The 64221-nt window shown below is 42.9% G+C and overlaps 1 protein-coding gene and 1 long non-coding RNA gene across 2 annotated transcripts; one reads left to right on the forward strand and one right to left on the reverse strand.

The window, feature by feature from the left end:
• Positions 1–13539: 13539 nt before the first annotated feature.
• FZD7 (frizzled class receptor 7) lies at positions 13540–17763 on the forward strand. The gene has a single exon (XM_064718319.1). The coding sequence runs from the start codon at positions 14139–14141 to the stop codon at positions 15858–15860; it is 1722 nt and encodes a 573-aa protein (XP_064574389.1). The 5' UTR covers positions 13540–14138; the 3' UTR covers positions 15861–17763.
• Positions 17764–20236: 2473 nt separating this feature from the next.
• Positions 20237–44539, reverse strand: LOC135450288 (uncharacterized). Its single transcript, XR_010440999.1, has 3 exons — positions 44489–44539; positions 21380–21441; positions 20237–21068 (listed from the first exon to the last, which is right to left on the reverse strand). It is a non-coding gene; the product is annotated as an uncharacterized LOC135450288 (long non-coding RNA).
• Between the last annotated feature and the right edge of the window lie 19682 nt (positions 44540–64221).

Genomic DNA, 64221 nt, shown 5'->3' on the forward strand with positions numbered 1-64221 from the left:
GGAGGCTGGGCTTTCAGCAGCCACACCGCAGAGGGTGGGGGACACAAATCCCTTTAGAGAGAGCCTGAATTGCAGCGCTGCTGAACAGCTTGAGCTGCAGAGGGGCCAGAGGAATCTCTCACTACTCCACACCCTGTAAATCCTTTGCTAATTGCTTTATTGCCATTATTTGTGAAGATAAAGGAAAAGGATTAATTAACTAAGAAAGAAGAGCACACATCTCACTAGATTGGCTCCATTAATTGATATGGGAGGGAGAAAAATCAATTAACAAATTCTTTTACCTTCCTGATCAATCTGGAAACAGAGCTGTGTGCTTTTTGGAAGGCAGCATTGAGAACGGTAAAAAACCAGTTCACTCCCCCAGTCAGCTACAGTTCATTCATCTGGAAGTTTGCAGTTTACACCACTTAATCTGGTGTAAAGGCTGTGTTTTGCAGATATTTTGCAGTTCTATGACAAGAGGCTGAAACATAACAAAGTCAGAGACATGAAGCTTATGGGCACCAAGTCTCTAATTTTGCTGCCTCACTCTTAGGAAAGGAGTACTTGATTGTATCACCAAAAAAAAAAAAAAAAAAAAAACAAAAAACCAAAATAAAACAATCCCCAACCAAACAAAAAACTCTAAAAATAATTTTAACATGGACTTTGATGTCCCCTGGCATTGTAAGTTAGATCACTATTTTGTGTAATGTAAAAGAAGGAACAAAAGAAGTAGAAGACAAGAATACCACATTTTGCTTGTCTTCTTGAACTTTTGCACAAATTCAGAGCTAGACTGAGATGCAGGAATCTACCCAAGATTCCTTTTGTATGCCATATTAGCTGAAGGAATGGTCCCCCAGGATAAGGCCTCAGAGGAAAGGAAGCATTTGATGAATGAGGTTAAAAAGGTCTCCATGTAGCTGTGTCATGCCTCAGTAAAGGCTCCTCCAGACAAGAATGATAGTGGTTTCCACTGCCTACACAAACAAGGGAGGCTATTCAGCATCTGTGTTGCAATGTATAAAAAACAAACAAATAACCATCAGAAACCCAGCTCACCCTATTTCTACAGTTTCATCTAAAGCAATCGGAGTAAACTAGATATAATGTATTCAACTGTTTAAGCACTATAAATCATTACTTTGTGTTAAAAAACAAAGATGGGGAAGAGTTGTAGTTATCAACTGGGAGTTACACAATTTGATTCTGATGTCTTGGGCAGCGATTCTTAAGTTTCGCTGTCACTGTCTCCCAGGGACGAAATTAGTGAATAAAAGAGAAAAAGACAGCACAGGCACTGAAACAGAGAGAAAAAACTGCAAGAGAGGGACAGAGCAAGCTAATAAATAAAACAAGAGCCTGAAGGGAAGAGCTGCTTTGTCAGAATATAAATATTTCCCTTCCCCTTTTATCTTTAATGTGGTGCGAGGAGCTTATTAAGGGGAAGTGCAGCTCCGTCCCTGGAGTCCATCCACATAACCATGTAGGGAGCTCAGTCCAACACAACCAATGCAGCCACACACATAAACTCTTCTCTGCTGGAAACAAATGTAATGTACCAAGTAATAAAAGGGAAAGCAGGAACCCACGGTGGTCATTACAGCTCTTATCGTGCCGGCCCTGGGGCTGCTTTACATTAACGGGCACCAGGGCTGCCAGGAACCCTGGTCAGGGAGCTCTGCTCTCTTCGGGTCTCTGTTGCAGCCTGGGAAGAGCAGATCTTATCCTCCTGGTACTGCAACACAGTGAGAAACAATGTGGCAGCTTATAACAAAGCCAAATTTGGGTAAATAAAACGAGAGAGGGTGTGAATAAGCCTGCAAAGAGGGAAATGCTGCAGTGTGAAGAGCCCACACTGCACACTAAGCACTGAGGAAGAAGCTTTTCCTCCTAACCATGGCTCAGCACAGCTGGGGCTGGCAGCCAGGCAGGGCCTTGCCTTCCTGCAGCACCACACTGGGTCCCATGCACAGAGAGAACAGGAAAGCATGAAGCAAGATTTTGTATTAATGGCTCCCCTATCTGAGATCTGGTTTCCAGTAATGACTTGGTTCCCCTTCCCAGTGCTGGCACCAGCATCTCTTTGCCAGCCCTTCAAGATGTTCGACCATATGGCTGCACAAAGCTGCACCATCAGTCAAAGCCTCCCAGTCAGGAAGGGGGCAGTTTCAAATTGCTGCCAGCAGTTCTTTTCCCACTATTTTCCTTGCCTGAGCTGTCACAGATACAGGTGTCAACCTGGCTTCTTTACTGCTTCATTCTTTTCATCTACCCTTAAAAAGAAGGTGGGGGGGAAAGAGCAAAAAAGAAGAGCTTTGCATTTCCTCTACTCAGGCCTTAAAATGGAAAAATGAAGGGAATTCATTATTGGTGCTTGCTGATCCCTCCACCCCTACTGTTGCACCACTGCGGCCCTTTGAGCATGACAAAATGAGCTCCCCAGGCTTGATTATGCAAGCCACTAATTCCTCCTCCAGGCAAGGGGTGCTTCAGTTCCTTGGCTATACAATTTGGGTTTACCCAGCTTTTGGTTTTGTTTCTGTTTATAGAGGCAAACACTTGGCATGTTTGCATTAAAAATGGACCTGATTCTTCTTTTAGCTGTATGCTAGTGAGCAGGAAGGGACTGTCACATACAGATTGCTTTCAACTATTTTTCAGAAACATTTTGGGTTTTCTCCCATGATGCTTCCACATGAGCTCCTATCCCAATCGTATTTTTTTCATCACGTTTGAAAAACAGATGACTTCAAATATTACCAGTAAACTGAATTTCCTTGAAAAGGCTTTCAACAAGTAATTCTTTTCAAAAGTGATTTTGATAAAAATGTAGTGAAAACCATGTATTTTTAAAATCAATACTTGTAAAGATGGACAAAAGCAATAATGAATTTTTATGCAACCCCCATGCCAGATCTTGGATTTCTTTTGCTGGCCCTGTTAGGAAACAAGCTCTCAACCCCTAGGGAATTATTTAGCAAAATACCATTTGTGCTGGCTCTCAGCTGCCTGGCTTCAGCTGCAGCTTCCCTGGAGCTGGTAAGCGCCTCTGAAAAACCTTGGAAGTGGCCTGGGTTTCCTCACCACCCACAGCCCTGGTGGTGAGCACCCAGATTCGAGAGCATCTTACAGGGAGAGTTGGTCTAGCTAAAAAAACCAAACAACAACAAAAATGGACTAGTTTTAAGACTTGCTTTTGAAGCAAATATAATTTTTAGATCTTTGATGTCTTAAGCACAACTACCCTAAACATTCTTGGTAAACAGAGCGCTTCTCTGGAATACTGCTTAGCAAATTTGGGGGCTGGGGAGTAGCTATTATTCAGCTGCTCAGGTTGCTTCAGGGAGCCCAAAGTCACCATATCTGTGTAATATCTAGGGACCCATGCCTATAGACTTCACTCACAAAGAGCTGACCCTTGTGGTCAGGGAGAGTATTGAGTCACAGACACAGATGAAAATCAGATGGCTGCTGCAGCTCCCACCACCTTGCCATGCTGCCCTTCTGCAAGTGGCTGCCCCTCTTGCAGCGATCTCTGGGCCAAAAATAATGTGGTTCCAGGAATCACCTCAGTTTGCAGCTCAAAGAAGGCGAGCAACCTGGTGCCAAATCTGAACTGCTCCAGTACAGTGAGGCATGAAACAACAGTCCTACAATGGCTCTGAGCTGAGCATAGGTGTCCTTGCCCCGGAGAAAGCGATCTCTGGCACAGGGGAGGGATGTCTGGGGACAGTCACTATTTCATCTTTCCACAAGCTGTTTCATTAACCATCGTCCTTCTCTACTATAACTTGCCTGAATAAATCTCACTGGGCAGAAAATGCCTTTACTGTTGTGCCTAGGAAAGCAGCAAAGATGACACTGCACTTGGATAATAACAATGATAACAATGGTGCATTTTAAAAGTCTACTGTCTGCCGAACCAGGAGCCACTGGTGGGATGCTGCCTCATTCAAATTCAGGTAAAAACAATTGATAGCACCTCACAAATTCCCACAGATCAACAATCTTAAAAAAATATTATCAATGTCTGTTGTCATATATTGCAAGAGTTCCGTTGTCATTATATTGCAAAGGTTCCACGTTGCTAGAGTTTCATGCCTCCTTGATGTTTCTTGTAGGCAGCTCCTCTAAGCACTGACTCTTCCTTTGTCTTACAGTAGCCAACTGACTCCAGTTCCCCCCTCAGCCAACCAATCCACTCTTTTATAACACTCTTCTTATTGGCCTGATGTGGCCAGTTTAACAGATGTGGCCTGTTAAAATCAGGCCGGGATAAGATTACTTTCTATACTACCTTTATTTACCTATATTCTATTCCCCTATAAATGTCCATAGAGAGTTTCCAGAATTATGTGGGGCAGCTTCTAGGATGCTACAGGAGGACTTGTTTGCTTTGCCCAGAAAGTAATTATTTTAATATTAGAATATTAGACCTCATTTCCTTACATTATCCCCTCCCCCCCCCACCCCCCACAGCAACAGCCTTTATGAAAATAAACCACTAGGAGTTTGGCAAAGACGCCAGAATTAACATTTCTCCTTCAGCAGTTGCACTTTAATAGCTATCAGCAGTTGGAATTTCAGTTTTCACACCCCAGGCAAAATCCTGCACATACAGCAGCACGGAGCTGGGAGGCAGGGTGAAACAGAGGGATGCCACATATTGCTATTCCTACAGCACAGGTCTGGCCACAAGGCTTGCTCCTTGCCCAATGGGTGAGACCAGCCCCTGCCCCGTGCCCAATGCCCCCGAGGGCAGTCCTGGGAGCAGCTCTGGGCACAGGAACACGGGAGCAGCACTGGGGACAGGAACCTGGGAGCAGAACTGGGCACAGGAACGCGGGAGCAGAACTGGGGACAGGAACCTGGGAGCAGCACTGGGGACAGGAACACGGGAGCAGCACTGGGGACAGGAATGCGGGAGCAGCACTGGGGACAGGAACAGAGGAGCAGCTCTGCAGGACAGGAACGCGGGAGCAGCACTGGGGACAGGAACGCGGGAGCAGAACTGGGGACAGGAACCCGGGAGCAGCACTGGGGACAGGCTCTCCCCCTGGCCTCACCATGACCAGCACATGTCTGCTCACTCACATCAGAAAGGAAACGGCAACCTGCCAACCTTTATAATTTCCTTCAAAATCCTTTTAAATTTTCTTTTTTAGGAGTAGCTTCCGCTCCAGGTGAAACCCTCAAGCCTGTTTGTAAACACTCTGGAGTAGCACAAGCTTAGAACACTTTGGAGTGCTACAATATGAATGTTTTCAGAGACAGTAAGTGCATATCTTTGCAATTTTGAAACTGTTGCTTTCTAAAATGGCTCATGAAGACTCCCTTACTTTGTAGTATGGATCCCTGCCTATTGAAAATTTCAACATAATTATGAACAAGTCCACCATTAAAATCACGGCTTTACTGGACACGTGTAGCAGCTGACCAATATATGGCTTTATGACTTTCTATCAGGTCAATAAGCTACAATCACTGAAAGAAAATCAGCTCACCTCAACAACATGGTTCAACAAAAGCCCCTCAGCAAACCACATCCAGCTGCACTCATGTAAGGAAAGCAAACGAGAAACAGAGTTAAAATTTGAGCTTGAGAGCTGTACAGCTGTCTTTGAGATGCTGTGAGTTGTCAGTTCTCTCTAAACTTAAGGGCATGAGCTGTGAGAGCAATGAGAGCAGGATGTGTTATTTTTAGAAGTCAGGAGTGAAACAATCCACTACATCAAGCACATAAGAATTTGGCAGCAAATTAGGATTTGAGTGCTCTGAGTACCTTCTCCAGACTGAGTCTGTGGATTACTAAATACTGTAATGTGTTTTAAGTCACAAATATTTTCCTAGAATTTTATATAATTTAAAAACAAACAAACAAAACAAAACAAAAAACCCCAAACCACCAAAACCCACCAGAGATTGAGAAAAAAGCCTAATACAAATATACACACATTCACAAAAAGTAACTGAATGCCCATTGTTCCAAGCAAAGAAAAGAAATTGTAACTGTGGTACAGGCAGATGTAGGGTTGCAAACAGCATGCAGATTGAGACTGAATTCAGAGCAGAATTGCAGATGTTACTTTGAATTTCCCAGCTTTGGTAGGTGCAAACCAGACATATGATGTTATTTCTTTTTAGCCCATATGAGAAAATGTTACATGCAGCGGAAATCTATTTCAGACAGCAGTGTTTCTTTAGCAGAATGGGATTTCTGTGATGCTTTGCTTTGCTCCATCTGCTTCTAATTATTGCTCAATTCAAACAGCTATTTCTGCATTGACTTGCAGGAATCTCAGAAGGCACCTTCTACGTAGGCAAGAAGCATAGCCCATAAATAATTTCAAAAAGTATTAAAGAGGGGAAGCTTCATAGCTTTTCATTCCAATCTGACTATGTGGTATTTAAATAAACCTCTGTGGCTTTCCAGTAACATAGTAGGAACTCCCAGGTGGCAGGGCTGGGGGAAGAGAGGGAGGAGAGCACTAAACATACTAATGAACATGTAATTAAGAAAATGGGCCCTCATTCCCTGCAGAGACTCCATGAGGAGGGAACTTATTTGAAGTGCTGCTTTCTGGTTCCCCTTCCTCCATGGAAGGCAATCAGCTGAATATCTCCAGCACCAGTCACAGTACCAGTGGCCTCAGCCCCAAGAGAGTGCAGTCAGTGCAGGCTGATACCAAGGCAGAAGTCATAGTTTGAAAGCAAGTGATTAAAAAAAGGTAAAGGAGAGCATTTGATGCTGGACCATAAACGCCAGGATCCCAGTTTCTCAGGAGACCTGTCTGTAAACACCGGTGTTAGCCCTCTGCCCCTTGCCCTTAAACAGCATCTCTACACTGAAATGCAGTTTGGTCACTGCAGCCTGGGGGCCCCTGTGGAAAGGGAAATTCTCCACATGGCAGAATCATCCATCTCCAGGGTTTGCAGGGATGCAGCAGGCAGTAGCCCTGCACAGCAAACCTTCAAGTGCCCTGGAAACAGAGAACCACCACAGCAAGTGAGTCTCTAAATATGAGTGGGACCAAAGGAAAAAATAATTCTTTATAACAGTTTAAATGTAGTTGTGGAGAACAGGGGTTCATTTGTGCAAGCCAATTAAGAAGAGGGAAAAGTAATGAAAATGTTTGTTTCTCTTTCCAAACCAATTTTGAAAGTGGAGTCGTTAAGGAAATTTCACCCTAAACATAGGATGGTAGCAGTGATTGGTAATTTAAGCATTCATGGGAGGAGACAGGATTTTGTAAACAGAGGCTTAGGAATTCCTCAGCCTCTTTAGACATCTGGCAGGTTCTGTATTGAATAATAGCTCTTCTTCCCTTGTTTTCTAAGCTTTGGAAACAACATGTTTCTGGAGGCTGCACTCATCTTTAGTGAGTCTTAACCAAGCAAAGATAAACCATTTGTTTGAACATCAGGCAGTGGCTTCCTGCCTGTATGATTGTTAGATGGTAGAACCACATCCCAAGAGAGATGACAAGAGTCCCATTATTCCAGGCATTTAAAATTAGATTAATTATACCACTGTCACAGTAATAGCAAGACCTAAAAAATATAATGGATCTTTCCCATCTCTTATTTTGGGCTAAATCCAGGTCTTCTACCTACATAAACAAAGACGAGTATCCTGCTGTTTCCATGGAAAAAACTGAAAACTCAAACAGGACTGCAACCCTTCAGTCTGTGCATTAAAGAAGATTTAGAATATAACCTCAAATAGATGAATCTATAGAAAGACAAAATTAAACCCAAGTTGGGCATGAATGACAAAAGACATATCACAATGCATCTGACCATTGCAGCAGCCCTCACAATCAAAGGGCATCAACAGGACAGTGATCAGAACAACCAGTCACTATGGCCACACCAGCCATGGGGCTAGCAGCAAGACACAATTCAGTGTTCAAAAATATTGTGGCACCATCTGAGGTGAGCTGGGAAAATTTATGCACAAACTTGAGAAACTTGGCTGTTTTTCATGAAAGTTTTACATACCTCAGTTGTATCAGCCTTACACTGCTAGAGCTGCACACAGAAATGCTCCCTGGTAAGAGACTGGTTGCCTTAATGGCAGCTGACAAATGAGACAGCTCTATGGAATTGGCTGCCCCAGGGAAGAAGAACCAGTGTTTTTTAGCTTTTCTGCAGGGTTTTGTAATGGTGCAGCTCCTTCAGGAAGGACACAGAGATCAGGTGTTAGCATTTGTCTTTGGTCCCAGAAACTGAAGGGGGGTTTATAGAAGGTGGAATCGCACAGAAGGAACAAAATCACTGGGTTTTGGAGGAAGATGGGATGTCTGATAGATAGTCCAGACTAGGTCAAGGGTCCATAGTATGGACAAGAGGTCTGAGGGAATATTGTTCTGGGAAAGGGAGCTTCAACCACAAAGACATTAGTTAGCATCCTGAAACACATTGCATGGTTATGAGAGCAGGTAGGTATGGCTATATTTATTTTTGCTAGGATCTCTAATAGTTTTAGAATTATAAAGCAAGGAGTGACTCTGCTAGAGACTAGACATCTCTTAGCATATCTGTGAGTCATTTTCACAGACACTGGGAGAAGCTCAGGATAAGCTGGAGCATCCATGAGACTGGCACTCCTGCAGAAACCAAGAGGAGGTGGTCAGCCCGGGGAGTCTGGGGCAGGTCCCTCCCAAGCAGTTCTTCTCCTGGTGCTGCCCAGGGTGATACATCACACATCCCAGTGCATACAGAATTGGCCAACATCAGCTACAGCAGTCTAGAAAGTGACTAGCCAACACACTAGGTCAGAAACACCTTTTAAGATTTAAAGGATCTGCAAGCAAGTTTGCATGTGCCTATGCTACATCCAGATTTTGTAAAGCAGGGTCTTCCTCGCTGATGGAAAGAGGGCAGCAGACACAAATGTCATATTTTCCAACTGTTTCTGGAATCTTCCTTTCTTCATACTGTAGTATACTGCACCCAGACATAATGATGACAGGACCTGGCTGGTAATACTGCTGCCAATAGAAAATTTGTCTTGTTAAAAAAGGCACCTAGCCTGAGAAACCGGCATAGGGAGGGATTTCCTGCGTTCTAAACCAAAGGCCTTCTGCAGCCCTAAAACTCTGAGAAAGAGGGTTAAATTCAGTTTAAAGAAACAAGGGATTTCAAAGTATCATGAAAGGGTTAAAATGTAACTGATGTCCTCAATGAACTCCTGAGTGGGGGATGAGCAGTTCAGGTTTTGTTTTCTTATTCATGGATCTTAGAGATAAAGGCAATCATCAGCCTGATAGCTCATCCTTGTGAATGCTTTCTAAAGTTTCCCTCCCGTGTGACCATAAATGTGGAAGACAGTGCTACTTCCCTGTATCCTTTGGGATACTACTTCATAAACTAATAATTATTTCATAAATCCGTGATGCAAAGGACTTTTACCTTTCTCGCTGTGGGAAGCCACATCCCCTCCAGCAGCATCCCCTTCCTTTTGTCACCTGTGCCCTCCCCACATGCTCTTTTCAATCAGTTTCTTATGTCTTCCATCTAATTACAAATTAAGGGTTCCATGGTGGGGGGCAGGGTTTTGCTTTTCCCACTCCCTGCCCATGAAATACGAGGCTCTCCCGTTTCACTACAGAAAGTCTGGATTTCTTTGATGAGCTCCGACAAGATGTAATTTAGACTAATCTATCAGACTGATAGAAATGCAAGCAGATATAATACTGTGAGCTTATTTTATTTCTAATTATGCAAATAATTATGTAAAATAGGCAAATGCATAATTTTCCCCCAGGCTCCAGGCATTTCTCCAGTAAGCTTTAGGGAGCGCAAATTTTGACGTTCTTAGCTCAATAGCCTGTCTGATCATGTAAGACTGTATGTAAGCATGCTTCAAAATGTCGAGGTTAAAAGTGTCATACAAGTTATTTATTAAAGTAACTGGGCAAATCTCACAGCTCAGGCGGTGGCACCGGACTTTGGCAGTGTTGCTTAGCAGGAGGTCAAGTGAGGCCCGGTCCAGCAAGTTTCAGTGGGTGGAAAGGACAAGGGGAAACGACGGCCTTTGTTCTTCTGAGGGCAAGGAGGACTGAAAGCCTTGCAACAGGTAGTCTGAAAATGTTCTCCCTCAGGCACACAAAATTAGTGGTGGGGCAGGGAGGGGGCGTTTTGTTTTGATTTCCCTCCCCCCCATGAGAAGAGTTTTCTATCAGATGGGATAGGAAACAATGAAAATTATATTGGCACCATCTAAGGAGGCTTTAAAAGAGCAGGAAAAGACATCATGTAGGGATGCCACTCCTCACTTTGACTCAGCTTGGAAGTTTAACTGGATTTATTTTTAAATGAGTAAAAAGACAGATAATTGTTTGTTCCTAACAATTCCTCCCTATGCACAGTAGTCTAGTCAGACAAACCCAGAGCTGGTATCAACACCAGAGACTGTAAATTTATTCTGGAATCTAGGACGTGCCAGAATTTTGTTTGTGAAGGTTTACTGCTGGCAGACCATGCAGTGTACTTAGAACATTAGCAGTTAGGAGATTTTTAGAGAAAACTTTCTGAACTGCTCTGTGGTTGCAATAGACAACTTGTCAGATGCTGCAAAGTCCTGTGCAGTGTGTTTGTTCTGGGTGACTGATAACCTGGCTGCTGTGCTTACTGTGCTGATGAGGATCCCTCCTGTTGTGAGGAAATTAAAGTAATTTTGCAGGCTGCTGTTTGAAATGTAGCTGATGGTACTTACAGAGGTTCTGGATTCTTTGGAATAACCTGTGTTCTAGAAGCATGAATTTTGCCTTCTCTTCTCTTCTCTTCTCTTCTCTTCTCTTCTCTTCTCTTCTTTCCCTTCTCTTTCTTGTCTCCTGAAATCTGTCAGGATGTCTTAGATCTATATAGGAGTCTGAGATTTTCTAATACCACAGTGTGCCATTTTGAGGCAACTGGCATTGCCTCTCTCTGTGATTGTTTCCCATCTTCCCGTGGGTGTAAACAGAATAAAAGATCTTGGAATTTGTTAACATACCCAAGAGACTTTCTTCATCCATCTTAGTAAATCCTGTTGCACATTCCTGCCATCTGGGATAACCTAGCAGCATCATTCCATGTGATAAATTTACTCTCTTCTCTCCCTAAGAAATAATCTAGGACATAACCCTTCTTCCTTTCTGCCTACCTTTTCACTTTTCCCCCCCCTTTTTCTTCACTTTGATTCTACATTATATTCATAAGTGTAAAGGATGCTTTTGCAGCACGTATCAGAGATCCCAGTTATTTTTTGTTCGTTCCATGGTTTGGATGAACGACTCTAACAAATGGGACCAGTAGAAAACTGGGAGAGCCACTGATGCCGTTTGCCCTGCCTTGTAAATAAACGTGCAGTTAAAGCCTTGCCACTTCATTTGACCAAACTTACTCTGAATAGTTCCTGTCACTGTCTCCCCATCGCTGAGAGGGAGTTTCTTTACATACACAAATCAGAATGAGGAATCCATGGGGCAGAAAGTTTGAGATTGCTTTACCTTCTCTGCATTGTCATTGCCTGCCAGTGAAACATCTCGTATATTTTTCCTAGTGAATATCACAAAATGCTTTGCAGATGAAGACAGTCATATAAACCAAAGCAAAAAAGAGAGGCTTTTAGGTGATTATTACAGACTGGGGGGGGGGGGGTAGAAGGAGGAGGAAGGAGGAAACCACACCCCCCCAAACAAATGAAGTCAAACCAAACAAAAAAATCCCCAAAGGTACAAAAAACCCAACAAAACCCAAAAAATAAAACAAAACAAAACCAAAGCAAAACAAAATCAAACAACCAAGCCAAACCAGATCAAAACAAAAAAACTGCAACCAACCCCCAAAAAACCCCAAACAAAACTGTAGAAAGAATAATTTTATTGAAAGCTACTAGTGGCCAAAACCCAAACAACAAAGCAGACAAATTCATGTCCCATTTGTTGTTATTTAGGTGAAGAGTATCACAAAAATATTCTCAGTCAATATGGGTAGAAAAGCAACAAATTTTTATAAAAAGCCTTAAAAATTTGAAAAAGTGAAGTTCCTCTAAGGTACTCTTAAACAGCTAAAACTGAGAAAGAGAAGAAATTTCTTTTCCAGAAGGAACTGTTGCAGCCATGACTAGCTAGTCCTTCCCATATGTATTTTTTTTATATGTATTATTTTTAAAAACATCTCCATTAAGAGGAGCAAATTTATTTTAGCAAGCCTGTTTATAACTGTCAACTTCTCTTAAGAGATGTAACAAAAGCTGCAGCACCATGATCTTATTGGCACGAGGACACATTGTTCATGAGCAGTAGAGGATATGGAAAACATTTGTCCAACAATTGCTGTTGGAGCTCCCTGAGCCAAACCCTGCTCTCTTTAACTGCCCTGGAGGATGGTACAGATCGTTGTCTTTGCTTAGCTGCTAACAGATGCACAATCCTGAGCAAAGGAGTAAAAGTAAGAATTTGAGTACTGCAGTTCTGGGGGTCTTCTGATCTCAAAGGGAAGGATGGGGTAAGTGGAATAATACTTGGCTCGGGCCTGTGTGTGAGCACAAACTCTCGTGGGTCAGTGAAGCAGAAGCAGGCCTGGTTGCAGAGCTTTTATCAAGCACAGCCCCTCTGTGCTGCCAAAGACATCTCTGCCTGCACAGGGGCTGGACCGTCTCAGCTCCCTGTGCTTTGGCTGCGCACCCCAAAACACAGCTGTGCTGCGAACCCCACATTCCTGTCCTTAGCAAATGTATGCTGGTGCCTGATTCTAGATCTGCTTGGCCTAGCAGGCCAGTAACAGGGGTCTCCCCACCTATGCCATTTTCTCTCCTGCAGGCAGGGTACTTTCACACTGGAACTCCTGGGTTTTCACTGTTTAATGGAGTCTCTTAAGGAATCGCAGCAGTGAAAATGGGGATTTAAAATTTCTCCTCTTTGCTTAGGTAACACTAGACTTTTTTAAAAAAAGCTGCCTTCCCTCAGCTAGGGCTTAGATCTGCATGAATAAAGCGTTTATTCGCCAGCAAAAAGCAACGGTCATGCTGCGATAACAAATCAAACCCCCCACGCTGGGGAGACGATGGCGCACAGACAGGAACATCCCAACTACGCAACAGGATCATTCTGCAAACGTACTCGGGAGCTGCGCTTGGAGGTTTTTTCCCTTACTCTATTTTTTTTTTTCCTTCTTTTTTAATAACTCCGGGCACAGGCAGCTGTTCGCATTTTCAAAGCCTGCTCAGAAAGCAGCCAGTTAATTTTAGTTTGCTCGGGCCACCCTGAGCGAGCTGCCCACCCCCCGCTTCCCGGCTGCGCGGGGCAGCGCGGGGGGTGGGGGCCGCGGGCGGCTCCTCCCGGCCGGGCCCGGCGGGGATGGGAAAAGTTCTTCCCAACTTTTTTTCCCCCTGGTGCGAGCTCCTCCCCCTCCCCTCCCCCAGCGCGGCCCCGCCCCTCAGCGCGGATTGGCGGGCGGGCGCCGCGGGGCCCCGCCCCCGGCGCGGTTTGTGAATGGGGCCGGCGGCGGGGGCGGGGCCCGCGCGGAGCTGCGCCTTTTTTGTGTGCCGGCGCGGCCGCGGGCCGAGAGCCGCGGTGGGAGCGGGCGGAGCGGAGCCAAACGAGCCGAACCGGGAGGCGCACGGCTACCCTGGACGCACAGCCCGCAGCGGTGTCCGTCGGGAGCGGAGCGCAGCCAAGCCGCGGGGAGGATCGCGCAGTAATTGGATTTTGAAAGTTATTTAAGCCCCGAAGTAAAATACACGGCTCAGCCGGGCGCGGTAATAATCCATTTAGCCGTAACCTAAATCCTCGGGGCCGTGCAGTCGCACAGGGAGCAGCGCCTCCGCCTCGCCGCCGCCGCGGGACTCTGCGCGGAGCCAGAGCCGTCGCCGGGCTACACTCGCGCCTCCTGTTTCGCCGCCGCCGTCTTCTCCGGGGAGAGCAGCTCCGGAAACTTTCGCCCAGAGTAGCGCCGCCACCGCTCTGTGAGCGCCGCCGCGTCGGAGCCGAGGAAAAAAGTCGCGGAGGTCCGGCGCGGAGCCGCGTTCCTTCCACCGCCGCGCTCCTGCCCCGCCGAAGGGGCCCCGCCTGCGCCCTCTGGTCGCTGATGCCCCTGGGGCGCCGCGCCGGCCGGCTCTGAAAGACTCCCCGAGGCTCCTCAGGCCCCCGGCCGCCCCGGCGATGCAGGCTGGACGAGAATGCGGCGGAGCGGCTGCCGCCGGCTGCCCCTTGCTGGGGCTGGCCGCGCTGCTGGCCGCGCTGCTGGGGACCCCCGCGGGTGCCACGGCGCAGCAGTACCACGGCGAGAAGGGCATCTCCGTGCCGGACCACGGTTTCTGCCAACCCATCTCTATCCCGCTCTGCACAGATATCGCCTACAACCAGACCATCCTGCCCAACCTGCTGGGCCACACCAACCAGGAGGACGCAGGGCTGGAGGTGCACCAGTTCTACCCGCTGGTCAAGGTGCAGTGCTCGCCCGAGCTGAAGTTCTTCCTCTGTTCCATGTACGCGCCGGTGTGCACCGTGCTGGAGCAGGCCATCCCACCCTGTCGCTCCCTCTGCGAGCGGGCTCGTCAGGGCTGCGAGGCCCTCATGAACAAGTTCGGCTTCCAGTGGCCAGAGCGGCTCCGCTGCGAGAACTTCCCCGTTCACGGTGCGGGTGAGATCTGCGTGGGGCAGAACACGTCGGATGCCCCACCAGGACCTGGTGGTGCGGCGGGTCGGGGGGTCACTGTCCACCCCACAGCTGGCTACCTCCCTGACTTTCTTACCCCACCACAGCCACCCTCTGGCTTCTCCTTCTCTTGCCCGCGACAGCTCAAAGTGCCCTCCTACTTGGGCTACCGGTTCCTGGGGGAGCGGGACTGCGGAGCCCCCTGTGAGCCAGCCCGGCCCAATGGGCTCATGTACTTCAAGGAGGCAGAGGTGCGATTTGCCCGGCTGTGGGTGGGCGTGTGGTCTGTGCTTTGCTGCGCCTCCACCCTCTTCACCGTGCTCACCTACCTGGTAGACATGCGTCGTTTCAGCTACCCGGAGCGGCCCATCATCTTCCTCTCGGGCTGCTACTTCATGGTCGCCGTGGCCTACGCAGCAGGCTTTTTGCTGGAGGAGCGGGTGGTGTGTCTAGAGCGCTTCTCTGAGGATGGCTACCGCACTGTGGCCCAAGGTACCAAGAAAGAAGGCTGCACCATCCTCTTCATGATCCTTTACTTCTTCGGCATGGCCAGCTCCATCTGGTGGGTCATCCTGTCCCTCACCTGGTTCCTGGCTGCTGGCATGAAGTGGGGCCATGAGGCCATTGAGGCCAACTCCCAGTATTTTCATCTGGCTGCCTGGGCTGTGCCCGCTGTCAAAACCATCACCATCTTGGCCATGGGGCAGGTGGATGGGGATGTACTCAGTGGGGTGTGTTATGTAGGTATCTACAGTGTGGACTCGCTGAGGGGCTTTGTGCTGGCGCCTTTGTTTGTGTATCTCTTCATTGGCACTTCCTTCTTGCTGGCTGGCTTTGTGTCCTTGTTTCGCATCCGCACCATCATGAAGCATGATGGCACCAAGACGGAGAAACTGGAGAAGCTGATGGTGCGCATTGGTGTCTTCAGTGTCCTCTACACGGTGCCCGCCACCATTGTCCTGGCGTGTTACTTCTATGAGCAGGCCTTCCGTGGCACCTGGGAGAAGACGTGGCTCCTCCAGACCTGCAAAACGTACGCGGTGCCCTGTCCCAGCCACTTTGCCCCTATGAGCCCAGACTTCACTGTCTTCATGATCAAGTACCTCATGACCATGATTGTTGGGATCACGACTGGCTTCTGGATTTGGTCTGGCAAAACCCTTCAGTCCTGGCGACGCTTCTACCACAGACTCAGTACCGGCAGCAAAGGCGAGACGGCAGTATGAGACCCCCGTCCCCTCTGGCACACACACTCTCACACATGCATACACGCAGAGGATACTCAGCATAGGGCTAGGGCAATGGTTCCCTGAAGAGGGAGGAAGGGAGGCTTTTCCAAACTTTTTCTTCCTCACAGAAAGTTCGAAAAGAAAAATCATTGCATAAAGGATCAGTCAAACTATTTCCAGTGGTGCTTATGACCAGCTAAGTGGGAGAGGACAGAAAAAGAGGCCACTGCTGGGGCAGGAGAGTCCTTCATCCAGAAGTCTCCTTACTTCTCTCCTGCTACTCCTGTCGAGGAAGAGAAACTCCAACCCAACTAAAATCATCCTGCCTTGCTTTGGACAAGAGGGAGGGATCTGTTGAGCCACCCCGCCAAGAAGTAGCCAAATGCTCTCTGAATTGCCGGGGCCAAGCTGCAGCCTGGGCAGGGTGACTCCCGAGCCTGAGCTCGCTGCCTGCTCCTTCCAGCTCGGCAGAGCCATCACGTGAGTACTGCACAGCCGCCTCCAGCCCCATCGTGTGCTGGGGAGATGCCTCTGTTCTACCAGCTCACAAGTTCCTTTTTACCTCAGCGATACCTGTTGTAATTGTTTTAAAGTAAAAATTTGGCCCTCAATCTGTTGTTCTTGCTGCTGTGGAGAAGGAGGGAGTTGCTATTCCACACCCTGAAAAGAAATGACTTGTTGCTTTTCAGCAGAAGGCTTTTCCCCCTTGCCTTTGTTCTAGGAGACAAAGGGGGAAACAAAAGTGTTTTCTATGTAGAAAGGCATAAGCATGGGATCGGTTTTTATGGGCAAACTAACAAAAAGAAGTCGTTGAGGTTCACCCTTGGATGTGAGGAGCTCACAGAAATAAACATTCCTTTTATGAAAAAAGGAGGAGGCAGGATGTTTTCCTACCATTCAATATGGGTCACTTTTCTAAGCTGAAGGAAATGCTAGATTTAGAGGGCAAGAAGAGCTTACCTGAGAGCACCTGCCAAAACAAGAGCTACTAAAATATGTAACGTAAAGATAGGAATTTTTTTTTCCTTCCCATAAACCTGCTTTCTCTCCTGCTCTGCAGTGAGCTCACTGCAGAAAAAAATCAGTACACAGCCGGATTCTGGGGACAGGAGGAATCGTTTTGGCTCACAACAGAGCCTTTGCCTGCTCCTCAGGTTCCCTGAGCTGCATGGCAATGATTCTTGGTGCAGGTGGGGGGGCTGGGGTTGGGGTTTAAAATCAAGTAGTTACTGCAAGTGAGGAGCCTTCTCATTTCAGCTAAAACACAGCTGTTTGAGTTTCCAGTGATCAGACTTTGAAGGAAAAGCATTCAAAAATTTATCATCAAATGCATTGTTTTCTTTTTGAAATGTGACAGATTTTTCTATTCTGAAAATTTTTATGTTGACTTGTTCATATTTTATTTTTTGCATACTACTTTACCTTTATATTCACTGAAGGGTTGTTTTTATAAGTATATGTGTGTATGTATATTCTTGCCTAAGGACAAAATCGGACACTCTGGATTTTTGGCAAGTCTCCACCCTATAGCTGCTCTTCATGTTTTTGGGGGGGGGAGTGTCTAGAATGAAACTTCAAAAAGAAAAAGCCTGTCCAGGGTGAGGGGGCAGACTGCTGCTGTCTGAGGGTGTACCAGTAGTCTGAGCATGAGGAATGGGCCCATCAGCCAAATCCTTCAGTGGCTCTGATGTCAGACTTGCAGGGCTTGGTTTGTCTTTTATAATGTGCACATGGAAGAAAAAAAACAAGTGTGTCAGACAAGTGCAGTATGTATATTTTGTAAATCCCATTTTTGTAAGAAAATATGTATTTATGTTTTTACTTGATTTTTTTTGAAGGTCTGTATGAGGCCCTGCTTCACCCCATGTACAGATCACTAAATAAATAATTTTTAATACAAGGGCTCTAATGATGTTTTTTCCATCTTTGAATACTCGGCAGGTTTTAGAATGGGGGGAAGCTCTGAAAAGTGGTGTCTTCTCCCCCACTTCGTTATGGATAATGCAAGAGACTTTTGGGTGAATGCAGGCTGGAAACTCAGCTGTGGCTTGAAACGGTTCGTTCTGATTACCACCCCCTCACAACAGGAGAGCACATTTTGAGACAGCCGGTTTCAAATGTCTGCCCTCACTTGAGGTACTTGCATCCTAGCCAAGTTTTCTTCCAGTCTCTGCTTCTTGCTGAGGGCAAGCTGATAAACCAGTTCCTTTATCTAGAAAATAAGGATAATGCTCTCTTCCCATTCCAAAGAGACTTTAAGACTGAGAACTGGAGGGTGCTACGAGTGCTGTAAATTAGGTCCTCACTTTGATGGTGGAGTATAATAGGTAAACACTAGGGACTGGGTCCTTTTTAATGGCTTTCAAGGGGCAGTATTATGAACTAGTGCTTTTTTCCCATAGCACCTTTGCTCTCTGCAGTTTTGTTCAAGTGAATTTTACTTTAATTTTAATAGCTAGCCTGAAGCCTACATTGTTTCTTATCACAGTCATCTGAAAACTTCAGTGGAATGGCCTATTTTATTTAATTTTTTAAACTGAAAAGAATGTTTAGATCTCAAGCTGTGTGCTACAGTCATGGAAAGTGCCCCAACAAACAGAACTGTACACCTGTGAAATGATGATATTTTACAGCACTTCTTTCACAAGGATTTCAGCCTACTGTCTGCATTCATCACACTTCCTGTACCTTCAGTTATGCCAGTACTAAAATTTAAGTTACAGAGCAGACATAGATCTAAGATGCCTTAGCTAGACGTCATCATAGTAGCTGTGGTTGCACTGCAACATTGTTTCATTTACTAAGCATAGTGTGTCCACTTTGCGGGCAGTATTTTTTTGGTCACTGTGCTCTTAAACTTAACCTTTTACAGTGTACGAACTACTGATTTAAAAGCTCTTTTAAGAGCTGTCCCCATTCATGCTGTCTCTCTGGAAGACCCACATCTTTTATTTGAAAACACCTCTTGCTGCTCCCCAGAACTGCTCACTTGTCAAGTTTCCTTTTTGAAAAGACCTTTACATTCCTGCCGCAGTCAGGCTGCTTCAAACTTCTCCCTGACATGAGCTTGCTGATCACTTCATTCCACTCATTCAGGAAACCTGAACCTTTCTATAAACATTTCCTCCCATGAATCCAGAGCGATGGCACGGCTGGAACAGCGGGCGCAGTGCAGGAGCGGCAGCCGCGGGGAGCAGTGAGTGACTGACACCCCTGTGCTGTGCAGCCACAGCTGCATTGCTAAACATGCAATCACTCCTTACCGCAGCACGGACTATCCAAATCCTGGGATTTAAAATAATTTTCAAAATTTGAAATTTGAAGCAACTAGTATTTACTTTTAAGCAGATTGACTCACATCAAGACTGAATTTGCTCACAGTGGAAACAATTCGGAGAATTTCAAGTAGTGATAGTGTCTGGCCTTCTGGAATAAAAATGTCTATCACCATTTTGATAACAAAGTAGCAGTTACTTTCATAATGGAATACAATTCAAAAATCTTTGTGAAGCTCTCTGGAGAAAAGGATGAAAAATAAGCCTTTGCTAATCACTGCAAAACAGTTTTCTCTGATTAATGTTTAAGCCTACTTAAATTTTTTTAAGAAAGGTTGCCTCACCTTTACCTTTGTCTTTTGTCTATGCAGTTTTGGTTCACAAGAACTTAGCAAGTAATAGTTATCATTGATCCATATCCCTGTAAGTGCACACCATATACTGTATTCTCATGAAAACTATAGAAACACTGGTTCTCCAGTTTCAAAGACCTTTGTGCTACTTTCTAAAATGAAGAATTATTGTTTCAGGCAAGTTAAAGAAGAGGCTTCAACAGTTCTAGAGTTCATGAATAGCTGCAGCAACTGAATGTTTGTCTCCACAGAAAAAAGTGCTTTTATAATACGTCAGTGTTTGTTTGGGTTTATTTTTGGTGGAATACCCACACTGACAATTGAATGTTTTTGTCTAAGTACTTCACCCACAACCCATAGCTTTGCATGCAAGTAAAAACCACACATCCCTGTATTCACCAACTGGCAACAATAAACATTACTTATAATTTCACATGGGTTTAGAAGCCAAATTACTAGCCTGCATTTCAAATAGCCTCTTTTTTTCTTCATCTCATTCTCATTTCCTTCCAGACTTTACAGGTACTTTATACACACTTCATACATGCCTTCTACCCCTTTTAATTTTAAAACCATGACTCCAACAGAAAGAAATTCAGCCACTTGCTTGGAGAGGAAAAGATGACACTGAATCTTCAGCACTCTAACTGTTCATTGAGGAAGACTATTGCCAAGCCTGCCCTATATAAACCAGGATAATTGTTTCATGCCAACATGTGTGTGGTTTTGGCAGAAATAATGCACAAATAATATAGGACTGGGGAATAAATACAGTCATGGCAAATTCCCAAATGCCCCACTTAGAATCAACTCATTTTGACTAAAGTGATGCCCAAACTGTAAAACTAAAATATGCACATCAGAGTTTAATACTGCTCAGAAAACCAGTTTGTGCTGCAGTCAGAGAAGGGAGGCACAGAGGAGGGTTTGGACACTGTTTAAACCCAAGGTCCAAGGTTGCCTGGCTCGGGTGGCTGGGCACTGCTTGTCTCAAAAGCAGATCAGTGCAAGTGAGGCACAGGCAGCACTTTCTCCTAACTGAGGTAAACACCAGGCTCTAGCACAATGTTACCAAAGCTGCAGCCAGGTGGTATTTGACTGAGTGATGCCAGGACAGCCCCAAACAGGGTCATGAGCACATCTCTGCATCAGCTGCTCCCTTCTGTACAGCCAGCCTACCCACACCAGGAAACTATGGGACTGGGATAAATGAGAATATGAACAGAAAGCAGGAATAAGCAGGGCCTAGAGCACATTTTTAAATAACAACTGTAAATTGGAGGACATCACTAACCCAGTCAAGATCACTAATATTAGTCAAGAAATCCTGATGCAACAATTTGTTCATTTTGGCTGTCCCAGCTGTATCACAACTTGGCTTGGTAATAGGCAACCCTTCACTTGAGCATGTTATCCTTACAAATACACATGGAAAATTCAAGTGTGCTGTCTAGAGGACTAGCCTATGGGAGTAGACTTTGGCTGCACACATCCTGGAAATTCGTCTTGTCATGTGGCTACCAAGGTAGCTTATAACCTTGCCATTAAAACTTCAATCCCAAAGGTTAGGGTGACATCTAGAAAGAAGAAAAATAAAAAAAAGAGGGCCAGTTCTCCACTACTGCAATTCTAGCATTGTTCTCAAACCAATCTGTAGAAAGGCAAAGTCATTCTCAGGGCAGGCAAGGAGATAAGATTATTCCCACTATGCTGTCCCTTTCCTTAGGCTAACATTCTGAGGGACTTGAAAAAGCTTGTGGTGAATAGGGAATTCTGCCAGGAGCTACAGTAGAAGAAGAAAAACATGTTACCTGGCCCAGATGGACACAAAAAGGTGTTCTAGCAAGTAGGCACTAATCTAAGATTTGAAAGACAAGTGCTTGATTACCTGCACAATCACAGATGGCAGCCAGATCACATACAGCCAGTCTTCCAGTAGTATTCAGGCAGCTAAAAATGGAGGCAGGTTACATGGAAAGCACTTTTCATAAACATTTAAATTTCCAGGTGCACATCTAGAAAAATCTTGTCTCTGTGTCTAATTCCTTGTCTATAAATTGGAGCAGTGACACTTCTGTATATTATAGGGATGCTGTGAGAATGAATACTCTCAAAATCAGAAGAAATGGAATACAATGATAATAGAGTTTGTATAAATACCTCTGTCCCACAGTCTGATATTTTTCAAGTAGATTTTTTTTAAGAGAATGCCAAATTAAGACCACCAGCTAGAATAAATTATTTGAATGTTTTCCAATATCTTATCTAAAACTGGTCAGGCTGAGCACCTGCTTTCACAGGAGCATCATCTAGCCAGCCTCAAATATAAAGTGTGAGAGGGTATAAAGAGGCAAACCAGGTAAATAAAAAATTACACTAAACTGGGCATGCACATCAAACAAAATGGACTTGTGTTATAGCGGTGCTTAGACACAGCAGAGGTAAGGGCTTGGGCCTGTGTTGCTACTACAGGGTTCTTAACTCTTCCAGTACTGCCCAGGCTCTCATTTGCTGAATGTTATAAACACTGTTGTCATCAACAGGGTCAATGACAACTCTGCTGTTCCTCTTTAAATAAATACTGTTCACTTCAGCTTGCTGCAACTGCAATCTAAATCTTAGTAGTAGACCTAAAGCAGAATTCACCAAGATTTCATCCAAGCCCATGGCAGTGGGAATTCCCTGCCATGTTTTTACTTCATCTCTTAGTTCCTCGACAGTTTCCTTCTGCTACCATGACCTCAAACAACATCTTTCTCATTACTAATCATGGCCAAGGAGAAGGATTAGTTGGATGCTTGGACATTTTCCTGCCTTAACAACAGGGAACAGCATGAGGCTATTACACTTCTTTCACCAATGAAATACAGAAGTGTCTAAGCTGGCTGGGGTAAATGTTTGTGTCTTGCCCTGATGCCAGCTTTTTGCAGGGCAGACTTCTGCACCCATTCACCTTCACCACACATCAAGTTTTTGTTGCTAAATAAAGTAAACCAATAAATGAAAAAAGGATTCCTAAAAGCACCAAAGCATACCCTAATTTTTAGCTTACCCTCCCCAGCAAACAAAAATGTAACATATATTTTTCATGGAAGACAGTCAAAGGAAACTACTTCCAAAAATATTTACCTAAAACACAGATCAGATCACTTGCCTGATAAGGCTTCTTTCCACAGATTTCACGTAAGTGTGTGTGTGTGCAAGCACATCCAGCACAGTGCACGTGAGTGTAACAACTGGAAGTTACAACTGCAGGTAAATCTCTCATCAAAAGCCCAGTGAAGAGAGAAAATCAAAAGGCCCTTGCCCAATGCAGCTGTCTGCTAATTAAACACTGGTGTTAATTGCAGTAGTGTGGCTGGTCCTCATTTCGTGTTTGTTGTGGCGCCTGTGTGAGCTCCGGATTGCTCAGAACTTTGACATTTTCCCAGAAAATGAAACTGTCTATAAAAGGAATGAAAGGCTGTGATATGTATATATATATATAGGGCTATTTTTAAAGAAAAAAAAAAAGATTTTTTCTGTGTGTTAGTTCTAAGCCAGCTTTGATTATCTAAAGCAAGTCAGTCTTTAGAAAGGGTAAAAAAATAAAATGTAAAGATGGAATATTTTTTATCTAATCCATGATGAAAAGAGCATTTATTATTTGTCATGCTCCTGCCTCTCAAATTTTTAATTTTATTTTTTAATTAACGGCAAAATGTAGAAGTCTCAGGCAGTATTTCCTGCCCTTGCTTTACAAGATGTGCAAAGAAGCATTCCATTAGGGCCAACAGCCAGTAAAAGGGATGTCATTTGACACCCTTCTACAGCTATGCATACCAGGCTGGAACCAAGCGGGATTATGAGAGTGGATAGAAAGCTCTTCTAGAGGGAGGATTTACTCATACTGTTTTTCTTTACACATTCTGCTCTCTGAAGATAATAAATCAGCTATTGGATTTGCAGAAACAACTCTCAGGACGGTTCAAGAATCCCGGCCCGAAGCAGATGAAGGCAAAGATCGGGCTCCCCCACAGCAGCCCAGAGCGCCCGCGGGAGGCAGCGCCCGAAGCGCGGCCGAGCAGGGGCAGGAGCTGGGCGGGCGCTCCAGAGCTCGGCCCGAGCCTCACTGCAGCGCTCTGCTTTTATGGGAGGCTACATCCCTACGTTCGGCATTTGAGCACTGCAAGATTTAAAAGTCTGTGCTTTACAGTTACTTTGAGCCACCAAAGGTCTTTTCTGGTAAGAAATCCCTGATTTGCAACGACTAATTAATCTGTGGATGGTTTTGCAGTTATGAAGGCACAGAACTTTGTATCACTGCCCACAGACAAGCATCTAGTTTTCTGTCTCTGAGAGTTCTTAAGACTTTTCCACTTCAACTAATAAAGTCAACATAAACAAAGTTAGTGCTTTAATTCCATGTCCTTCATTTTCCTCAAGCAAAGATCTTCCTGCACTGAATTCTGAATCAAATCTTTATCAAAACCTCTCAACATGAGAATTGAAAACAAATGTTTCTCACAAAACAATTTCAAGAAACTCAGTAATTTCACTTAAATGACTCTACCATTTTGCTATCAATTTTCATTAAAGCTTTATTAACTAAGTGTACTTTGGTCAGCATTTCACTATAGCACTGAGATGTAATACATTAAATGTATTAATTGAAAACAGACATTAAAGATGTAATAACAAGTTATATACATAAAAATAAGCCAATGGAAAACTGTAATGAGAACTGTTATTTTCACTATGTTCACCTCTCACATCATCCCTGGCTGCATCTTACTTAGCTGATAAAGTTCTTTATAGCAATACCAGGCTATTTTATTTATCCTTTAATGTAATTCTGCACATACAATGACACTTTTATTAGTAAATGAGAAGCAGTGTGTGCCAGCCGACAGGGCACCAGACTAGAAGTCCGGAGACATACTTTTCCCAAATTTGCCCAGGGTCTTCAAATTCTTCCAATCATCCTTACCTCCATCTCTTTTTCTGCCCTTCTCTAAATAGGCTCATGCTCTTTGGGACAAAAAAAGGTCTCTATTGTCCCCACATATGTGTTGGTACCGTTCCCATCTTGTTGGAGCCCTGATCTTTATGGGGACCTCTTAAGATTGGGCACAATGCAAGAGGTTCCAATTAAAAATAATTGATCATTAAGAGACAGAGAATAGCAAAGAGTGAGCTGGCACTTTACTTTCTAGGAGGAAATAGTCAAACACTAGTGGCAAAGTAGAGACATATGTGATGACACCAAATCTTCCCAAAGAAATGAAAGTGGGAAGTGTCACTCATCACCTTTTGGGCTTTTGTGTAACATGCATAAGGAATGTTCCCTTCTCTGAAGAGCCTCTGGGGACTCTTCAGATGATGGGATTTACTGTCACATGCCCTCTTCTCCCTGTCTTTTTTTGGTTGTTGCACAAAGTGTTGCCATGTGGGGTCTGTGTGATAGCACATACTGCAAAACATCTCCAGCTGAGCAGAATCAGTGCTGGCCAGTAAGATTGTTAGTTGGCTGACTATTCCCTAAGAATGAAAACCAGACACTGAGGAAACTATCTTGTTCATAAAAGGAAAATATTTATCTGCAATGAAATTAAAAAACCAAACCAAAACCAAAATAACTACCTGGGCATTTCATTAAAATATCACTAATGAAGTAATTAAATAATTCAGCAGCAGAGCAAGGAGGAAGGGCACTAATTCCCCATGCACCCCAAAAATATGGATTTGAATTAAGCAAAACAATTTTTCAGTTAACTGTGAACTGCTTCAATTGAAGAAGAAAATAAAGGGGAAAATGTCAATGCTTTGCTAAAATGCTCTTTACATGAAGCAACCCCAAATTTGAATTTGAAACGCACCCATAAAGATTGAAAAACATTATGCAACCTTATAAGGTTCAGCTGGAATTAAGAGAGACGGACTAATGCTGACAGGTGAAGGCAGATCGCTTGGCTTTGGAACCACAGGGAGTTTAAAAGAGACACAGGAGTCAGTTTTACCTATAATTTGCCCCATATCACTGAAAATGTCTAACCCACTTCACTTGCACCATGTAGACCTGGTAGTAAGGGACACAAGGCAGAAAGTTGAACATTTTTCTTAATGAGATTAAAATGGCACATAGGGAAAAGAGTTTGTGGAGAGCAGAGAAAGAGCAATGAAAACTGTAGGCACTGAAACGTAAGAAGTTGTGGACACAGCTACAGCTGCATGTACGTTTGCTTTTCTTGTGTTTCAGGCTGCCCAAAAAGCAAACTGGTGTGAAGGCATGCTTCTGTGCCTGCCAGGCCCATGCCCATGCTGACTGGCCCTGTCTGCTGGCTAATGCAGGGCCTGGCTTGTGGGCTGGGCTGGCTCACAGACACCCATCCCAGAGTCCACCCATCCCAGGTGTGACTGACTGCCCCCATCCAGGCAGGTGTTGCTCTGGAATTCTTCACACTGCCTTTTTAACAGAATATTCATAGCAAAGTACTCCCTCTGTCACCAGTTAAGTGTGGTGAAGTGCCCTGGCTGTGAAGGAGCACTTAGTCATACTTCACCCCAGCAGCATCTTCAGGGCAACAGAATTTCTGACTTGTAAATTGATGTCATCAATATGAATGCTCAACAAGTTATATTCCTCCCATAAATTTTCAAAAGTATTAAGTTTGCTGACAAAGAAATTCATGAAGGTTGCCAGGAGCATGTAGTGTCTTTCTAGAATGTCAGTCCTAGCTATTCCCTTGGAAACCAGTAAATAAAGAGTTAAGGAATGAGCAAACACAACTTTAACTGTGTTGTTGGAGTGATGCCCCAATATGGCCATAGCATACAGAGCCTGTGCTATCTCAAAGGCAGAGTGCAAACATTTGGGGAATAGGGCACATGACCACAGGACAGAGTCTGAAGCCTTCTTTTTTGCAAAGCAAGACTGGTCTGTATGGAAGCTGCAGGGACGGAGGACAAGGGGAGTGTCAACAGCAACATTTCCCAGGAGACAGCTGGTCTCCTCCTCAGGACTTGCCTCTACTCAATTCACAACCCTGTCCTCAGAGTCTGCCATGGGAACGCTCCCTCCACCCCCAGCACTGAGCCCACAGACCATCCCACAGCACCTTTGTGCACTTGTGGCGATTCCCCAGGGGAGGAAGAGTTCTAGGCACTGCTATTACCACCATTTACAAAGTCAGCACCAATAGGGGACAGAGTAGTGAAGCACATACATGACCAGAGGAGGCAGGGAAAGAGGCAAGGCACCTCCCAGAGAGACAAGGCCTTTGTCATGTCAAATCTCAGCAGTTTCCTTGTGTCATAGCCACATGGCAGCCAAGTGCTCCAGCTCTGCCAGCTGGAGCAAGGCAGCTCTCACAGCTGACCTGCCCCAACCCCAGCGAGGGCATGGGGAAGGTTTCTCAGGCACTGCTTTTGAACAGGCTGACCACATTTGCTAAGATGGAGAGGCATAAGAGCCTAGCAGACAGCTTTGCTTCTGTCTCAGTGAAGTGGTTTTCTGGCAGGGATAGGATGGGCAGAGAGTGTCAGCTACGGCACAAACACGGCTCTGAAATGCAGGGCCATAGACTGCTCAAACACTTCCTGTCATGGAAGGGATACACTCAAAAGTGTTGCATTGGCCCTCTTCTCTATTTATTTCTCATTCTCTGCTCCCTAGGAAACAGAATTATATTAGCATCTCCCTCTTTTTTGTCCTACTTTGAATGCCAAGCAGCTAGCACCCATTATTCTCTGACAATGTCCCATCTTACTGACATATCTTGAATATGTACATTTTCATACTGCTTTAATAGTGCTATTTTAAACTTTAAAGCCTGTCACTTTTCCTCATGAAAGTCAGATGGAAAATAACACTATTCTCATATTTTTTCTGGTCTTAACATCCAAAGCAGCAGTCCTTAGAGCAAGCCTCTGTCCTGTTGGTAAGAATCTCTGCAGCCAGTTTGCACAGTGCTGTCCTGCAACTACAACTGAAGGGCAAATCCTAGCACTACAATTACTGCACATCTACAGCATGTGAGGACTTGTTCTGTGATCACTTGCAACCCCTCGATTGGAAGTTTTGTCTGAGCAATACATACATTATCAATTGAGAAATAGATACAGAAATTGAAGACTACAAAGATAAACACTGGGCTGTTCCCACCCTTGTGTGGACACAGGCATGTACTGCTAGTAGTACCGTAGTATGAGATCAAGAGGTGTGTCACAGAACTGTCTTGAATCCAAACCTCTAATATCAGAGCCCCAGACACCAGTCTCAGAACACAGAAACATTCCTGCAGGTTTTTTTCCAAGATACCTCACAAGGAAGAGCCTTTTCCATTGACACCTACCAAAAGCCAAAGAACGTAAGCTGTCCTACAGCAGACAAAAGCTCATGTTCTGCAGAAACACTCTTCCGATACAGGGATGTGTTTGCAGGGCTGCAGACCCTGTGCTTAGATCTGAATGCTCTCAAGCCTTGAGACCAAGCCCCAGGTGTAAGCATTTGCTGCCTGGTTGAGAAAATCAGGCTAAGGCCTGCTCTGCTTGACAAAGAAATGCCCTCTGGTCGAGCTGGCTAGAAATGACCAACATAACCTGTCCACATTTCATGTGCTGGGAGAAAAAAAGCTACTGAAGACTGCACAGTGCTGACAGATCTGCCTTGTGCTCTTCCTAGTGATAACCACTGCATTCTCATCAGAGCATTTGTCAGCAGCAATTTAAGAGTTAACCAGGAGAGTGGACAAAACAGCATGTAACTTATTTGTCTCCTTTTGTAGCTAAAAAACTCTTAGATGCAGGTGTAAATGTCCCCTTTCCTGACCTACAAGGTATTTGCCTACTGTCTGTCTCTAGGCTTAAAAACTCCCTGACAGTAAGGCTTCTGTAAACACTCCCACTTTATCTGCAGAAAGGGAGAATCCCAGCTGTACTAGAAACAGATATAAATGGAAACTGTTAAAAAAATTAATAAAAAAAATTCATTCAGCATGTGTTAAAAGTAGCAGCGATTTCTGGCAAGAATTAATTAAACCAGATGAAACTCTTCTGATATGATTTGTGGGATCAGATCATTTAATTGGTTCTGGCTTTTAGTTCATCAGTAACAAGCTTCTGTGAGGGTGAAAAAGGAGTAATTGTTTATTCAAATGGTAATAATTTGGGTTTCTTTAATTGATTCCTAGTGTGAAAGCATTGATTCCTGCTGTTTTCTAAAGTGCAGGATGGAAAAGTTCCAGCATGATGTCCAGTTCTAGAGGGCACAAGGTCCATTCCCCAGTGCAGCCCCCCATTTGTGATCTAGTCTGGCACAGCCCTATTGCTTCTCCTGGCTTGTCTGTGCACTGCTGAGCAGTGAGCAGGGCTTAGCCATTCCAAAGTGCTTGTGGGTTTATTAAGTATTCCTGTGTGAAGCTGATGATGTGCTCATAAATAATGTTTCTGGGACTGGAACATGTTTTCTTTATAGCAGGCTGGATATTCTGGAAAGGAAATGTTTTAAAAACAAACAAAAAAAATCAGACGCACAGAGCATCTAAAAGTAAAGAAGTTTTAGATAATATAAAATCTTCCTTAAAAAAAAAAGAAAATGTGTGATTTTTTTTTTTTTCTGTGCCTGAAGTTAATTCACCAGTTTTTGCCCAAGGACCCAGGAGGAAATTGACTTTGCTTCACTACGAGGATACAGCATAGTGGTGCTGTGGAGCTTACAAAGACACATACTAGAAGTTTTAAAAGCAGGAGTGGTAATCCTGTTTCTGCTTATTGCTAATTTGGTGGGTGCCAGTCAGTAAAAAGGCCATAGAATCCCTGCTGGGTGAAAGGTGGTACAGGATGAAGGTATGCAAAGCAACAACCACTGAAAAAAAGGGCATTTCTGCAGTTTGAAACTCCATGGAAGCATATTGCAGATTTATGCCTAAGCCAGTGCTGAATTATGGGTCATCGCTGTAAAACCAGAATTCCTTAGATTACTTAATCTAATGAGGTCTCTGAGAGAAGAAAAAGGCCCCAGTCTATAAGATTTAAGGGGTTGAGACCTTATCTGCACACTTTCCTGTAAAGCTCCAGGTGCACTGAAAGATCTATATCATCAGTTCCATGCTAAAAACTATGTTGTTTAAAACTAAACAATCAAAGGCTGAAAAGCAAAGCTCTCAAGTATCATGAAACAGCAAAGCAAAGGTTGCCTAATGTAACCTCCTTCTGCCTCGGGGCTGTGTGGTATAATATACTGCTTCAGTCTCTGACCAGGTACTGCCCCCACATTCATTTTTTTGGCAAGAGCTCTGCTTCACTCCAGGCACAGGCCTGACAATGCTCTGCATACAAAGCAGCTCTTCAATATTCTTTTTCATCTCAGCTCTTCAGCGTGGGGCTCTGGCTTCATCTCCTACAAACTATCGCAACACTGCATGAACAATGATACTTTCCCATTCTGTGCTGCTGCTTCTCAGCTGTTCAGGCCCAGAGCCTGAATGCTTTGCACTAGTTAACACATTTATTCCCAAAATGTCCCTGTGAGGTGAGGAAATAGTATCCCTAGCTTAAAGAGTAAGATTGAGTTACCTTCTAAAGAAAAGCAGAAAAGAGGCAGGAAAGGCAACCCGATCTCTAGAGTCCCAATCAACCACCTAAATCATCATTTTTACAACAGGCCTCTGGCCTTTATTCACACCACACAACTTCTGCTAGAGGTTAGGCAGCAGTGCCAGAGACACAGCCCTATTCACTGGTACAACATAAATCTACTACTGTGACTCCAGACCAATATATTATATGACCCTGTTCTAGGTTTACTTAGGGTGAAATTCACTCCTGCAGAAAGCAGCAGCCAGAAAGCCAGCATTTACATCCTATCTCAGAAGTTTGCAGTTGTATATGCTCCTCATGTTTACCCCTCTGATCTTTTTTTTTTTAAAGGAAAAAAAAAGTTGTGCTGTTTATCCACTAGACACTTTGATAACATAATTAAGCACATGTGTACAGACTGTCATTAGAATGAAAAGCTCCTTGAGAGCACTCTGATAATCTAAAAAGTAGGAAATAAAATAACACAAACTCTACATTAAAATAATTTTACCCAGTGAATTAGGGAACAAAACAATCTCCTTTCAATCATCATCTTTATAGCAAGAGTCTGTTCTGTACACTCAAATACTTTCTATGTGCAAATTAAGTACCTTTTATCTTATTTAAATGCATATCTCGCTGTGTGAAAGAAAAAGCCTCCGATTTTTTCACAGAAGTATCTGTGCTCAGTTTATGTGATGGGGAGGACTGAGACAACACACTGGGCTTTTTCCTTCCGCACTTTGCCAACTTTACATATTTTCAGCTATCCATCTGTGTGGCCAGTGGAAACTTGTGAAAACCCCTAAGCAATGGAAGTTCCCTGTCCCTTTATATCTGAAGGTGATTCCCAAAACTCTTTTGTTCCAGAGTTCAGGGTAAACCTGTACAAATAAATGTTTTCTGAAATCATATCTAAACCAAAGCAAATCTAAGTTTCACCAGGGCAGTGAAACCTAACAATTACCCCTCTAAAGCTGCATTTCCATTGCCTACCTCGAGGCCCATAAATTAGTCAAAAGGTCAAGATTGTCAGTGCAGCAGAAAAGTGTAGCTCCTCACACACATACATGCACTTCCCTGGTCTTTGGAAACATTCTGAGAAGGAGGAAGCAACAACACTCCCCACACTCAGTCTCCAAAGCAAATTTGCCAAATCATTAATGACATTAAATGTTCTAAACAGGTTGTTTTACAGTTCTAATACCTGCCATGGTCTCCTTTTTTTTACTGAAGAGCTGTTAATAAGTTTAAATAAATTTAATTAATGGCTACAAATGACTGAAGAAAACAGGCTTACCATATTAGAATGTCATTTTTTGCTGCCGTGATTTCTAATTTCAGCTTTTGAATTTCTTCCTTTAATACATATCTGATGTTTAAAAACATGCATAGGCCTTTCAGGGAAGCTTTTAGCCCCATAGCTGCTAAGTATCTGTCGTATAGTAGGAGTTATATTTTTAAGAACCTAGTGAATGAAGCAAGAATTATTCCCACTTTGCAAATTGTGCAGCTATTGGGGCCTGTGTGACGTTTTTGCATTCCAGGCCCTGCTGTATTACTGTGGTATCTGGGAGAGTCAGGATGCTTGGGGCTGTAGCAGTGTTGACACAGGAAGCAAAGGTACCCCGACCAAAGACTCTGGAGTTGGACTGAGAGTGAATTGGACGCGTGAAAGTCAAGACAGAACAAGCTCTGGGGCTTCTCCTCTGTTTGAGTTTTGCTGTCCCAATACAAGGGGCTGGTGCCAGCATAGGGCTGGATTTACAAAATACCTAGACATAATCTCAAAAAATCTACTAACACAAAGACCCAGTGCTGGCTCAGAAATGAATTTTTTTAGTTGGAGAGTGAATTTTGGAGAACAGTCATCTTAGCCTTGCTGTTATTACTCTTCTCTGGCATCCATAGTTAAGCAGAATTAGACATTGACTAGAGATTTACAAGTCCCCCTACTCTGACTCAAATCCCAGTAGCTCTGCTCTCACACTTGCACTGCCAGAACATTTTAGCCACAGAGAAAGGCTAGGGCAGAAATGGGAATGAGAGCTGGGGACTGAGCCTTGCTCAGTTGCACTTGCTGCTCCAGCTGCCTCTGAAAAGATGAAAGGGCTGCGGCAGGCAGGCGTTGCCCTGCTGGCTCTGCTTCGCCCTGGCAGCAGCAGCAGCTACCAAGGCAGCTCCCCTGGGCTCTGCCACAGCCAGAGGAGTCACCACAGCTTCACTTCTGGTTTGCCTGCCCTTGGTAAACGTCTGTTTTGCCTATGACAGACTTCCCCAAGGCCACACAGAGGTGCAGGCTACACCCAAATTTCAAGTCTCAATATAGTAGCTTAACCACAAGTCTGTCCTCCCTATCTCCATTCTCAGGCACATATTGCCACAGTCTCTCTATGCCAAATACAACATAGCGTCTCACAAGACAAGGCTTTCTTCTCCCCTCTTCCAAGTTTCTAACGTTCACTTACTGTTTTCAAACAAGAGATGATTTAAAATAGCAAAGAGCTCTATCAGGAGACTGCAGTTTACCTTAAAACCTAACCAAAGTAGACACAAAATCAGTGTAATATTCTCTGGCATGGTATTTCATGACTAAAGCCACGCTGCTGAAGATGTCTGCTCTCCAGCCCACACTCTAAATCCCTGTTCACTCTCCTGCCCAATAGCACAGAGATAAGCAAGGGAGGGGGTTGTCTGGCCTGTGTGCTTTGTCTGGTAAACAAGTAACCACTGTAGCACACGGATTACAATGCACACACTGTCTCTGCTTGTGCTTAGCTTCACCTACATCTCTGCTCCGGCTGCATCATTCCTGTGGAGTGCAATGGCCTCTGATGGTTACAGAGCACCCCTCAACATAGTCTACAAGACTAGGAAAATAAGGAAAGAATTTCTATCAGCTGCCAAGTCAATCAGGACTTCATTTTTAACAGCCATTTCATCATGAGGGCAGCATTTCTAACAGTGCAAGCATGATTCCTGAGCATGAGAATACTCAAGTGTGTTGATCACTCTGTACCCCAAATTCTGTGAAACACAGGCAGAGACTGATAGATTTTCTCAACTTTTGTGCAAAATCTGAATTCTCAGTAACTCCAACATATGTAACCCTGGAAGAAGCTTAATGTGAATTCTTTGCTGATGTTGTCCTCCAATTTACATGTTGGGAGACTTCTTCCTGCTTCCTCCTTGTCAAGGAAGACAGCTTCAACAATATGGATTTTATTGTACACCGCCTACATCGCACTTCTTCCCCTTGTCAATAGCACAGAGGCCCAAACGCCACCGTCTCAGCCGCAAAGAGGAAATGACTATTCACAAGACACAAAGGTTTATGGATTTCTGCCTAACAAAAGATTATTTCTAAGCAGACTCTTGGTGTATTGCTGCCTCATCTCTGCCAGTGGGAAAGCAGATGCCTCAAGTACACCCAACAGCAAGGAGTAAGAGCACTCTCCAGGGCAGGTGTACTGTGCAAGGTAGCCTCTTAATCTTCTCACATGCACAAGCATTATTTTTCATACCAGCTGCATCTTAAACACTCAGTTAAGATGGTGATTAGTGGTGGTGGTAGGGTGTCACAGTGGGAGCTTTCTTAAGAAGAAAAGGCTTTGATTGAGCCAATGAAAGCTGTTGCCAGGGAACCAGATGCCATGAACACACCACTCCAGCAGAGCAAGAATACAAACCATGTGAGTGCTGGACTGAGCTTTAAATGCATTTGCTGGTTGAGGCCTGAACACACTGTTAACTCTTTCAGTGCCTGAAATAGTTCACACAATGAACTGGGAAGATGGGAATCTGTTACAAATGCAAAGGAGCAAAACATCTCCTGACATTTCTCTCTAACACCCTGTTGATTCAGAAGAAAAACAAATGGGGGAAACTTTTGACCTTTAGTTTTTGACTGGCAAAGGACGTTTGTTTGTTTTGTAAAATGTGTAAGGAAACTTCTCTTCAAAGCAACATTTAGTTTTACGCTAATGAGAAAAGGAATCAAATAAGTGCTCAGATAACCCTATAAAAGTATTTATTTTGTTTTTGGAGGGGGTGTTGCAATGAAGTTTGGTGTGCACACAGTGTGTTCGCTGGTCAGTTCCTCTGGAAGAGGAAAAGAATAGCTTAGATTCCATTTTTCCCAGATCTGAGCTGGTTTCCAACACAAATGTTACCGATTTGAATTTTATCTGATCAGTTGCCAATTTGTTTCAAAGTTAACTTTCCACTCTGATTACTAAACAGCCTTGTACTCTACCGACAGAGCATTTTTTTCCTAGTGTAAATTCCACAGTGCTCTGCAACCCTACCAGTAAAACGCAGCTAAAGCTCTAATTAAAAATCATGCCTGCCATATGTCAATTCATAAGAACTAAAATTAAACTAACAAGGGGCTGTAACCAAAACTTTTTTTGAACACAAGAGCCTGCCTGCTCTCTTTTGAAGCAGAACATGTGGAACCCTGGGTAGTTCTTGCAGGACAAGGCCTGGCCCCAAACATTTCTATCTTCAGGCTTCCAGTTTGAATCCAGCGCAGGTTACTAAGCATGAAAAGCCATTCCCCGCTCCACAGCCTGAGTGAAAGCCCCTCCATTCCTGCACAGCCTGCACTGGCTGTGTAACTGCTTTCATCCCACAGAGTTGGTAACTGTGTTGAGTAAGTAACATGTTGCTGGCGGTATTATACTGAACTCCCCCTCAGTCTCCATTCCAGCCTATTTATATCCTGTGGTAATACCAGCCATCTAGTGAGCTCTGAGTTGGGATCCAGTGTACCACTGCCTTTTTATGCCTCTCCCACAGTGCAGAAGGCCTGGGGAGAAAGGACATAGCAATACCATTATAATGCTTAAGTGGCCATAAAGTCCCAGTGTGAGTCCTAACAATCTGAACATAAGGGATAATAAACCTTGGGCCCCTCAAATTTATTCTAGGGAATTGGCAAGAGCAGGTAAAGTGCAAAGCTGATTTAGTATCTTCACACAGCTCCCATGCCAATTCCAGCCCAGCTTGGTGATGCTGGAAAGCTGGGCTCCCCTGTGCCCATTAGCCATCTAAGCAGGCAGAACATCACACCAACAGGACAATGCCATTCACTCTTGGAGTTCCAAATAGCAACTATTGCATGGCTATTGTGCACAGCTGAAGGGCTGGGAGAACACATACACCAAAATCAATGCTGAAAAATATGCCCCATGTTCATGCAGAGCACTTTTGCCTCTCTGGATTCGGCAGTGATTGAACTTGAAGGTTCATTCTGCTGTGGGCTTGGCCCTGAGACCCCTCATTAGTTACTACATTGCTGTGAAGTGGGGCTGCCTGGCTGCTTACAAATGAGCTTCTGGGTTTAAGCTGCAGATGCAACACAGTTGCTCCCACTGCAGAGCCCATCTCAAGCAGGACACGACTGCTTCTTTACAAAAGTTCTTGCATAACACATAAAACAGGGACAAACAACACTGCAGCTTAGCTTAGGTTAGCACTGAATAAGTGAAGAAGTGGAAGAGATTTCCAAGCAGAGCAGTGTTATCTAAACAACTTTGGTAACACATGAGGGCTAACAGCCCAGTTTTCTAACTAGTTCCATACAAAATTTCTAGCAATCCAAACCAGTCAGCGTCTGTGCTTTGTATTTTGAGCCTAACTTACATACACAGCTAAACACTGCATGGTGGCAAAGGAAGGCATTGTGGCGTGCTGGCTTAGCAGGGCATCAGTGTGAAAGCATTGCTTACTGAACAAACATGGTTCCACGGCAGGTCAGCGACCTCGGCAGAGCCCCTGCCAAAGATCCTATGCAGATGTGATCCTGCTCAGTCTGCAAGAGCAAACAGAGCTGCAGTGCAAGATGGTGCTGTGACAGAGGCTAATAACCCAATCTCTGCACCACAAAGAGGTGCAGATGCATCAAAGTTACCATGCTGAAGAGTGATATTTAACACTGCTTATTGCTGTCCCTCTCCTCACCAAAGATTATCACCAAAACAGATGTATTCCTTACACTTATGCTCACATGCACACACTCATGCTGCCATGTTAGAGGAACTTAACTGAAGATTTCAAAGACTCACAAACTGGAGATTTCAAATACGAAGTGCAGGATGTAATTACAGAATTTTCAAAACATATTTTCCTCCATCCCATATGCCTCAAGACTGTGCAGTTATGTCAGCTGAGACATATTCTCCCCACACTGAGGATCCAAGCCTCAGTGTGAAGATTACACTTGCTCTAGGACAAAAGTGGCCTCTAGGACTCTGAACATCCTTTTTTGCTGAAAGTGGAACATGTACAGTTTGTTTCCCAACGCAGTGGGAAGAAATGAGAGTTTCATGGACTGTGGGAACAGAATGCTCCACTAAACAACTGTACTCAGACCCCAGACATGGCACAGAACCCCTGTGCTCAACGCTCAAACTCTGTAGCCAGTCCAGAGCCACCAGCCTCTGCAACAAGTCCATCCTCACTCCACCCTACTGCCCACTCAATCCTCAGTCCTTCTTTCCCTTTTTCTCCATGCCCAGCATCCCCAGAGCTCCCAATGCCCTTGTCCTCTCCTTGGAACTGGAAATATTTTCCATTTCCTTCCTCAGACCCTGCCTCCATTTCCCTTGTTCAAATTTTTTCCTCCTTTGCTCTTAAGCCCACCTTCACTCAGATGAGCTTCGGGTCCTATTTTGAGTGAACTCATGATTTTTTCCACAAAGAAACCTCTCATTAAAATCTCTGATACTCGCTGAAAATGCATGTTTTTCATAGCTACAAGACTGGACAGTTTATTTCAACAATACATTGTTCTGAATTTACACACATTTCTTTTAATGGCATTTAAAACAGATCAGATGTAGCACTCAAAAGTGCTGAATTTTTAATTATAAAATATACTTCCTTTTATGACACTAACAGTACTCACAAATAAAACTGACAATCACAAAGAAGCAATTACCAATACAGCGCCTTCCCACATTAAAAAAGTGTAATTAAGCACTGCTTAAAAACTATGTCATAGGGTGCTGAAGAAAAATTGCTAAAGGAATGCAAAGCAGAGAATCAACAACAGGCTTTGGGAGCAAATTTAGATTGATACTCCCACTTAAATCTCTATTTTCTTAATTTATGTTTGGTTCAACTCATTATAAAGTCATGAAGAACAATCATGCTTGGAATTAAGTTATCTTAAGCTGGGGAGAATTCAGAATGCCTCTGCCAGTACAGGCTCATTTCTATTGCTATTCTGTTGTGGAAAAGTGTCATTTTTGCCATCTGAAGAAAGCAGCTCCTCTGTTTGAAGACATTTGTTTTGTACATTTTCTATTGCTGTTTGTATATTGTAAAGCACTTTGAGCACATGTAGAATGAAAGACACTGTACGAAATACAGTTAAAAGTTGCCGTGTTGTAATCTGCTGTAAGTCTTTGTACATGGCAGCAGGGGGCACTTCCACAAGACGATGCTGAAGCACAGTTGACAGACTTCCCTGGTTTCAAGGCCAGGCAGAAGTGCTGCTCAGTGTTCACATCCCGCTTCTGAAAGCGGAGCATGATTGCACTGAGCAACAGCACCCACCCTTCTTGTTCCTACTGAAAACTCTCAAAGCAAGTTGAGCAGCTTAGTGAGAAAATTAAAGAAAGAGAAACACCTTTGATTGAAGTGTGAAAAGGGCAAAGAATCGCACACCCGAGCACCAAAGAAGTCAATGTCTGAACAGGTTCTGCCATCCCAGTGCTGGTGTGGGGGACAAAGTACTGGAAGTCCATCACAAGGGTCATGAACATAACAGGGATATTTGGACTCTCACCTTTGCAGTTACCTAGAAATTTTTAAATGTTCTTAAGCTAAATTTCTGCAAGAAAACAGTTAGCAATCAGAGAGGAAGTCATTTGGTCACGAAAGACCTACACAAACTCCAAGAGGGAGGATAAGTCTTCTACAAAACAATCCCCAAAATTGGTTTCTTCCACCTCTGTTTTTCTCAATTTTCAGCTAATAATGAAATTTGGAGGATGTTGCAAAGAAAATACAATAGAGCAGCTTGGGAAGGATGATATTTGGTCACATTAGGGGATTTACTGCAGGGGATTCCCTGACTCTGGTGTTTGGAGTATTTCTGTGCTCCCTCGTATTCTTACTAGCTGATATGAGGATCCCAATTTCTGTTTAACATCATTGCAACGGAGAAACAACCCCTGACTACGAGGTGGGTGATGGTGGTGGCTCAGAAATCCTAAGATGTTAAAACAACCAGAAGAGAGAGGACAAGAAGTACACAGAGCAGGCAGGAGGGGAAAAAGTAACCAACAGCATCACACTTTTCAAAAGACCAGGATGCTAACCTGGTTTTTCTGCTATTTGGAGTTGTGTGCCAGGAAGACACAGAATAATGAATTAGTGTATTTGTGAACAGAGAGTCTGTCTGAACACTCAGGCTCAATGCCTGATCTCTCCCTGCTAAGATGCGGCACTGGGGAGGGGTTGAAAACAAGACCAGGAGAAACTGAAAGTGCCTTAGGAACCAGAGGTGAGTTGCTGTTAGAAAATTCTCCACAGTAGCTCTCAGAGATGAAATATTTTCAATTTCAGAATCTTGTGTTGAGATAATAGAATGACAAATTATTTTAACAACAATGCTCTCCTTGATGAAAATCAAAATGTGGCAACCAATGGCATAAAATAATGAGAGAGATTTATGTCTGCTGTAGCTACAATTGGAACATATTTACAAAATCATTGTTTGGGAAGGCAAAACACACACAAAAAATAGATTTTAAAGGCAAATTCATTGTCTCTGTGTTGTTGTAGATGTCAGATAAATGAGTAAACCTGCTAGTTCTAGTATTTGTGTATTTTTTTAATCTATGTCTGTTATAGTGATTTAAAGTAATACTTTCTTTGGATAGGGCATTGCATCAGTTTCACAGTGGCTAAAAAAGAGACTTATTTATATGATGCACTTCAGTGTTGCCATAAAAACTGAATACATTAGAGCCACAGATAGTGCTTTTTCCTGTGAGTTCACACTGAAAGCACACTGCAGCAACCCTAACCTGACTCACTCTGTCTTCAGAATTATTTCTGAAATAATCATATTTTGATCCAAGTACACAGAAAAACTGAAAAAGCCTGTAGGATGCAGATCAAAATTTATCCCAAACTTCTCTCCCAGCTTCAGCACTGCAGTTCTACTAGAGCCAGAGGGACTAGGAAGAAAGCGTCAGCTTTGTGTATTTTTCATCCTGCCTTGAGGCAGATTGTGAATCTCTGCTCTACCTCTCACAAGAATCATGACTGCTCACCCTGTTTAGCATTGATATCAGAATAGCTCTTCTAAACTTTTAGTCATTTTTGTGACTTTTGGTCATTGAGAGCCAGAATATGACATTCTGACTTTAAATCAAAGACAGTATGTGAGCACTCCAACTACAAGAATAATTTGGTATACCCTGCCTTCATTGCATTCAAGGTACCAGTAAGTTTCCCTAGAGAAATGCTGTATGCTTGTTATCACAGTTTTCTCTGTGGGCTGGAATAACTGATCTACCAGAGCCCTTCTTGGGCCCTGCCATTCAAGGCAATACCAGTGCACAACAGTCTCAAAGCCTCCATTTTATCTATACCTTCCCTAGGGCAGCCATCCCTCCAACTTCTGAGAGCATTGGGATGCTTCTCAGGCTGGGATGGATTCTCACAGCTCAGATAGCACAATCTGTCAGAGATGCTGTCTGTTGCTGCTTTTCCTACAACAAAGCATACTAGAGTTTCTGAGGGAACCCCCTGCTTTTTTTATAGTCCCCATAACAAGACTATTTTACAGCAACTCCCTCTTCATCATGTACTTAATTTCTCTGCTGCTGGTGGCTAAAGGCTCATGTAAAGAACAGAAAAATTTCTTGAGCTAGGATGGGCCAGGTTTATGTATTCACAGAGGACACAGTATAAAAGAATCATGGATGATAGCTACAATAACACAGTAGCTATCTCTCTAGTGTAGCGACTACCTATCCCACCTGAAGCTGGAGTCACGCTTCTGTTCTTGGTACATCCCCTTTTCTAAAGGGAGAGCAATTATTCAAAGGAAAGGGGGAAAACATTTTAAACTGAGAGAAATTGCAAGCTACATTTCTTTTTTATTCCTAAGACATTTTATCCCTATACAATTATGTATCAAATTCATTAAGTTGTCAATCATGAAAAAAGAACATGTTTCACAGTACTAGTGGTCATGGATGAGATGCAACAAACCAACATCAGTATCCCAGACTTTGACCTGCAGTGTTGAGGAACCAGTGTGATACAAACCATATTGAATACAGGTATGGAGATGGCTCCAGTATGCATGCTTATAAACAGACACCTTTGTCACATTTATTAGCAATATACTATACACACTGCTTGTGGAACACTTCCAAGTGTGTCATGCACTGCTCCTGCAGTTCTCCCCATAGTTAGGGCACTTCTAAGACCCAGCCAGTGGTATTTTAAAAGCACGGGGTTTTTTTTCAATTTGTGTATTCCATAGCCAATGAAACATACTGGACTACAAGTAAAAACTATGAAGTACCCCTGAAACACTTCAAATTAGTGATCTTTTGTAGACCTGTAAATTCAGAATACTGGCCACAGAATTGTTCCACCTGCTCCTCAGCACTGCAGGCAAAACAAATTGTTCTCAGTGTTGAAGGGCTGCTGTGGCTGCAGGAAGAAGAGATGGATTGGGAAGAGCTGGTGTCATGGGTTGACCCGGAAGGAGTGAGAATTCTGGGAAGCTGTGGTCAAACCAATGAAGGTTTTGGGTTTCATACTGACACCTGGTGTAGCCAGTGGGGTTTGGACACACCTCCGAGAATACACAGGGGTTAAAAGCAGGGCACTGCCCTGGCACTTCCTCTTTTTGGACATCGCGGCCGAGGAGTTCAGACCTCTCTCCCTCGCCCGGCCCGCTGCTGCTGGGCGGGGGAGGGGCCAGCCATGCGGTGAGGCCTGGGGGCCTGGACAGAGATGGTGTTGAGGGGGCTTCGAGGATGGAAGGGTGGGGGAGCCCCAAGAGACATCGGGCAGCCAGCCACCCCCCCCCCCCTCTTCCCCCCCCCCCCAGGAGAGCAGGAGAGCAGCCAGCGAGAAGGGGAGGAGGACTGCCCGGCCGCAGCGGCAGCGTGTGGGCAGCGTGCGTGGGAGCCGTCCGACAGACAGAGACTGAAAACTTTTAACCCTTTCTTGCATGATTGGGGCCTTACAAAAATGCTAATCCTCCTCGAAGCTGAATAAGAAGGGAGATGAGAGATAAGGACTTTGACCCGGAGATTGTGGAGATGATTGGATGGGGAGAGATGATTTGGAGTGGCCTTTTGGCTGGACTTGTTCTTGTAGCCATGGACTCAGTTGTTCCTGTGACACAGACTGCATTTAGGGGGAGGCAGTGCCTCAAAACCAGGAGGGTTCATTTGTGAGGACCCCCCGGCCCCAGGGGGTTGGAAATATATGGGGGGGACAGTTGTCCCAAAAGCAGAGACTGTGCCTTTTTGGAGTGAGACAAGGCATCCTTGAAAGACCACCCTAAAAGCAGCTCTGGCCATGTCTCGGTGGTGAGAGCACTGAGCATGGAAGGAACGTGTCACAAGCGGCAAATGGACTTTCCGGGCGGTGCCGGAGTGACAGGGAAGCACACGAGGGTCTCAGTGTGTCTCCACGAGAAGCCTATGGAACAAGAAGGACTCCTTTCCCTCTTCATGAACTGATGTTTGAGTATACTAAAGTGTCGTGCCGGACTGGGCAGTTGGTATTTTTGAGAGAATGTATTGGATTGGGAAAGTCAGGGAGTGGGGAGGAGGAAAAGTGGTTTTTGTAAGGTTTTCAATTTTTTTTCTTTTCCTTATAGTCTTTCCTATTTTTTCCTGTAGTTTTAGGTAATAAAGTGTTATTTATGTTTAAGTTGGAGCCTGTTTTGCTTATTCCTGGTCACATCTCACAGCAGACACCAGGGTGGGGCATTTTCATGGGGGCACTGGCTCTGTGCCAGGCTCAAACCATGACAGCTGGGAAGAGAAAGCTCTGCAGATATAGTCTTGCTGCTTTTGTTGTCACTAGCATAAAAGGAGGAAAAGCCTCCACTGCCACTGTCAAATGAGACTCCATTGGGTGTGGTGGCACAGGTGGCCACAGCAGCCTGGCTTTACCTAGACTGGTTTTAGGCTAAGTATGCTGCATGCTTACAGTCACTGCCCAATGCATCTGCTGCCCTGGGCAAATGCTTATCACATCTTTGCCTAGGGCAAGACTTGTCTGGACCTAAGCAATAAAACCCTCTTGCAGCTGAGAAGAAGCTGACGAAAGTCCCCACTGAGGTAATGTACCATGCTGTCAGATTGAAAGTGGGCAAGATCTTGATGAGTAACTCAGCCTGAACTCTCACTTTTCAGTACTTCCTGCTGTGGCTGGTCTGTTGTGGAACACCTCATCTCAGGCCCTAGTTGTGCTGCACAGCAATTCTTGGGCACAGACGAGTTTCATTTGATAGATTTACTGATGATAACAAGCACACCACAATGGAAAAAGCACGTAAGGAAAGACTAATTTCCGTGTAGCTAATAAGCCACAAGCTGACAAACTCCAAGCTGATTAAAGGTTTTATTTTGCTTTTTCCTCTCCAATGTCTATGTTACTTTATCCCTCCCCTGTTTCAGGATTATTTTAACTGGAACTCTTATGAAAGTTACTCCCACGTTAGCAAGACTTCAAATGCAAAGCACATCATGAAGGACTGCTTGGGTCTGCCCCTTCCAGAAAAGGACAGTAGGAAAATGGGAACACTTATTCTGTACTCTGAGCCTTCATGGAAAATGGGAGGTAGGCAAATGGGCCTGCAGGGCTGCTGGCATAGAAGAAAACTACAGCTGGAGCTACACACCCTCCAAGACTTGACAAGAACCACCTTGGCCCAGAGAACAGATCAGAAGCCACAGATAACACAAAGCTTCTGGTTCCTGTTCCTTTAGATGTTAACTACCCAGTGACTCCCTGAAACCTCAAAATGACTACTGCTGTTCACTGACAGTGCCTGTGAGCAGGCTCTTAATAAAATTAACCTGATATTCAAACATGTTCTTTAGTATCATCTTCCTGTCTTACCTTTGAAAGATACCAGCTATAGTCAATTTGTTGTGATTAAACCTGTACCTGTGCAGAGGCTTTAAACAGTGCCAACCTGGTCTCTGTGCCTCCACAAAGGCTGACTTATTTCCCAAATGCCTTGACGTATGGAGAGTTGCTTTCTTCGAAGTCCACACAGAGCTGGATTTTCATTCTTTATAAACTGTACTGGAATTTTGCCATCTGCACCAATGAAGCCAGATCATGTGTGGACTTAATGTCTACAAACCCTGACAAGAAAAAAAGCTTCTCTACTTCTATTCAAGTAGAAGAAGTTTTCATGCTCACTAGCAAGGGGTTTGGGTGTTTTTTCCCTTGGACTGGAAAGTGTTAGCCATCCTGCATGATATTCATCATTGCACCAGCTCCTATATTTCTCAAGTCGTGGTGTAATAACCAAAGTGATTACATAATAGCATTTTGTATTCTGCATAACTCATTGCTATTAAAACTACTAAGCCACACCCTTGCCAATGACATGTTTTTTTCTGCCATGCAGCACCTCTGCTTTAAAAAAAAAGGTGAAAAAGCACAATGAGAGCAGGAGAATTATCCATTAATCTCTGATGGTACGAGATATTGTAGAGCTGCTACTGACATTTGTCTGGGAAGATTTTGCTTAACTCATTCTTGGCTCCCCCAGTAGTGATATAATGAGTTCATCCCAAACTTGAGGCAAGATTTTTTTTCCCAACATCCTCCATTTTTATGTGTGCTATATGTATACACCCACTGATACATTTACAGATGTCTATAGTTTCAGTAAATTCTGAAACTAAGCAAGTCATTGCTGTGTGATGTTCCTGATGACACAGGATATTAATAAAGATGTACATCAAGTAACAAGTATCCACATATTTCATACTCCTACAAATGCTTAAATACTACTTGTTTTACACTGAGGGACAAGTCAGAGCGGACCAAATGGTTTAAAAGCCATCCACAGGTTGGTTTTCCTTTGAGTAATTTCCTAGTAGTTGTCAATTTTGTTTTCCTATGACTCTGCCTCCACATTAAAAATCAAGCAGCAAACCTGTGATAAATCTGGCAAAGCCAATTAGAAATTAGTCAGCGGGCAACTCTGGAGTAGAAATAGCTGACTTTATCTTAATCCTATGATACGCTGGTACTGTAATACCTCACTAGAAAAAGCCCTGCTTTGTCAGTCTTTGCAACGCTACATCAAAAAGTATCAGCCCAAGAAGTTTTGCAGAATTCATCAAATCCATGAACCCAAAGAGCAACTTCAGTTACCTCTGCAAGAGGCACTGTTGTCATCTTACTGCAAAGGTTCCCATACCTTCTCAGTGATTTCTCGTAGGCATCTCCTTGCAGCACCAACTTCTTCTTCACCACAACCAACCAACTCCAGCTCTCGTCACACCCAGCTAACCCACCCTTTTGTAGCTCTTGTTTTCTTATTGGACACAGCTGTGGCCTGGTACGGGCAGGCCTGTTCCTAATCCTTTGTGATTAGTACAGCTGCAACTCCTCAGGTGTGAGATTGCCTTCTGCACAATACTCTTACATTCTATCCCTCCACAGGGCACTGATAAAAAACCAAAATCAAGACTTCTAGCCTGTTAGCTATAAAACAAGGTACTACCTATGCAGTATTTGCAATGGAATGGCTAGATTTTTAAAAATTATTATTATTGAATAGTATTGAGATTGACTTTGGCACATAAAGGATCAATATTCCCCCAGGGTCCACAAGCTAACTTCAGAAGCAGGATACTAACGCTTCAGAGCGTGTCCTCCCTGCTAAAGATTGTCAATAATTATACAAACTATCTGTTCAGTGGTGCCTGGACCAACATGACCACTTACTACTGTGTTGTCTTTCACATACCAACATGCACACTTAAGTAATCAACCAGCAGCAGCATGGTTATTATTAATCTGACCAGAATGGAAACAACAATCAAATCCCTTACATGAGAACACCGACTTCCATACAATTTCTTAAAGCTCTTTACTTTCTGTTTATTTCTCATTAGTCCACAAGGTGTTTGTAAAATGATTCATGCACAAGGCAGCAAACTACAAAATCCTGAAGAATAAAAGTTGAAAGCTCCATTTTTTTAGGAACTTCATGTTGGAAAATCATTGGGAAGCTTTGTCATTTGCCTTCTGGATGTTTTTATTTCTTGATAATACCAGCTTTTATCTAGGTTACAGAAATATACATCACCCATATTGTGGCAAGCACTACACAAACACATAATGAATCAACGATCCTTTCTTCTAAGAGCTTATATACAAACATGAACGCTGTGAGAAATTTAACGGCATTGCCAAAGTTTAATACTATGTGTAGGTAAAGCATTAGGAAGAGCCTAGGTTATTTCAGCAGTATTGCCGTCGTGTAGCTCAGACTGAACAGCAAGAGCAATGTTTAAATCACAGGAAGCAGTTTGGCTGGTCATAATGATCTCAGATACCAAGTATTCTGAACAAAATACTTCGTATCCCAGCAACCCCCAAATTGCTGTTAAAATCTTAATCCTAATGCCTTACATATGATATGAAAACTTGACCTTTCATACTAATAACACCCGATGAATAGGCTGAAGTTGCAACAAAATTCAACACTATCCATGTTTATAAATTAACATTTTTCATGCTACTAATTAAGCACATTTTTAAAAACATGCATGTGCATTTATATGGGCCTGAATAACTATGCACATATACACAAATGTTTTTCAGCTCCAGCATTTGTGTGAGCCTTTAGCTAGCTTTATCCTGTCTTGTATAGTAATGATATCTGCAGAGATAAAGAGTGAACCTTTGCAAAGAGAATGCCTTTAATCAGTCTTCTAATCAGAGTTTGAACTAACGAGGAAAGTCTCAATGCAATTGAGTTAGCTCTTGCTTAACTGCATCTGACATTTCAGAATAGATTAGGTTCTAATGGTCTAGGGCAGAGCTTTCTCTTTAGAAACCTTGGGATGTCATTAATAAATATTGGCCATCATATAGGGACTGCACACCTCTGTAGTTGAGACAAAACATCTTATAGGAAATCACTGCCTACTGCGTCGTGAACCACATCAGTGAAGCCAGGCGCAACATCCATCAAAGATTAAAAGAGCAGAAAACGAACACTGCTGTGACCAAACACTTGAAATCATGTGCCGACTGCCACAAACAATTAGAATTCAGCAGGGGTATTCTCAGGCATTCACAAATCATGACTGCAGGAGACCTCAGGAAATGGGGCCACGATTAACCCATCCTGCTGTCCCCAGCCAAAACAACGGGCTGGTTCAGGGAAGAAGCTGCTAGCTTTCTTGTCATGAAAAAGCCTAATTTTACTAAAATCTCACCTTGTAATCATGATATGAAGCCTAGTCTTTTATACACAGAAATTTACAGTTACAGAGAGGAAGAAATCGGAGCGCAATTCTGCATTTGAGCAAGGAAGGAGATCTACTTTAGGGTTCTCATTTGGCAGCAAGAGAAATACCTCAAAGGCTGCAGGCTTGGGGTCTCCAAGGAAGGCAGCTGCTCTTGTCCTCCAGTGTCTAGTGACAATCCCAACACATCTTGGTGGAGCACCAATAGGCTCCATCTGTTAGGACACATCTCGTCCTTATGGCCAAATCTGTTTACTACAGGAGACAGGTTGGAGGTGACATTTGCTGCTTGTGGGTAGGTAAAAAAGAACAGAAAGCCCTTTGAGCACAAAAGCGTGTAAAACAATGGTACAAACTGAAGAGCAAAATTCCCAGGTTTTAACAACATCACAAAAACAAACAAATAAACAACCCAAAAAAAACCCCAAACCAGAAGGCCAGACTATTTGGAATTCTATAGACACACAAAATTTGTGTAAAAGCTCCTCTTTTTTCCCTACTTTGTATTTTAAAATGGGTCAGTTAAATTTAGCCATCAAACTTGCTGCAAGACTCCTTGAGACAACCTGAGAACTGAAACGGGAACTTTCTTACCTGACAACTTTCTTACCTAACATTTGAAAAGAACATAGACTTGGATTTTCAACAAAACAATAACTCCAAAGGGCTGGCCTTGGTGGCCAGCACAGACCCGCTGCCTATCAAGTACCTGTCACTTCCCTTACCCCATGCAGCCATCTTTCCCACAGTCTCTCTGCAATCTGGTTCATTGTAGGCTCCTCCTGCAATGCCTCAGTAGCAGTAGCTAGCTGCAGACCTGTTCAAGACAGGAGCTTACAGAAGAAATAGCTTGGCTCCTTCTTGAGAAGTTTTATAGTTTTTAACGTACATTTAAAAGTTCCCAATACTCTCACATGCAGGCATATTTGTTAGGAAAGGTCTCTCACTCTGCCTGAATCCAGCTAGAGCTGAGAGCACCCTGTACCTTAAAGTCCTGCATGCTAAGAGGGCTCTGAGGGCTGGGCAGGCTCAAAAGCAATGAATACCACCAATGTCAGTGCAAGTTTTCCACTGCAAGGTATCAACCTGTTGTTTACAAAGGCACTCACTAGAAAAAACGATCAAATGGTGAGGAGAGATATATACAGAGGTGTAGGCAAAGAATAATTAAATGCAGTAATTGGCTGTAGTGCAAAGGAACATGGACAGGCTTCAACATGCCTGCTATATTGTGAAACACTCGGGCAAGTACGGGGTGGTTTGTTTTGAGAATTGCCAATAACTACATTCCACAGATCCACACAAACTAGATGACTAACTGGCAAACAACATTAGAGTTTTATAGAACTTGCAGTTTATGGAAATGAGTCCTGTTTAGAGCTCTTATTTCTACAGTTCATTTATTTATCTTCTAGGAGAACATTTGATTTCCTACCTATGTCCTTTCCGATCTTTATACACCTGCTCACTGGGATGTAGGGAAACCAGATCTTTGCAGACCATGAAGATTAACAGGTCTTTCCAGGTTAGTTCTTCATGAGCCACAGGAGTGATAGGACACAGACTCACCCTATTTAGGGAACAAATATACACAATACTTGAGATAAGACTTCAAGATCTCATTAACTCATTATCAGTTCTTACACTGCACATCACTATGAATTGTTCAGATCATTGGCTACACACTGCACAGAGGCAGAGCCTGGGATGAGGGCCAAAATGAAAGAGCTGGCTAAAATCAGAATACACTGAAAAGGTAACTGGCCTCATCATCCTCCAGCTCCTACTGCCTGGGCTGCTTACCTAGAGGCAGCTTCATAAGCACCTTCTGAGCTATTGATCAGAGCCTGTTAACTCAGCAGCAGCAATATGGTAAAGTCCTCCCACATGAATTACTGCTGCAGAAGGATTGCCAAGGAATGCCACGGCCCCCACTTCCATTTCACAGACCTGGTAGCCAGACAGACCAACAGATTTGCCCAGGCTATTTCTCCAAGAGGATTTACCTCTTCAGGGTCCCTTGAACCTGGGATCCTGACACGTAAGGCAGGCAGGCTCTACTGTGCAGGTCTGTGGTGTTTAGAATTAAATTACAAGGTAATTACACTGACCTTCCTTAAATCAATATTTTTGTGCCTAAGAATCATGCAGATGTTTCTGAAGTTATTGGTGGGGGGGAGAGAGTGAGTGTTGAAAAAAACTGTTGCATTACACAGAGGGAATTAGAAGAGGAAGATGAATATTCATGCATGCATTCCTTCCTGCTTGGGTAAAAGGAAAATAGAGTAAACATTCTTCTGATAGCAGGATTCACAAGTTTTGGAGTCCAAACCAACTTCCATTCAAATCAGTGAATAGATACCAGCAGGAGTGTAATCAGACCTCAGATTATTTTTTACTATTTATATACAAAATAATAGTACTGCATAATTGAGCCTGGTAATAATTTTAGTACTTGTGAGACAGGGAAGGGATACAAATATGTGACTTTTCCAGTTCATAGGCTCTCATTTCTATATAAAGGCAGAACAGTTCATATTCTGAATAAATGTGTGTTCCCAGGATTTGACATACAAATTTTGTCTCTGAAAGCAATAGCCACAAAGGTAAGTACCAGAGTGATAAACTTCCAGACCATTCAAGCAGTATTTTATTTGGAGATAATGTTATGTGGGGTTCCAACTAGGGGCTCTCTTCCCTAGTTCAGTGTTTAAACCAGTTGTTGTTAAACTTGTCAACGTGTACAGATTAATATAATTTCTACCCAGTGACACAGCTGAGCATGAGAATTCTGCAGCAGATACTCACATTTCTGCCATTACTGGGAGTGACCAGAATAGTTACAACAAGAAGTTTAGAATGAAAGCAAGACTATTAAAGAAAAACTGTTTCAAATATTTTCGTTTTCTCATGCTGTTAAAAAAAAATCCCAATTTTCACTGTCTTGTTTTTTTTCACGATAACAAAATGAAAGTGAGGGGATCACAGTTTATTTCCTTTCAATGTCTGAGGCATTGGAATGCAATGAGCCCTTTAAAGTTCCATTAATTCCCAAACAATCTGTAAACAAATACACTTATACATTAACAACTTGGTTTTCTCTCCCACACAACCATTTCTCATCAATTATTGCCAACATGATTAACATTTTCCACTTTCCTGCCCTAAGCCATTTATCTCTCTATTTGCAATTAATCCATTCCAGAGTGTATCAGGAATCCACTGCTGCCTCAGGAATATTCCAGAATTTGTGAGAAGACACAAGAGGACCTGTCTGCTCTTTCTGGCAGTACAAGAAAAAAATATCACTTTATTCTTGTACTGCCATATTTCTGCAATGCACTAAGCCAACAAATGCACTTCCATATTGCTCAAATATCTTTAAGTAGAAAAAATGGTCTAAGTCATAATCTATAATTTAAGATCAAATAATAAAAAGCATGAAGGAAATTAATAGACAGTTTATTTGGCATTTTGCTAAACATGGAAATGATGGGGCTTTATGCTTAATCACTAGGCAGATGGGAGAGGTTTCTTAACATTATACAGGTTAGCTGTAGAACTCATTGCCACAAGATATGGATTCTTGAAATGCACAGTTAAAAAAAAAGGAAAAAAGACAAATCTTTTTGTGAGAAAAAAAAAAAATAAAATTAGGGACTATTAAACCGACCAACCCAGCCATCTGCTCCTTGCCAAGCACTGCAATAGTATAGCAGGACAACAGTCAATATATTTCTCTTTTTCTCCTAAGCATCCATTACTGACCACAGAGAGACAAAGGGCTGGCTGAAAGGAGCTGGTGCCATACAGGCAGATGCCCCAGCCCTAGCTGAGGCTTTAATGTCTCATAACAGGGAAGCCAGCCCATAGCAATAGCACAAAAATGCTGAAATTCAGTGACTGTTTCCCAAGCCAAAGATTTCTTACATGCTGCAGCTGAAGTAATGGAAAGGCCGTAAAAGCTAGAGAGCATGAGGAAAATTCCTGTACAATGTGCCTCTCCCTACATCTGCCTCAGGCTTTTAAAACTCATTTCCATAGTAATTTCCTTCTCAACTTGACATTGCTTTGCTCCTAGTTCAATGAATACTTCCCCTGTTTGGTGAAATTCCTGCTAGGATACAGGATGTGAGCACTTAATACAGTTTGCATTCAAATTATGTTTTTATGCCTTCTTTGGGATACATAGTTTTAAATTCCACAGTACTGGTCAACAGAATTGCTGAAGCAAATAGTCACTTCCTAGAATACAGTATGAATTCTCAATTAGTTATAACTTAACATGTGCCCATGCACATTAAAAAGTAAACAAGAAGCTTGCCATGCACTGCACAAGAATCAAATCTCAATTGCTGTCCTTGAGTGTAGGCTGCTCAAGCCCAGCCATATAAATTTCTTCCTGATTTCATAAACCAGCATCATTCAGTTGTCACTGGATGTATCAGGAGGCATAGAGATTCTTGCAGCCAAAGCTACAACCTGTGATCTCACACAGTAGCATAGTTCTCACTGTTGGACAGACATGTAAATCCATAACATTTCAGCCCCAAAAACGAGACTTGCCTTGATCTTCCATAGATGCTGCACTTCTGCCTCACACGTCCCAAACTTTTTTCTTGTAGGATGGTGCTATTTGTTTCTAAGGGAGCCTGAGTACAGAGAAAGCTTATAAAAAAGCTGTGGAAGCCAAGAAACATCTGGCAGGAATAGAGCCCAATTACCCGTTTGGGCATTACCAAGAGAATGGAAGCTGAAGACTGCACAGGACACTATCTGAACCCAAACTTCTCCTGCTTAGTAGTCCCACAGATACTCAGTGTTGGCTGCTTTGCTGCCTCTCAGCCAGTTCCTGATCCAAAGCTCTGAGTCCCCTCAGACACCCCATCTATTACACTGAAGTCACTCAAAGTCCTGCCAAAGCCCTCTTGAAACTAAGCACAAATCCTTTGCTGAATTGTATACAAAATGGAAAGAAAACCTGTCAGAAAAAAAAAAAGGAAAATAAAAGGTTATCTATTGAAGCACTGCAGCTAGAAACAAAGAATAGAAAAACTTACAACTTATTCCCTCTCTTGCCTGCTGCTGCCATACACTCCCATACACTCTTACACCCTTTGTGTTGGCTGTGGTATTAATTTCATTTGTGGGAGAGCTGATTCAGCTCACTAAACCAGCTAAAATATATCCCAGCCAAGGAACAAACATGTGAATAGAACTCAGACATTAAAAAAAAAAAAAAAAAAAAAGAAAGAAAAAGAAATTCCTTCTGTAAGAGATCACTTTGAAAGCAACTGGATTTTGGACTATGCAAAACTTCTTGAGAGGGTCTGCTTTTTGCAAAACCGTTCAGGTTTGTCAAAAATGAAGACTGTCTTCAAGTCAAATATCAGAAATTCAAAGAAAACATGGAAATCAACCCCAGAAGGGATGGAATAGCACACTGTTCTGATCAGTGCTTCCATGAAAGATTCCTTCTCTTGCTTCCTAGAGCACACAGCTGAAAGTTCTCCAGGTCACAAAGGCTGCTATGGCAGAGCACAGGCACAGGAACGAGCAGAACTTTAGAGAAAATCCAAGGCACTTGAAACTCTAAACAAACCCACTATTTGTTAAGAACTGATGTTAACAACATTGCTATTAACATCTCTCATCTTCTGAGTGAGAAATCCCATTCCACTTTCTGTGGAAGCTATTTCCCCGAAAGAAAGAAGCCCTATAATTATAAGAAACATGTATATATTTTGCATGCCACATAGCAAGCATTGTTCTGAACTTCACAGATTCCTGAAGAATGACAAGGCTTACAAACATGGAGAATTCAAGGAAGCATTGATTTGACTGTCACTGCTAGCTGTGGCTACAGGGCACAGAGAATCCCTCAAGTCTACAGGATCCAATGTTTGTAGCTGTGTGTGGCAAAGCTCTGTAGAAAGGAAGCACAGTTGCAATGCAACCCATTTAAAAGCATTATGAGGAAACATTCCTCCCCCACAGGGGCATCTGGAGTGCAGGGACTTTTTTCCATGATAAGTCTCCCAGTAGGAGGCACTGACCTGTTTTTATCTGCCATTCATCTTTGGGCCATCTCCCATTCTTTCAGAGCTAAACAAGGATATGCAAGAGCCAAGATGTTAAAGTAAAAGGGCTTAATGCAAATAGCTTTTTTTCCTCCCATCCCATCTGCCACAGACTTGGAACAAGATGTGGTAATAGAAGAACATAGAAAGGTCAGAGGATTTTGGGAGGGGGGTGGGGGTTTAATGCCTCTGTAGTCGGAATAGCTTGTGAAATGGTCTCAGGGGTCATAACTTAAGCATGACACATAAAAGGTGTACAACTGAGACAAACCAGTGATCCATCTGGTCCAGGATCCTGTCTCTGACAGTGGATAGTATTGGACACTTCCCAGGAAGGGGCAAAAGTGGACAAATTACAGAGTTATGAGTGTTCAGCTAGTGGACTGTCTGGTTTTAAGGAAAAAGTTATTTTTGAAAACTACTAGTTAGAGATTGGTCTCAAGCTCAGGGTCCTAGAATTAAAATATATAACAAATACCTATGCGCACTTTTTTAGGAATTAAGTTTTTAACTCTGTGAGTACTTAGTGATTTGAAAATAAGAGGAAACTCCAAAGTGCACTATTACTTCTTTAGAATTGCAGACAGCAGCAAAGTGCTGAAAAAGCTATGCAGGGGCATTTGTAAGTTCATTCCTGGGGCTGATCTAGGCACCTGGGATAATGACATTTGAAATGCAACAATAGCAAGTGGTGTGACTAGAATTATGCCAAGGAAAAGCACATAAAGCCCCACCCCGTGCTGCAGGATGAGCAGGGTTGTTCTGTGACATCGTTTCCATGCTGTAACTGGGCTGTATGTCTAAGGCTATCTTCTTGTTAGAACATGATCAAGGTCTCAGCCACGCTGCATATTTTAATCGTGCTGTAATTGCACCAGGGGACAACTGTAGGAAAACCAGGTCCTATGATACAGACATTTTTGAGGTGGAGTCAGACAGAGCAAGAGGATATCCAGGAGTAGAAAAGGCAGCACAGTTGAAGTGCCTTAGGGGAATAGGCTCATGTCTGCCAGAAAGTCAGAATAAAATGGGGCTTGGATAAAAATCCCATTATAGATTTGTCAGTGCAGCAGTTTAATAGGTTTACTTACAGGTACAAATTAATTGAAACCTGCTGTGGTTAAAAATCAATCAAGCAGTATACCCTCTTGTGGAAGGAAAAAAAGGCATATATATATATATGCCCTATACATATAGGCATATATATATATGCCCTATAATAACAGGAGAGAACTGGCGAGACTCCTCCAAGTCAGTATCAGAGACTTTCTGACTTTCCTTACTACAGTATTCCTCTGCAAAAGCACAGGACTCAATAGCTGGCTATTCCCTTAAAAGCACTGGATCAATCTTTATCATCTTACCTTTACCCAGTAGGCTGTTCCTAGTATGCTATGGTGCCACTCTTCTCCAGAAAACTGTTTTAAAAAAAAAAGTGCTGCAGAAGGGAGTCAGGTCAAATAACCTAACTGTGCTTAAAAATGAAGAACAGGGAGAGAAAGAAAGAGGGGGGAAAAAGAAAAAGGATACAGAGATAAGAATTCATATCATACAGGCTAAGAAGGCATTCCTTTGAAAACAATGCAAACTAAATTCTTCAGATGTGGATCAGGCCAAATGTGCTGTAGCTCTATGGTGCCAAGAACTTGACAGGCATCCACTGTCATCTCTGTTGACCAGCTACTTATTCATTAACTGCTCTTCTTTATGTATGTATTTCTCCTCACTCTACTAGCCAAAGGGTCAATTATTTATCAGTAATTGAAACTGAGATAAAAGTTAGATTTCAGGGTTCAATAAAAATTATAAATAGAGCTAATACATGACCAAATTGCAGCCTTGAGAATTATCTCCAAGTTCCAAAATATATGAACCGTCAAGCAGGAAGGAGTTAACAGCATCTGATTTGTCTTTGTGCAGCTTTTCAGCAAACCATACTGCCATCTACACAAAGAACTAAACCCAAGTAGTAATGCTGTTGTTTTTGGGTTTAATGTGGAAAAGTGCAAATACAGGATGCAGGATGACAGAATAGGTTGGCAGGAACACCTGCATTACTGTGATCCAGAAGCAAATGCTAACTTAGGAAGTTCAAGCTCCTAATTAAGAAAGTACTCCAATGTGAGGCTCTTCTCTCATACACAATATAATTTTTGCTCTTTCCCTATGAGTCCATTATTGATCACAGACTGAGATGGAATTCTGGGACAAACAGGCCTCTTGATCAACCTGATATTGCTGCTCTTGTGCTGGTAAGTGATATTTATATGGATTTTAAAAGAATATGAAAAGCTCTTCACTCAGCTGAACTTTCTTTGAACAAGACTACAAAGCAAGAAATAAAGACGACATAGTGCAGGACACTTGACACCTTGGCTTTGTATTTTACAACAGATACCAGAAACTGAAGTCACCTAGAAATCTCAGAAGAGTCACCCAGGGTTTTTCACTCTTCCCAAGAAACATCTGAGATACAGTGAAACTCCAAAAGAACTTCTCATCATGCCTTCACTTGCTCAGATGCAGACCCAGCTGAAGAACAGAACTTAGAAAGGAATTGCTACAGAGAAGTAAGTTACATCCAAACATCTTAGGAAGCATCTAGCCTAAGACTGGGAGAAAGGGATTGCTCCAATCCTGAACTGCATCCAAGCAGAGTCAGCTTTTGAACTCTCAATCTGAAGGCATTTCAGAACAGGTGTCTAAATTGCACCCAAGGGTGTGTCAAAGCTGCTTCCTCAGCCGTCCGGGTCAAAGTGAGGTAGTCTCTTCCCATACTGGACAAATTTTTTAAAAAGTTGTATCAGATAAACCACCCCAAATTTCAGACTGTTTATCCAAAGCTTGCCTGAATGAGCCAGGTCTCTTTAGCAAGTAAAAATGGGCTTGACTCTCTTGCAACAACACCCTGACTTGAAGCAATCAGCCACTTCCAGAAGTTTTGCCCACTCCTGAGCAGCATGTGAGGGCAGCCATCACAGAGGAGGAAAAGGAAGCACCTGGGAGAACCTAGAAACCAAAAACATATCCAACATTATAGGCAATCATGCTATATACCAAAATCCTGTTGCATTGCTGTATAAGATAAAATAAGTTCCCAAAACTGAAAGGCAAAGGAAGAGAAAAAAAAAATTAAAAATCAGCTTCTGGCCAAAGCTGCACCTATTTTGTGTTGGCTGGAGCAGTCTGCAGCCACCCTTATCTCAAATACTGAGGTGTGGCTCATGCAGCCAGCACGCCCTGACATGAAACACACATCAGATCTGAGCACTTGCTTATCAGATCAGAATGAAGCACTGCTTGCTGGGACCTGTAGTCTCTGAAGGCCATATCTCTTTTTAAAAAAGACAGACAGCCACAGGGCACATCACAAAACTGAGGATTGCATGTGGCCCTCCCACGGTTCGTTTCCAACATCACACACTGCCAGAAAAAAAAGAGATCAGATTTGGAATCTGGGCTGCCAAGGCTACAAAGACAAAAAATGTCATGAAGACATGTTTCTCAGCTTAGGCAAAACTGAGGAAGGAAACAGCTGTGATAAGGAGGTCCTTCAGCAGCTACACTGCACACTCGTCCATTTATCCACACACATATTAGCAAAGCAATAGCCATGTCTTTCATGGCAACCAACACTGACACAAAAAAAAGAAGGGCAAGAAAATACCTCTGCTTCCAGAAAAAAAAAAAAAAAAAAAAAAAACCAAAACAAAACAACCAAACCAAAAAAAAAAAAAAAAAAAGTTTTAATTGCCAATCTAATCATCTCCTCCTTTCTCAACAAAAGAATTTAATATCACCAGTCCAGAATATTGGAGATATGTCTGCTAATCCTCAGGGTCACAAGCAATAGGACAAAAGGAAATAGTCTTGAATTGCACCGGGGAAGTTTAGATTGGATATTGCAATCTCCACAGAAAGGGCTGTTAAGCTTGAAGGAGACTGCCCAGGGAAGTGCTGGAGTCACCATCCCCTGAGGTATTTAGAAGGGCACATGTGGCACCTTAGGGACATGGTCTAGTGGTGAACTCATCAGTGCTGGATTAATGGTTGCACTCAACGATCTCAAAGGTCCAACCTGAGTTTTCTTATCTAAACAATTCTGTGATTCTAGATCTGCATCTCAACTCCTTCTCCAGATAAATAAGCCCATCACTTGAGTTCCACATCTGGTAGTATTATATTTGGAGTTTGCCAGAGGTTTTTTGGTTTGATTTGGTTTTTTTTAAACAAGTCGCTTTATATTTAAATTAGTTTTATATAGATACCTTGACAGCTTTTGGGATTTATTACTAAAGATGCATGGGGCTTTTTACCTTTTTTTGTGAATAAGAAAATTGAAATACCTCAGGAAAGCTTATTTAAAGCTTTTCCTCAGTAATCACTATTTTATGCTTAAATGTTTTCCCTTTATAATGCAAAATTTAGCAACTATTCTTCTTGTAACTTACTTGAATAGGCAATGACTTTTCCCAGTATATCTACCTTAAATGCAACAATTGGACCACAGATACCATTCAAAAAAACCCAAAAAGCAAAAACAAAAAACCAAACCAACAAACAAAAAAACCACCCCAACAAACCACAATCAGCAGTTTGCCAACTGGAAACAGAGCAAGAGAGATTTTCCAAGCAGACTGCAGTCCTGCTTTTGCCTTTAGTTCATCTCCTGGCCTCCTCAGTTTCCCCACTCCTACTGCCTGTGCTTTCACAGTGTTTTAGAACTACAGGGGACCATCAGGAGCCAGTTTCTCAGCCTGTAGCTACAACAAAGGTCAGAGTATTTAAGTCTTTGCTTGTGCTTTTCCTTCCCTGGGTAATGACCACTGTCCTCATCTGCCTGTATGCTCAAGCACACTTCTCATTCAAGAGGAATAGTTGGCATGAGCCTAATGACATCTACTCCCAGAAAAAGCACACCAGATCAACAAAAAGGAAATACACAGCTGCTTTCTTAAATATTTTGACATATTAGAAGAAAAGGAAGGTCCAGAAAACATAATAAAAATACTGTAGTATGACAATAGTTATTATAATCATCAGCATAGTCAATGAGTTTACAGTGTCACCTAAGAAATCCAGCAGAAGAACCTCATTAAATAGGTGCTCATCTTCTCACAATAATTGTGAGTGTCAGATGTATATCTAGAAACAAAAATTAGAGGCTTTAGGACTGGATTCCACACACATGCAATTCCTGATCAACTTTATATGAGTGGCATTCATTGACTGGTATGACAGAAACTCCAGTTCCTTTAACAGACATTGCTTATTTGAATAAAATGCCTATTATTATTTATTAATCAGAGATAGTTAAGAGAGAAGAGGAAGATCTCGTGTGGAAAAGCCCATCATGAAATGAAAGAGGAAAGGTACATCTCGGTCATATAGGCAAGATACACCATTTCTTCCCCAATTTCTAAGATTAGAAATGCTAAAACAAACATTAGCAATTGTTCTTAATTTGACTCCAGCCTGGTGAGCAATTCCAATTGGCAATTGCCAGCTCAGTACTGCACAAGGGTGGAAAAGTGTATTTTATTTGTCAGGTTCGTAACAGCAATAAAGATTTGAAGATGCCACTCAGAGTGATTGTGCCTTTTGACTTGGCTGAGTGCAGTCTTCTCAAAACAATACAAAAGGACACTATGAACACAGACATTTAAAAATTATTTTTCCAAGAAACTGGTTAAGGGAATGAAGCACAAAGGCAATGACTTGTTCTCATATTTTTGCTTCTGGAGCTCTCTGTTACACATACAAGCCAAAGACCAGTGGCCATGAGAAAGTGCTGACCTCATTTCTGGGCCAGAAGGTCCAGCTAAGCAGCACCAGATGGCCACTGGAGGATGTCCAGGCATACACCAAGGTAGCTTCACCTGGTCCCCAACAGGCAATCAAGGCTCTGGAGGAGAGGAAGGCAGGTGAAAGGATGAACACAAGCATGACAAGAATCAGCCTACATCAAAGAGATTGTCTTTGCCTAATATTAGTCACACAGATTTATTTTCAGTTATAAATCTAACAGATTTCTAGCTACTCACAACCAAATGTCATCCCTCAGCAAATGGCATCTGATTGCAAGCACATCAGAGAGTCCAAAATAACTATCAATTACTGTTCAGATGACAGCAAAATCTAATTACCATCTCTGCTGCAGCATTAGTTGATACCAACGCTTTTGAAGACTCAAGACACTAAACACATCTAAAAAATAAGACTTTTTGTACATGTAATGCTTTCAAATGTTTGTTGAATTGTACACATTTCTGTAAGATGTGAAAGGCATTGCACATGCTTTTGATGCTGCACTGTACCAAAGACATCAGGGGAAGTTTCAGAGGACGGAATGCACAAACTGAGCAGGAACTGAGCCAGAAGGGCAAGTGCTCCGTATGTGCCCTATTGCCCTACAGCATCCCTCAGCAACTCAAATACATGCATTTTACAGCTTTTAGGAAAGATAAATCACAAGCAAAACTATTTACACCATTCAAATTAACTCATTTAAGGCCATTTCAAGTGTGTTTGTGCTCCTATACAACTATTTAGGTGACTGAAATCCACATAGATTTTCTATAAAAACTAAGTGGAAAACCCTAGCAATTAATACTGCCTCGTTAAAACTTTTATAATAGCAAATAAGTTGTTTCTGGAAATGAAGCCCTGACTGAGAATAGCCATATAAGAACAGTAAGAGTGGTTGAGCACCTAATACTTCACAAGTACTAAGGTCAGTAAAACAGAGATTGTTTTCCTAAGTTAGTGATCGACATTAAAAATTCAGTATTCACCAGTGCACACGTTACCCAGTGGAATATAAGACAGAGCAGTTCTTATTTCTAAGAGCAAAGGAAAAACATGGTGTCTATTATCATTCTCTAAAGGATACTATAAAAAAATATCCTTCTACATGCTCCCATAAATCCAGTAGCAGATCCATAAGTTCAATTTTGCAGTAATACCACAATTGTTACTTTTGTTTAACAAACACTATTTGAATTTCTACTAAGTTACTATAATTGCTCATCTTTTCAGATCATTAATTGTTAAAGAAAAAGCCCCACCTGCAAATGCCTGTAAAAGTAGAGATTGATGAGATAGCCACAGATAGAGATTAGCTATGTGGAAATCCCAAGTTACTTTACATATTTATTGGTTTCTAAAGACCTTCGTTGCACTAGTAGTTATGTGTTTTTCCTGTTAAGAAATGTATCCATTTTATGCAGCATTTCTCTATTTTCTATGCTGTGTCCTTTCTGCTGAAGATGATGAGATATACACCCAAAAATAACCATTCTAGCATTAGGTCTCTCACCACCTATAGCCTAAGGAAAGTCCTGGAATGCCAGGAGAGCAGGCTCAGTGTTAAAGGTCCCAGCAGCAGTAATGTCCTTCCAGACAGCGCTCCCAAAGCTGTCCCCAAAGGGATTGCAGACAGTGCTCTCCTGGAAGAGCAAAAAGTAAAGCCACTGCTGTGTCTTTATCCTATGAAAGGAATCTATAATTATTCCTTTTCTTAAAGCTATGGAGATTAGTGTGATACTTTTAGTAGGAGTCCTGGCAACTTTAGGAACAATTTTTTTTTTTTTTTACTGGTATGCAGAGTGGGACAGAGTGGGGACTTATTTCTGTAAGTTCACATGGGCCAGATGCTAATGAAAGAGCAGGAAACCCAAGAGGATTAGTACTCCTTTATATACCCCATATACACACACCTTTTTGTATTCCAATATTCCCATTAGCACAGTTGTAGGGCATCCAGCCATGGGTTAGAGTTTTCCCTTCTGTCCAGTGCACAAGGCAGAGTACCCCAGCCCGATCAGCACCCCAAAGCACAGAACTGCCTGAGGGACAGATGACAGCACCTTGCACACAGCAAGCCCATAAACAGATGCATTGCTACAGGCTGTCACGTGGCAGGTAAAATTCCTGGCACATTTGGTGTGGAAGTGAGGGCATTGCGTGAGAAGCAGGGAGCCGGCAGGGCTTTCAGCCATACAATGGACGAAAGCAGGGCTGGTAAAAGCCGCCACATTTACTGCAAAGTATGTAAAACTCTGGCACAGAGTCGATTGCATATCTAATGCTCGATGTGCAGGGCTTGGCAAATCTTGGCAAGAAAGGGAATAAGTCACTGAGGAAAACAACAACTTCCCTCCTTTCTTTTCCTGGTATTTTGCATTATCCTGCACTTGACTGACACATACTCTGTGTTGCCTCCTTATACTGGTGAAAGAGATTGTTCTGAGTTTTAACAGGAAGAGACAGGGCAGCTTGTACAGTAAAGCCACATGCCACCAAAAACTGTTTTCTCTAACTGCGGTTTTCAAACTTTATCAGTTAGTTACTTGGTTTGGTACCTGAACATCAACTGTGACCTTCACTTTTCTTGTATCACTTGCAGTGGTGAAGATCTCAAAGGTCACAGTTACACTGTGCAGCTACCTGCAGTTACAGCCACAGTTCATGTTCCACACACCAATGATACAGGGGGAAAATCTCAGTGGGATAGGGGAAATGGTGCCACATAACAAGCTGTTCTTTGTTACTTCCCCGGGCAATGTGCAAAGCTGGCAGCCAGAAAGTCTGTTTTAACTGAAGTTTCTTACAAGACCATTTTCTATGATTCCAAGAAAGTTCTACAGTCAGTGATAGTCAACATTTTCACAACTTCTATATGATTTCTGTACATTCTTCTGTGTTACATGGGTATATGTGCCTATGAAGGACCAACTTTGCTTAATTTTTCTTATTCCATACAGAAGGGAAACACTTTTGCTCATGAACTTTCTGCCTCTTAGTCAGTCTTGCTCTAGAGGCCTGGCCCCACATGCAGAGAAGAACTGGAGTCAAAGTAAAGGAATATTGCTTTCCTTGGGCTCTGCTGAAGACAAGCTTTACCTGCAAGCAGCAACATCCTCACCAATAATTATTCTCCTACAGTCTCTTGCAGTGGGTTTCTGAAGCAAAGAACAACTGTACACCTTCTGTATTTGATACGAGGGCCTTGTATGAGCTACAGATCAGTTAATCACAGAATGCTTTTCTGAATACGAGGTATCCTTTAAAGACTTCAAATTCTTTCAAAGGAATTCCAAGGGAGAGCATAGATGCTCTTCTCACTCTAAGCATGAGAAAGCATGTCACAAAGCATGTCACACCATAACACAGATTTATCTGATCTTAACTCCCAGGGCAAAATTCTGGCCTTGTGAACCCAAATGGTAAAATTGCCACTAGTGCAGGAAGGTGAGGAGTTCTCTCAGATGGTCCTTGGGAGACCTTTTGAAGCCTCTGCACCACCTCCTCTTTGAAATGCACTTATCTAAGCAACATCTGAAGTCCACTCATCTCTTTGTGGGACTGAAATAGTTCAGCTGTTTCTGTCCTCTTAACTACACATTTGTTAACAACCATTTGCATCATTCCCTTCAGACTACACAGATTAGAGTCTGGCACCCAAACACCACAGGAAGACATTGCACATTTCTGACACATATTTGTCAGACAAATTTTTTCCTTTGGTCATCAAAGCAGACTTACCCTGCAAAAAACTCTTCTCTATGGTCTCTTCTCTTTTACTCTGTGATGCAGAGGAAAGCCCACCTGATGCAGGTTTGCTCACAGTTCAAGTATCATCATCTTTTTACCAGTCCCCTGAGGTGCCTGGTATCATCACAGTTTACCTTCCTGTATGTTTGTGCACAGACCTCAGCCATACCACACCACAGGCAGCTTTCCGTACTCTCCATATTCTACTCTGCAGCAAGAAGCCACTCAGTTTCTGCAGGACTCAAAGCACCTGAAAAAGCAAGAACACCTCCTTTAGAGAAAAGTTCCTTAAAAATTAAAGCCTTCCTGCAGTGGTCCCAGCACTGAAGGCTCTTGGATGGACCTCAGAAGTCAAGGAGACTGCACAGAGAGTGCTTTCTGCCTTCAGACACCACACCTGTCAACTCTACAGAGGGATGTCCATTCCTGAGATAATGATTTTGTATTTGCAATTATGTGCTTATGGTTTAGTTATTCTATATATGTGCAAAAAAGTATCTGAATTTTATGTCAAACTGCATCAAAACATCATTTGAGGGGAAAAAATCCTAACACATTTGTCATGGAATAACAGAGTAAGCTAGAGTCAACATCTTAAAACAACTGGCTTGCAGGTTAATCACAGTCTGAACATAGATTTTCTTCCAAGCAGGAATAAGAAAGCTGTTCCAATTTTATTTACAGCTTTTAAGTATTCAGAAGCAGTCTCTACTAAAGAACAGTGGAAGCTTTTTTTCTTCCATTCTAACCAAGAGATTCACAAGAGATTTTTGAAGGCGTTTTTTAAAAACAAGTAAGAGTCAAGAGGCCACAGATACCAAGTTGCCCTCTTACAGCAAAAATGTTAATGCAACTGGTCTACAAGAATATCAAGAATTTCCTTATTGTACCACACATAAAGCAAAGTCTTTCTATTTACTGTTACAGGATAATCAGCCACAGGGCAATCCAGTATTTTAGAGTGAAAGCACATGAAATTTTTAGCAGCCATTCTCTGGAGGGAAATTTCAAGGTGACTAGAACAGTGCTTTAAATGAACAAAAATATAGTTATAATTAGAGCAGACTTCTTATATGATCATTTTGCATTTCTCATGTTAGCAGATTGCAGAAAAGGTACAGACACTTGAAAAGGCACAAAATCAAAAATGAGGTTATTTTAACTATGTATTATAAAGAAACAGCATATATCATTCTGTTTAGAACTAAAAAGCTTCACCACTGCCTCCTTAAAAGTCTGGACAGCTTCGGCAAGCTACTCACTAGTAAGTAGACAACACACAGTGCTCTCAAGTTATTCCTGACCCTCACAGCAGCACTTGAAGATTATCACACAAGATGCACTAAGTGAGTTTATGCAAGAATTTGAGAATTAAGAGGACTCAGGCCAAAGGGGAAGGGTAAGCTCTCTTTCATGGACTGCCACATCAAAATTGGCCAGCTAGAGTTCTGGGTCATTCCAACAGGAGTTTGTGACTGACCCTGCTCTGGGTGAGCTCACACTTCAGCTATGGAGCCCACCTGTGTAAGCACACTCAGACAGCTGGAGACAGCGGCTTTCCCTCAGCTGATAACCAAATCTCTCAGTTCAGCCTCCCCTAAAAGAAACACAGAGAATGTAACCTACCCCTGGCATTGCCTGCTCACACAGGAGAGAGGGGGCAGACCCTCCAAAGAGTTCCAAGCCATTATCTTTATTTCACAGAGTGAACTTACCTGGACCCTGGCCAGCCTCACCTTTGAGCCTACAACACACAACTGGCTCTGCCACTGCTTCATCACAGCAGCCCAAGATCCACATTGACCCTATCCTATCTCCAGGTATTATTGCATACTAGTAGATTTCTGTACCTGGGACCTGGCAGTGCTTATGCTGGCCCCCAACTAGGGGGGAGAAAACAAATTAATTTATGTTTCCGGGGCTATCAGCCTAACCAGTCTAGCTTGCTTGCTTACTGCATTTGTAATTTGATTTTTAAACAATAATGCTACTAAAATTCACAAATTATATAGGCCTTGATCAAGACGCTCTCAATT

The sequence above is a fragment of the Zonotrichia leucophrys genome, chromosome 7 (genome assembly GCF_028769735.1).
Source record: "Zonotrichia leucophrys gambelii isolate GWCS_2022_RI chromosome 7, RI_Zleu_2.0, whole genome shotgun sequence".
In the NCBI taxonomy this organism is placed as follows: domain Eukaryota; kingdom Metazoa; phylum Chordata; class Aves; order Passeriformes; family Passerellidae; genus Zonotrichia; species Zonotrichia leucophrys.

What these genes read in the sequence shown, in the direction of transcription:
- FZD7 (XM_064718319.1), top strand. Translation starts at nt 14,139, where the DNA reads ATGCAGGCTGGACGAGAATGCGGCGGAGCGGCTGCCGCCGGCTGCCCC.